At 40.0% G+C, this 72,089-nt stretch overlaps 1 protein-coding gene across 1 annotated transcript; it reads left to right on the top strand.

Moving 5' to 3' along the window:
* The first annotated feature begins 43,340 nt into the window (after positions 1–43,340).
* On the top strand, positions 43,341–44,764 carry LOC131225450 (bZIP transcription factor 53-like). The gene has a single exon (XM_058220981.1). It carries the CDS (start codon positions 44,134–44,136, stop codon positions 44,566–44,568), a length of 435 nt encoding a protein of 144 aa, XP_058076964.1. The 5' UTR covers positions 43,341–44,133; the 3' UTR covers positions 44,569–44,764.
* The last annotated feature ends 27,325 nt before the right edge of the window (positions 44,765–72,089 follow it).

Here is a 72,089-nt window from a genome sequence, read left to right as displayed (position 1 = left end):
TATACCTGGACCGTTAAGATTGGTTACTTGATACCCATTAATAGCCTAGGATAATTATAGTAATTTTACCCTCTTAATTACCCAATTTTATAATTAAAATCCTTATTTTCTTCCACTAAAAAGGGCTGATGTAAGATCACAACTTCCATGGAACTCATGCAATTTAGCTGTTGACCTTCTCAGTGTCTAATCCGCGTCCCTTGCTATCAACCTTGGATAAGGCATACAGTTATGCGTGAGTTTGAAAGAGTGAGTTTTCGTGTCTGACACGTCTCTTTTCCCTCTTCTCTAACTCTCCGAATGATGCAGTGGAAGCCTTTCACATTAAATTCTTTCGCTAGGTGGGTCTCGCCAAGATGTTAGTGATAAATCCACACTGTTCATACATTTTTTAAAATAATTTTATGGTATGAATCCAAAGCTGAGGTAGATCAAAATATCAAGTGAGTCACATAGTATTGATTGAACTCTCGCCATTAAAAAACTTTATGGGGCTACCAAAGTTTTAGACTCAATCAAAGTTCAACGAGACTCCATTTTTCACCGGGTGCAAAAGGCTAGACTCAAACCTGACTTGATGCATTATAGGGTCCAAAAAGTATACCCGGACCCGTTAAAATCAGTTACTTGATACCCGCGACTCTAGGTACCCGTTAATAGCCCAGGATAATTATGGTAATTTTACCCTCTTAAATACCCAATTTTATAATTAAAATCCTTATTTTCTTCCACTAAAAAGGGCTGATGTAAGATCACCACTTCCACAAAGTAAAGGTAGAGAGGAAAAAGGAACTTTGACATATCTTCTTTTATTTTATTTTTTCTCTATATGCAATTGGAGGGTCTTTGTCTTCCTCTTCACACTACAAAGATGCGTGTCTGGAACATCCAAGCCATACAACAGATGGGCCCTACCAGTTAGATGACATCACTAAAAGATCAGATTGGTTGAATCATCCTTAGTGTGTTTAGGTTGAACTTGGACTCCTTGGGTAAATTTTAACCATCCATTGTTTCTGATGATGTGGGCAGACTTGAGGAGTTAGCCAACCTCATTTCTGACAAGTGGGCCTGATGGTTCAGTAATCCAGACCATTAGTCTATTGTCTGATTGTAGGTGGACCATGACCCAAAAGTCTCCCGGATTAGAAGATGTTAACCACTCATCATGGAAATCTTTTCAATTGAATTTTGGATTGGTGCTGCCTTTTCTTTTCAACCGTCTATTTCAATTGATCACGAAACCATGAGCACATAACTCCACTCGTGGAAACTTAAAAATCCAAGTATACTTGTGAGACTCGCCACTTTTACCCCACCACGTGATGATCTTGGCTGTTCATCTGGACAGTTGTTTCCAAGTCCATTTGTGTAAATTACCACATCTCCAATGCCTGAGATTATTATTTTTTACATATGATCCATCATCAGTGGGATCTCTTAGATGAACGGTCCTAATAACATGATGGGATAGGAGGGGAGAACAGATTAGGTGAGATTTTTAGAAAAGATTGACCTTATTCAATGCTTCGGCCGAATATTTGTAAGCTATTGTAATATATCTATGCGACGGTATGAGTACTAACGTACGGTGTTCATGGGCATTGGACAACGTATATGGGCCCCCAAATTTACACAAAAAATGAGAAATAAAATTTAGTGGGGCCACATTTTAAGTAAATGTATATTTTGATAAGTTTATTATAATGTTTATCCATAATGTGACACATATTATACATAATTTATTTAATTAAATTTAAGTTCTTGTAAGTATACTATAAAATTTTAATGTATACTAATTTAGATTGTCAAATGCAAATATTGAATTTTTGGATATTCAATTACTGGCTGCCAAATACAATTAAAGATTTCAAATCCAGGACGTTTGTTATTTGGATTCCAATGAAAAGTATAGGCTGTTAAAATTGTAACACCAAAATTATCATGTGTATATTTACTTTTATGAGCTCATATGACCCATGTTCCACACGCTAACAAGGTCCATGTGCTACTAGACCTTTGGACGAGTATTTTTGACATTTCATTCTTGAATGGTTGGCTTTAAGATGAGTATTTTTGACATTTCATTCTTGAACGGGTGGCTTTAAGATAAGTTATGTTAAGGTTAAAAGAGAGTGACGATTTGTTATTGTTTTTTGATATTTTGAGAGCCTCCAGGGGGAGATAGCTATGATTTTTTGTTGTAAGATTTTTCAATTCCTATAATCTTCTTTAAATAATAGATTGATCGTCACTTTATGTTATGGTTTTTCCCTCACAAGGATTTTTTTATGTAAAAATCGTGTTTTGAGTGTGGTTGCTTGGATTTTTCATTCTTTTGTTTGTTTCAATGTAGATTAAGGTGCTTTTGCAGGTCTGGTTCTCCAACAAGTGGTATCAAAGATGAGTTGGTTTGTTAATTTAGATTTGAGATATGACATCAAAGAGATTGAATTTGAAGGTCGAGACAGAGAAATTCACAGGTAATAACAACTTTGAACTATGAAGATTGAAGATGAAAAACCTCTTAGTTCAACAACATTTGCAAAATGCACTCCTTGGAAAAGCGCATCGTTTGAAATCTGTGAAAGAAAAAGATAGAAATGAATTGTACTAATTAACTTTAGATCCAATTCAATTGTGTTTAGTCGATGAAGTCCTTTACAATGTCATAAATAAGACAACTATGGTTTACGGGTGTAACATCCTTGATTTTCACTGTTTTGGATTCCCAAAAATTCATCAATTTTTATTTTATTTAATTAACCTAAATATTACTTAATGACCATTAGCACTCAATGTCAGTTTATACAGGATGTACCAGTGAAGAACCGCACAAGTCCGGTTAATCATGTAACGTCCTGTCCAACCAGAACAGTGTACTGAGGCGTCCTCGTAGGATTTGCCGCAGGACCGTTCATTTAAACTACTCATGGTTTGATGCCATAAGTAAATTAAGTTAGGATTAGCCCATTAGAGTAGACCAGTCGGGTTGTGATTGGGCCAAGTGCGGGCCGTCAAGCCAAATGGCCATTTACACTTGGCAGCAGCCCGTGTGGGCTATACCGCGACATGGGAAGGTCAGAAAATTATAAAAATTGAGGGGAGCATAGATCTCACTGGGCTTGGAGACCATCGCGGACCACGGACCCAGTGGACACCCAGAAGTGGACTTGCCAGATGCGCCCCATCAATGCCAAAATTAGAATCTGGCACGTGTAAATAAAAATTGAAATGTAAGACATTTCGGCCATCAGATTTCTTCATAATTTACGATGAGGGTCTAATGTATTTTTCTACACCCGCCCACAAAATCTGGGTTCCGATCGTGGCACGGTGACCGTTGATCGCAAATTAGACCCGTGCGACCAAACCCCATATCCGATCATCCCCAAATTTTGCATGGCCCTTCATCGGGCCATGAAGCACCTATCCTATAAGTTTCATGGCCAGAGGACCACCAGAACTGCCTTAGTTATCTAAACAAGCTCTAGACCGCTCGTTGGTGGACCACTAGTTCCAAAACTATAGAATAATGTCCGTCTCATTGGGCTTGACGTCCATCGCGGGAATCGGACCTGGGTACTGCCCAGAACCGGTCAACTTGAGCCAAAGGACGAGTGCATGAGAAGTGCAAATACCCTAAAGGAAGGAGTTGGAACTTAAGTGAATTGAGTCGTCCATTCTTATGCAAAGTTGAGGATTTCGGACCGTCGGTTTGCGACCAAACTTTACCCGGAGTAAGGATATTTCCCTTCTCATATCTGTATAGCCGCGGCCCTGATCGACTATCGGTGACCGTTGAACAGACTTCTTATCATATCTGTCGATCGGCGCATCCAAATGGCGGGCCGATCGTATTCATACATAGATCATCATTAGGGCTAGCTATCCTACGGTGTATATTGACTTGTACACCCCATAGTGGGCCCTAGAGGCTAGAAAGACCCTCTCATAGGTCTAGTATAGTGAAAACCCATCCCTTAGGGCCATTTACACCAAACCTGAGACTATATAAAGGCCTCATTTGGGGCACCCCTCTCCCCATACGAATTTGCCCTAGAGAAAGGAAAGAGAGAAGAGAGAAAAGAGAGAAAGGGAGAAGAGGAAGAGGAGAAAGGAGGAAAAAGAGAGAGGAAGAAGAAAGGAAAAGAGTATGTGGTAGGAGGTGGGGCCAAGGAAGCTCAAACTTGCAAACTCTCTACCCATTCTCCAAGGAAACCTCCACCAAACCCACCCATGCCAAGAAGAGGAGGTAAGAATGGTATATTTCCCTTCAATAGAGCAACTTAGTGTAGATTTATAGGCATTAATGTTGTCTTCTTGATTTAATTTAGGAAATGGTGGTTTTACCCAAATCCCCAAACCCTAAGATCTCAAAGAATGAAAATCTCTTCTTAAGGTGCGGACTATTATCCTTAGGTGGCCTAACACCAATTATAGTTGGAGTTTAATGATTTTGTTTGCTTGGTGTGTTGTATGGAAGAATCTAGAAAAACCTAGGAATGACATATTGTTGGAATTGTATGAATTGTATGTTTATTTTTCTTTGATGTTAATCTTGCCTCTCTCATAATCTAGGGTATGGATGATTACATGCTCATGTATGGTTGATTTCTTCTTCTCATATGTGTTGCTTCATCTTGTGTATGGTTCATTGCTCTTGTATATGATTTCTCAACATGGAGGAAGTGTTAACTTCCTCAATAACCCACACCACACACATACACTTTATTTATAATATTAATGATTTGCTTGTAGGAAAATTTGAATTGTATGTTGAGTAACATGAGATCACGGTGTTGAATATGCTTGATGTGGCGTTGGTAGTTGGCATGCTATAAGTCACTATTCCTACCCTTGGGTTGGTCAGGAACATGAGGAGAGCAAAGGTGGTTCCGTTGGTAGGACCACCTTGAGGCTAAACCCATGGGTTTGGACGAGTATGTGTGGGCGGCAGTAGTTAGACTACATGGGTCGCTTGTACCCGATGTCGTTCCGCCACATACTTGCCTGAGCTCGTGCAAATTAGTCCACTGGCTGACCCACCTAGTTTGTTAACCTTGTTTGCTCACATATGTATGGAAACTGGAACACCCTACTACCGTTGTAGCCCATCGATACCGGATGGAATATTGATCCACAGTCTCGTGAGCCGGGCATGGTGGAATGGGACACTATGTCCGAGCTGTCGGCCTACGCTGGGGTGACGCGCCTCCCCGTAGTGACCGCGAGCGACCCCACATTCAGCACCCCCCATGTGCTTGAAGTCGGGGATGGAAAAAACCCGATGGGGTCAAGGATCGCGGGGTCTCGGCCTCACACATTGGGGGTCTTGGTCTCGCAACTAGTTCAGGGCATTTGATACGTGGGGTGTATCAGATTCCCAAATCTGCTGGATGAATGGACTTAACTAAGAACCTGGTTAACATCATCATTGCATGGCATTAGCTAGGTTGGCGACTCGGCAGTCGAGGTCGCACTGAGGGAGTGTTGCATTGGCGATCGTTAGATGTTGTCGCACGAGGGAGCGTTGTGGTGAGGGCATACATCATATCATCTTGCATCCATGCATATTAACAAGACTAGATAGATGTTTATGATTGATTGATTTTCATTAAATTCTTATTATAATTGATGTTTGTTGCAACTTAAGGCTAATAGCACCCACTGAGTTGATCACTCACTCCCACTCTGGGACGGTGTTTTAAAACACCAACCAGACCCGTTCATAAATGCAGGTGATATAGACTTCGTGGAGCCTGGCGATGCGAGCCTTGAGGAGGAGGACCAGTTCTCTTCTTCCAGCTGATGAACGGGTCTTCATCGGACCTGTAGACGGCACGTTGGATCGCCGCGCTGAGGGCTCAGCTTTATTCTTTTTGACATATTATTCTTTTTATAAATTTGTTGGGCGTCACCTTATGCGCCCGTTTGTATTCTTTTAGGTATGTTTATATAAGTATAATTGATTTTCTTCTATTTCAGTGGACTCGTGTGGTTGTGCTTCATGTTCTAGGAAGTTCCAGAATGCGCATTTAGACTGGATTAATCGCATATTAATGAAAACTTGATATAAGTGACCCCGGGAACTCGGGAGTCGAGCGTATGCACGACCCCCGATTTTCAGGGTGTTACAAGATGGTATCAGAGCAATAGTTTGGAATCCCTTGGGCCATGGGTCATGAACTCACTAACGCGTCCGCTGACTTGAGAGGATATGTATTTGAAAACGCAACAGAGACTTAGAACGCTAGGAACCACCCTAGTCCCTGAACTGTCGCTCCTAGACGGAAGGTAGGCTCCCAGAGTGTTAGGGTTGGGTAGCGAGAGTAAGTAGTGACGCTAGGAAATAGGTCCAAGAGCCTTACAAATGGCTTACGCCGAGGAGAGAGAAGTTAACAATATTAGAATTCGACCTGGGAGCCTTACGACACGTTTCAGCCCATTCCTGGGTAAGAAGTCAGGAACTTAACGGCGAGACCCGATCCGACTAACTAGGAAATTTAGGTAGTCTAGGCCACTTAATTCCCAAGGGCCCGTTTGGCCAACTGCGTTAGGTGGGATTAAGGTGAATGTAATGGTAAGAGTGGCAATATATACATGTGTAAGGTATTGTCTCTTGATTGTCTGTATCCCATGTTTTCTAATACCAGGTTTGAGATGCATGCAATTAAAGGTAAATCGCAGGATTTCCTTTCAAATTACACTTAAAAATCCCATATCACGCCTTCCAACACAAGACTCATTCTACAAAGCCTATGAAATAAGCTTTAAATTTCGTCCTACACCCATTCCCCACATGCCATTCCCAAATCTTGAGTTGGGAGTAGCATTGCAACCCCATTTAGTACAATTAAATGCCCTTAGCTAGATAGGCATAAGTCGAAATCTCCCTTTCTAACATATCTCTTTAAATATTCACCTGGCATCACTCTATTCTTGAATTTTCCGGGTACATTGGTAGGAACGAGTCGAAAATTGAAGGATTTTACGGTCGAAAACATCGTTCTAGACCAAATGAGTGGATACCGGGCTAAATTTAATGATTCTGACCTACTCTAGGATGAAGACTTAAGGGTGAATGAAAATTTACCGAAAATAGTGAAACTGTAGAAAAATAAGATTTTGACTGCTAACCAGGGAGAATCTCGTGAAACCACTAGGCTCATTGCGTAGATCGGCTTCTCCTACCCCAAATTCATATATGGCATGTCAAATAACTCATTCCGGTTTGCGAGATACGCCCGTCGAAAGACCGACGGTTCAAGGGCCCGGTGTGACCCCGCCCAGCGGGCGTTGCACCCCGCCCAACCCTCCAGCGGCCCGGCGGGACCCCGCCCGGCCCGGCGTGACCCCGCCCAGCCCGCGCGCACCACCCCGCCCGGCCCGCGTGACCCCGCCCGGCCCGAGTTGCCCCGCTGAAATTTTCTGCAATGTTGGGTCAACTTTAAAAATTCATATCTCCTTCGTTACAACTCCGATCTAGGTGATTCAAAAGCCATATTGAAGCTTGATGAGTCTAGTTTTATATAAAAATAAGAAAAAAATAAAATAAAATGTATAATATAGTTAAAATTAAGATGTTTTACCAACTGTCCAAAAATTATTAATTTCGGACAGCTGTTGTTCCTAGAATTTTAATAATTTATTTACAACTCCAAATGAGATGAAATTTTGTGAGATGTCTTTAAACTTAATGATAAATCATTATAAAAATTTTAAAAATATTTCAGTTACTAAAATTATAAGAATCGTTGCAAAAATTAGGGATATGTAGAGCCCATTTCCCTCTACTCCCACTCCATCATCCTCACTCTCCCATCCTCAAACCCATCTCTTCAAAATCTATCTTCTCCTCCTACAAACTCACCGTATCCTCTTCCTCACCTCCAAACCACTTTCCCAAACCCTTTCTTAACCATTTTTTTTTTCTTTCAACCCCGTTCTTAAGTCCATCCACAAAATCCCATTCATAAAGCCAACATCAAACATACTCTCTCCAACTAACTCCCATCTCTTTTTTTTCTCATATCCAACCCAAACCCATTTCCAACATATATTCCCCAAAACCCAACATTACACTTCATTCCCAAGTCCCACTCCATTCGCTCAGTCACTCTCAAAACCCATTACAAAAAAAAAATCTCTTCGCCTTCTCCATTTCTTCAACTTTTCTCAAATCTCACTACCTACTCTCTCAAATTTGCATCGTTCACAGCGTCATTAGCCCTCCAAATTTCTGAGATATCTTAAAACTTTTAATTTTTTCTTTACTCGAAATCAATGAAAGCAAAGTGTGGTTTATTCATAGCCCACGCCCATAAGATCAAGATGACAATATACAGAAACATGTTTAGGCCCTTAGGGGGTGTTTAACACATGGTATTTGATAGGATTAGGTGGAAGGAAATTGCATTTGGTCTGTGTAATTACATCCAACATTTGAAGAGGATAGAAAGGGTAAGATTAGGTGGGATGGAATGACATTTAGTCCCAGGAAATTGCATTTGATCCCCATGCATGAATTCCATGGTTTTTGAAATCTACTACACATGTAGGCCCTACATTGAGGCATGCGTTAAACCATGCCATCCATCCATATGCACCATTTACATGTGACATTCTGATTATATACGTGTACAAATGAACGACATCTGTTGTGAATTTGGTTTGCAGATTACAAATTTCATGGTCCACCAAACATGATTTAACTTAATCCGATGTTTTCGGTGGCAATTTTTTTTATCCCAAACATGGGATTAAATGGCTGCAATACCATGGCATTTCTAGACATGCAATCATTGTGAAATAATGATGTTAATCCCATCTAATACAATTCAACACCATTCAATTCCACTAACCAAACAAGTCCTTGGGCTTCCAAATCCCAACCCATTTCCTCCCTATTCCACTCACCTCTCTCAAATCCAAGGGCTTCGTGGGACCAATGTCATATGTAGATTGTATCCATGCCGTTCATTCAGTTTTTCCGAATCATTTTAGGGTATGAGCTAGACAAATAGACGGCTGAAGTGAACCACATAGTGAGGACAGAAATCCCACCACTAAAAACATTTTTGAGGTATATATGGAAAATGGCATGTCAAAGAATGCACTATACATGTTCCATAATATGGGGAGGTGTGGATGAGGCCTATTTTGAGATCCTGTAATAGTTTCTTCAATAATTTGGTTAGGAGCCGTGAAGCCCGTGTAGCGATTCATGTATATGATAAGATAATTTGAGTTGGGATCATGCCTGATCTTTTCACTTTTACAACGATGGTGAATGTTTGCTTTAAGAATGGGATGATGCATAGGCCAACTGACTTTGTTGTAGGTGTAGAAGATAAAGGGTTTGAGCCAAAATGTGGTTACTTGTAATTCATTGATTGATTGATGGATGGTGTGAGTTGGGTAAGACAGAAGTTGCATCAGACATTTTGCTGTTAATGGGTGAGAAGGGTATTTTGCCGAATGGAGTTAGTTATACTTCGTTGATTAAAGCCTATCGTAAAGAAGGTGATATTTAAAATATATATATTTGTATATACATTGTTGGGGACAAAAGATACGGAGTTCGGAGACTCGGACTCTATGCCTCGGGTCGCCAAAGGATGTGTCAGATCCGAGGCATGGTTTACTGAACCGAGACAGAAGTTGAGTCGGCTCGGACTACACATCAGCAATCCGGGCATGCATCGGGCCAATCTTCTTATCGGATCGGCCAGCGCAAGATAAAGCCTCATCCCGAATATCTTGGGACAAGATCCCCGACCCCGAAGCTCACGGGATCGGACGAAGACTGGGGATAGGCACGATCCTGTCTCCGTGATACCAGGAGAGGATCCCGCACACGATATCAGGAGAAGAATCCTCGTACAAATAAATGCTCCAGCAGCTATAAAAGAGGGACCTCCCTCGTCTGGTAAAGTAAGGCAAAAAATTCTATCTCAAAACCCCTCAATACGTTTAGACCCAGAATCCAGGCCTGACTTTGGCATCGGAGGGTCCCCTGCTTAAGCCAGGGTCTCCTTTGTCCTCTTTTTGTGCAGGTACATGAAGGTCTAAGAGGGCGAACCAGATATTCGCATCAACAGTTTGGCGCCGTCTGTGGGAACCGTACAAAGAAGCCATCTCATACTTCTACATTGAGTTCCATGGTGATGACTAGAAGGACGGTCCCAGAAGAAGATTTGAATGAGATTGCGATTACAGGGCCGGCGGCCGTTCCCCCAGTCCTGAACCCACCTAACAACCGCCAACGAGGAGCGGCCAGAACAACAACCAGCGGGGTCGCGACGATGGGCGGTTGGACAAGGAGGTTCAAGAAATCCTGCGATATGAACATGATGAAGCAGATGCTGGACGAATGTTCAGCAGCAAATGCCGCCACTCCCGCATCCTCAAGGGGAGACAGCGCACGTATCGGCGCGGTTGATCCTCAACCTTCCGCGCCGCATCTTTGCGGCCGAGCCAACCCCAAGGCGAGTCAGAACCATCTCCAGCAGCTTCCCTGCCCCCGACCAATCTTCGACACGAGATAGAGCGAAGAAGGCGCAACCGCCCTTCCATGGAAGGCACGGCCGAGAGCATGAACCTTGGAAAGCCGATATTCAAAATTTTAAAAGAGAAGTGCGGGAAGAAATGGCGAAAGAGATGGCGAACATGAAGCATGGCCGGAATATGTATTCGACCAGATCCGAAGAGGCGTCCCCCTTTGTGGACTCGGTAATGAAGGCTCGGTTGCTCGAGAGGTTTCGCTTACCTCAAATCACTCCTTTCACCGGCAAGACCGACCCGACGGAGCACATCGAATGCTTCAGAACCTATATGGAGCTCCACGATGCCTCGGATGCGGTGATGTGTCGGGCCTTTTCTCTTACATTGACCGATGTAGCTCGAATCGTGGTTCAAACAGTTGAAACCAAAGTCCATCGGCTCATTCGTTGAGCTGAGCGACGCCTTCCTCACAAACTTCATCGGCGGAAAAAAGAAATTGAAGCCCCCTGCACATTTGAACAACATAGTTCAAAAGCAGGGAGAGCTATTGAAAGATTATATCAAGCGTTTCAATTTCGAATCCCTTCAGGTTCGAAAACATTCAGAAGAAACGGCTCTCAATGCGCTCATGCAAGGAGTTAGAGATAAGTCATTCTGGCATCTCTAGACAAAACTCCCCCCGATCACAGAATTTATGGCACGGTCAGATAAGTATGCAAACGCAGAAAAAACGCGAATTCTGCGTGAAACCAAAACTTTGGTCAAAGAGTTGGCTAAAAAGGAAGCCGACTCGGCCGGAGGAAGGAAACGTAAGGATGATCAAGCGCATGATGAGCGAAGGTCAGGCAAACGGCCAGATCGAAGATTTTCCATATATACCCCCCTGAACAAGACTCAGGAACAGGTATTAATGGAAATCAAAAGCGAAGGCTTTGTCAACTGGCCCAGTAAGCTCATGAGTAATCCTAATCGGCGGGACAAGGATAAATACTGCCATTATCACCGTGATCACGGGCATAACATAAGTGATTATCGACACCTAAAGGAAGAGATCGAACGACTCATAAGGGATGGCCGACTCAAAGAGCATGTGGTTAAAGCTGGGGTAGCTGAGGGACGTCCGACCGAGAGTCAGCCTATGGAAGAAATCCGGACAATTATCGGCGGCCCGCGAGGTGGAGGTGACTCAAACAATGCTCGAAGGAATCACGCGAGGAAGCTCAGTCAGCCTAAGTCCGAGCTTATGATTATAGATCGGCCACCAAAGGAGAAGAAAAGGGAAAGATATTGCATCTCGTTTACAGAGGAAGATGCCCGAGGTATCTATCACCCCCACAATGACGCATTAATTGTCACCCTAACTATCGCTAACCGAAAAGTGTTCCGGATACTCGTCGATACGGGGTCATCTGCAGACGTGTTATTTACACAGGCGTTCGACAAAATGGGGATCGAACGATCCATGCTACGCCCAGTTCGGACCCCGTTGATCGGTTTTTCCGGAGGACAGGTACTGCCCGAAGGGATTGTCTCGTTACCACTCACTGCTGGTAGTGCCCCACATCAGACGACGATGATGGTTGAATTCTTGGTCGTTGATCAACCCTCAGTATACAACGCAATACTCGGCCGACCTTCATTGAGTCTCCTCCAGGCCATGGTATCCACATACCATCTTTCACTGAAATTTCCGACTGAGTCGGGAGTAGGAATTGTCAAAGGAGACCAGCAAGATGTAAGGCGGTGTTACATGATAGCTGTAAAGGGAACCGCCGACAAAAGTCCGATCAACATATCAACGATCGAATCATTGGACCCCCGGGGCGAGAATCATGAACGAGGGCAACCGGCCGAAGATCTTATCTCAGTCCCCTTGGTCGAAACAGATGGATCCAAGACGGTACGAATTGGCTCGTCCTTACAGTCCCCCTTGAAAGAAAAGCTGATAGCCCTGCTCCGTAGGTACGCCGACGTATTTGCCTCGGTGTCATGAAGATATGCCCGGAATCGCCCTCCGTGATGACTCACCGACTCAACATCGATCCGTCGTATCGACCGATCCGACAGCGACGACCGCTCGGCCCCGAACGATACGCTATCATTGAAGAAGAAGTCAATAAACTCCTCCATGCTAATTTCATAGAAGAAATACACTATCCGAATGGGTCGCGAATGTCGTGCTTGTAAAGAAATCCAACGGGAAGTGGCGATCTGTATTGACTATCCGACTTAAATAAAGCTGCCCAAGGATAGCTTTCCGCTTCCGAGGATAGACCAGGTAGTAGTCCGGACATGAGCTCCTTAGCTTCATGGATGCTTATTCGTATAATCAAATTGTAATGCATAAAAAAGATAAATAAAAACTACCTTTATCACCGACAAAGGCCTTTATTGTTACCGAGTGATGCCATTTGGTTTAAAAACGGCGCAACTTATCAAAGATTAGTTAACAAAATCTTTGCTCGGCTTATTGGCTGAACCATGGAAGTATACATTGACGACATGCTCGTCAAAAGTATACACGCGGCAGATCATGTGAATGATTTGGAAGAAATGTTTCTCATCCTACGGAAGTTTCGGATGAAGCTGAATCCGAGTAAATGTGCTTTTGGGGTGGGCTCTGGAAAGTTCCTCGGTTTCTTGGTCAGTCAGCGAGGAATAGAGGCAAACCCTGAGAAGATAAAGGCTTTGATTGATATGGAATCCCCTAAGACCATTAAGGACATCCAAAGGTTGACTGGACGAGTCGCAGCACTTAATCGATTCCTGTCCAGAGCCACGGACAAATGTCTCCATTTCTTCAAACAGTTGAAAGGAAGACAAACAATGGGTTGGACGGAAGAATGTGAAGCGGCATTCCAACAATTAAAATCATATCTCAGTTCTCCACCTCTCTTATCAAAGCCCGAATCAGGGGAGTCCCTGCTCCTTTACCTAGCAACATCCGAGGCAGCGGTTAGCTCGGCTTTGATATGAGAATCCGAAGGAAAGCAACTGCCGGTTTATTACGTCAGCAAAGCGTTATTACCAGCAGAAACGAGATACCCAAGCTTGGAAAAAGTGGCCTTGGCTTTAATAACTTCCTCTTGCCGACTCAGGCCGTATTTCCACGCCCATACCATCATCGTGATGACCGATCTTCCGCTTCGCCAGGTATTGCAGAAACCAGAAGCTTCCGGCCGACTCACGAAGTGGGCTATCGAACTGAGTGAGTTTGACATTCAATACAGACCGAAGGCAGCAATCAAAGGGCAAGCCGTAGCTGATTTTATTGCCGAGGGTACACCACCAACCGAACTCCCGGTCAACGATATGCCAAAGGATGTTGCAGTTCCAGCAACGACCACTCCCCCGACCCTTACCTGCACTATTCCCTGGAGACTGTTTGTCGACGGTTCTTCCAACTCAAAGGCAAGTGGGGCCGGGGTTGTGCTGGAGACCCCCGATCATACCTATATACAGTATGCCTTACGACTTGGATTCCAAGCGTCGAACAATACAGCAGAATATGAAGCATTGTTACTCGGCCTCTGACTCGCCGCTAGCATGGAAGTCACGCACCTAAATGTTTTCAGCGATTCTCAGTTGGTTGTTAATCAAGTTACCGGTATATACCAGACACGGAAAGAACAATTAAGAGCATACATGAAGAAAGCGAAAGAACTTATCAATGGATTTCAACTCTGTCGTGTCACTCGGATCCCTCGAACAGAAAATGACAAAGCCGATTTATTAGCAAAGCTCGCCTCCGCCGATGTAGATGATATACCCAGGTCCGTCCCTGTCGAATACGTCGATAAGCTGAGTATAAATGAACCAATTAGCGAGGCCATCAATACAATCGACTCGGAACCATCCTGGACCGATCCGATCCGCCAATACCTTGACAAGGGAAAGCTGCCTGAAGATCGTGCCGAGGCTCGACGAGTTAAGATCCGGGCCTCCCGTTACACCATATTCAACGGAACCCTTTATAAGAAAGGGTACTACGCCCCGTTGTTGCGGTGCCTCAAACCCAGTGAGGCGAACTATGTATTACGTGAAATCCATGAAGGAATCTGCGGAAACCACTCTGGAGGGCGATCTCTCGCCCACAAGGTCCTACGACAGGGATATTACTGGCCCACTATCCAATACGACGCTCGTAAGCTCGTCCAAAAATGCGACAAATGTCAACGGTTCGCGACAATTTCGAGGCAAGCCCCCGAGGCACTGACGCCGATGACTGGTCCCTGGCCCTTTGCACAGTGGGGTGTCGACATTATAGGTCCACTCCCTATGGAAAAAGGTCAGACCAAGTTTGCTGTGGTAGCAGTGGATTATTTTACGAAATGGGCCGAGGCAGAGCCATTAGCTAAAATAACCGAGCGGAAGATCACCGAGTTTGTGTGGAAAAACATTATCTGCCGATTCGGAGTACCCCGTACCATTATTACAGACAATGTAAGGCAATTTGATAATAGAAGCTTTCGCGAGATGTGCGACAACCTCGGAATCAGAAACGTCTATTCTTCGCTTCATCATCCTCAAACTAACGGACAAGTAGAAGCGGTTAACAAGATTATCAAGCAACATTTACGGACCAAGCTTGACCGGGCCAAAGGAGCATGGGCCGAAGAGCTCCCAAAAATTCTCTAGGCTTACCGAACTACAGCTCGAACCGCCACAGGAGAAACGCCCTTTTCACTCGCGTATGGCTCGGAAGCCGTCACTCCCGTTGAAATCGGATTACCCTCGGCTCGAGTCACTTCGTTCAATACGGAAGAAAATGAAGAACTCCTTGCACTCGGGCTCGACCTTCTGGACGAACAAAGGGAAGTGGCGCGGCTGCGCACGGAGGCACGACAACGACAAGTGGCTCGGTTTTACAATACCCGAGTTAAGATCAGGAGATTTCGAATGGGAGATATGGTTCTCCGAAAAGTATTTTCCAATACCAAGGAATTTGGATCGGGTACGTTGGGACCCAATTGGGAAGGACCCTATATCGTCTCGGGCACCATCCGACCAGGAACGTATCGGCTAGAAGATCTAAACGGACAATCATTGCCTCATCCTTGGAACGCTGAGCACCTTAAGATTTACTATCCTTAGCTCGGTACTCAATGTTTAAAAACTCTGAACTAAGAAAGATTGAAGCCAAGTCAAATGAATAAAACTAAGTGTTTTCTTTCATTCATCAACCACATGCGAGTACAACATGTGAATACATCGATTAAAAAAAAAAACAACACAAGGGGCCCTGGTTACTGTCCTCCGGAAGGAACGGTACCCGAAGCATTCTCGCATGTACCGGCCTCATCCCCAGCAGTGACTTCAGCGGCGGCATCCGGATTCTCGGATTCTGAGGCTCCTCCTCCCTCGATTTCTGAGAGATCAAGGTCAGGAAAAGATTTCTTTATGTCTTTGACACATTCCAGATATCCGCTTTGGAACAAGCGATCCCTCTCATCCTCGAACTCCGCTGACTCAAGGAAAGCTTGGACGGCTTGGTTCCTAGCCTTCTCAGCCTCCCGAGTCTTCTCGTTGGCCTGCTGAATATGCTCCGCCGCCTCAAGCTTAGCCCAAGCCAAGTCATCTGCACAAGAAGCATGGACTGCGAGAACTCGTTGGCTCTCTTCTTCAGCTCTGGATAGGAGAGCCAATACCCGAGTAACCTCGGCTTGCGCTTCATCGAGAGCTCTCCTGGAGGAAGCCGCCTCTGCCTTTGCGTCTTCGGCAGCTTTTCGGGCAAGGGCCGCCTCGCCTGTCAGAATGCCGACCCGAGTTTCGGCATCCTCGCGTCGCCCTTCGGCTTCCGACAGAAGAGTCTGCAGCCGATGAGTCGAAGATAACTCTTTGCTGGCCTTAATCAAGCAGGGAGCGAGTTCAAAAAGCACCCTTGCTGCATGGCCGACGGTTTGCGACGAAGGAGCATTGTAGAGGCTGATGAACTCTTTTTCGCCCCCATGGGCTAAGGCCCAGGGAACCATCCCCGACACCACCTTCTGCAGGACGGACGACCCTTCTTGGTTCGTTTCCTCCCCTCTGGAGGATGCAGTCCTCGTCTCTTCTTCCCCTCTGGAAGACGCAGCCTTAGCCTCTTCCTCCTGTCTCGGAACATCCGTCGCAACATGTCCTGAGTCGGGTGCCGCCTGAGGTTCCGAGGCTGCGGCCACTGTGGCTTCCACCCTTTCTTCCGGGTCAGAAATTACGACGACAGAAGGGGCGGAAGAACTCGCAGGCTCCTTCTCCTTCCGCACCACTCTTTGCCTCTTTGGCGGCCGAGGCTCCGACAGAAGAACTGATCGCGGAGGAGCCTTTAACTTCGTAACCGCCCTAAGAGGAGGACGAGCTCCAGTCATTTCCGAGGGAGCCGGTTCGGGAGCAATCCTAAGATTGGGTCGAGCTTCGGGCAAATCTAAAAATTAAAAAAAAAAAAAACAAATTAAGTCAGGGAAAATTCAGAAGATGCATGAAGATACATTTTCAATTACCTGTGACGGCCGAGTCTAGACCTGCGAGATGAAGACGCTCCGGCTGTAAAAGCACCTTTCAGGACCTATCTGCTGGATCCAACGCCCTCAACTCTTTGATCCGAGCGGAAGCACTGGAGCCGAGCTTTGGCCGCTTCTTCGGAATATCAGCCAGACACAATCCCGTCAGACTCAGAATATTACGAAAATAAAAAAGGGCATGGGAGAAGACCCAAGTCACCTGCTCTCTGGAACGCCCGAGGAACACGAGCCTCGCAGGACCCGGACTCAGCCGTCTCCCAGCGACCACAGGCCCAAAACCAACGTTCTCTCCAATGTTTGTTGGAAGTGGGAGGGTCAGTTATTAGGGAGCCGCCTCCGCCCCGCCAAGCAGCGAAGACATAAAAGCCGAGGTAGTTCGGGTTCACACGCACTTGGTATAAGTGGAGAAACTCGTCGACTGTTAGCAGTGGCTGTTCCATCTCAGCCCACACACCGCACACCCGAATAAGTTCCTCCACCCATTCGAAACTATTTGCCCCGGGGCAATCTGAATCCGAGATAAAACTCCCCGGACAATGGCCTGAAGGGGCAGACGCAAGCCGCATTGCATTGAGACTTGGTAGATCGGACCGCCCCAGCAGGAGGATGATCCGGCAAGTCATTCGGACGGGGGAGATAAGTGATAACCGATTCAGGGATGTGATACCCGATTCGGATTCTGTCTAAATCCGCCTCAGTCAAAACTGAAGGAACCGGGCCGCTTAGATCATCCCCCGATCCTTCTCCTTCAGACTCGGCGTGTGCCGACTCATCAACAGGAACCAACCCAGAGGTTCCCTCGACAATCAACATCTCCTCTTCTTCCTCTTCTTCTTCCTCCATGCCCCTTGAAAAATTAGGCATTCCCGGGCGGGTCAATAAAGACGACCCACCACGAGAAGGATCAACGGAAGCAGGGCACTCCGCCGGAGCTTCAGTAACCCTCTCAAAAAGAAAAGCAGCGTTCGCATCAACTGCTATCTCTGTCAGTAAGGAAGGCGATTCCGCAACATTCCAAAAACGTTGCGCTTCGCCTTCATCTCCGGAAACTCCCTCTTGGGGACTTCGAGGACCTCTAGCCGCCATTATCGCTAAATAAAGAGGAAAGAGAGACTCACCGGAGGAAGAAAGGAAAACGAAAATGGTGAAAGGAGGCGCTAACAGTTAAGAGAGAGAAAAGGAAGAAGACGCAAGACCGAAAAAGCTCCAAAGGAAAAGCAAAGCGGGAATGACAGTAGAAGTTCGAAATGCGGGACCCCCACCATTTTATAAGATTGCCATGTAGCGGAAGCAATTAATGAGAAAATGATTCGACGCCTGCATCGACTCCCCCACTCAACACGTGGCGCACGTCTACTGACGACAATAATGCCCTTGCTACGTGTCCAACCCTCATTGGCGGGGTGAGCGATTTGACGGCTGATGGCGCATGCGATGTCAATATGTTTTATCTATGTTTTGTAAGATAATTTTAAAGCATGAACTTAATATCAAGACATTCAAAGTTTAAGCAAAGTACACCTTAAAAAACAATGGGGATTGTACTTGTTGGGGACAAAAGATACGGAGTTCGGAGACTCGGACTCTATGCCTCGGGTCGCCAAAGGATGTGTCAGATCCGAGGCATGGTTTACAGAACCGAGACAAAAGTTGAGTCGGCTCGGACTACACATCAGCAATCCGGGCATGCATAGGGCCGATCTTCTTATCGGATCGGCCAGCGCAAGATAAAGCCTCATCCCGAATATCTTGGGACAAGATCCCCGACCCCGAAGCTCACGGGATCGGACGAAGACTGGGGATAGGCACGATCCTGTCTCCGTGATACCAGGAGAGGATCCCGCACACGATATCAGGAGAAGAATCCTCGTACAAATAAATGCTCCAGCAGCTATAAAAGAGGGACCTCCCTCATCTGGTAAAGTAAGGCAAAAAATTCTATCTTAAAACCCCTCAATACGCTTAGACCCAGAATCCAGGCCTGACTTTGGCATCGGAGGGTCCCCTGCTTAAGCCAGGGTCTCCTTTGTCCTCTTTTTGTGCAGGTACACGAAGGTCTAAGAGGGCGAACCAGATATTCGCATCAACATACATGATATAGCTCGTTGATTCTATCGCCTAATTTGCTTGCTTGGTTGTACCATTTGAGGTGTACGTGTAATAGTCGTGTTGGATTTAGTACTAAATGGGACCATGTCAAGATGCGAGGGTAGTCAATGTGAGGCTCTACCGTGGTCGGTTCTTGGATCCTAGTATCATATCTGGAGTACTTCCCTAAGTGCAGGCTATAAAGCACTCTCACACAGCCTCGTTGCGAATGAGTCAGCCTACCACCATAGTGTAGTCACGCTATTTTAGAGTGGAGAGTAATATAAGAGAGCCTTCAAGGTAAGTGAATTTGTTACGCCATAACTCAAGAATGAGGTCTATGTGGTTAGTTATAAATGAGGACCTGCCTTCCTTATGTAGACCTAAGATTCTTTTAGCTGCCTTACATGGATAGTTAAGATAACGCTTACGATGTCATCCTGCGGCTGAGAAAATTTTAGAAACCATCTAGATAATCCTGCGTAATCTCTATAATACATTCTTCTACTACTCTATAATTTTCTATACATGTATGAACCTCTTAACCTACAAAATGTGCGAAAATACCTATTTTCATGGAATAGCCTCCTTAAAAATTTCTGGTATATCCATAACATCGGTTAACAGATGAAGATTGATGCCCTGTGGGTTGCCAATGAACCAAGTGTATTTTTTTTCCATATTTGAGTTTTAGTATTTTGTTTCTTTTAAAAATTACTTCTAACTATGATAGAAATCGTCTTATATGATTAAATTAGATTATTTTTTTAGTATATTTTTCTACTTCAAATAGTTTCTAGTACTATTGAACTTCGACTCTTGAATAGGGTTAAGTTTAATTGTTTAATACTTTCTAAGTTCATATTCAATGTGGTCTTCACTAAAATATTATAAGTTTTCTTATTTTCTTATGGAATTAAGATTCATACCACATTGAGGAGATGATGTTCTTCCTCTTTTCATTCCCGCGGCCTTTTTTAGGGTCACCATCCCTTCTAAACCCTAGAGAGAACTCTTCCATTCTAGATCTACTTCAAACCACTAGAATACTTTAAAACTTTCAACTATTCCTTCATTCTTGAAATTTATGAAACTAAAGTGCAGTCTACTCCTAACCCACTAGACATGAGATCGAATCGGTGATATACATATAAGAATTTATACTATTAGAAACCTTTTTAAGATAATCATTTGACCATAAGCACTGTGGGAGATTTAGATCACTAAGTTAGACAAGAATTAAAATGAGAACTCTCTCGGACCAAGACCCAAAGGACAACCTTATAAATAAAAGATTTAAACATTCCAATAATGGCCATTTCCTAAACATTTAGATTGATCGGACTACAGAATTACGGAAGTATACGCCTGCGAAGCATTCGCGGCTTGACTCAATTCTCAATCCTGGACGACTACCAATGGACTCACTGCTTTGGCCAAGCAGAAGACCAGGATCCACCAGGACGAAGAAGGGATACGATGAGCCTTCTACCCTGATCAGGCAGATGATCGACGTATCGGGTTCAAGCCTAATACAACTGTCTCTCCGTATTGATCTACTATTGAAAACGAATATTTTTACTCTAGATAGAAGAAAACTGTCGCCATGAATCTAAATCTTTATAAATAAATTTTAGTAAACCATCAGGGTAAAAAAGTTTTAAGGGGGGTAGACTAAAATGAGCCAGCTTAGCATAGATAGTATACACCTTACTATGCATATAAACTTGAAATCAACAAACCTAGGAAAATGAAATAATGAAGTCTTTACTTACTACCCTTAGGCAATTTCGGGGACGAAATTATTTTTAATGGGGGTAGATTGTAACATCCTTGATTTTCACTGTTTTGGATTCCCAAAAATTCATCAATTTTTATTTTATTTAATTAACCTAAATATTACTTAATGACCATTAGCACTCAATGTCAGTTTATACAGGATGTACCAGTGAAGAACCGCACAAGTCCGATTAATCATGTAACGTCCTGTCCAACCAGAACAGTGTATTGAGGCGTCCTCGTAGGATTTGCCGCAGGACCGTTCATTTAAACTACTCATGGTTTGATGCCATAAGTAAATTAAGTTAGGATTAGCCCGTTAGAGTAGACCAGTCGGGTTGTGATTGGGCCAAGTGTGGGCCGTCAAGCCAAATGGCCATTTACACTTGGCAGCAGCCCGTGTGGGCTATACCGTGACATGGGAAGGTCAGAAAATTATAAAAATTGAGGGGAGCATAGATCTCACTGGGCTTGGAGACCATCGCAGACCACGGACCCAGTGGACACCCAGAAGTGTAATCTGGCACTTGCCAGATGAGCCCCATCAATGCCAAAATTAGAATCTGGCACGTGTAAATAAAAATTAAAATGTAAGACATTTCGACCATCAGATTTCTTCATAATTTACGATGAAGATCTAATGTATTTTTCTACATCCGCCCACAAAATCTGGGTTCCGATCGTGGCACGGTGACCGTTGATCGCAAATCAGACCCGTACGACCAAACCCCATATCCGATCATCCCCAAATTTTGCATGGCCCTTCATCGGGCCATGAAGCACCTATCCTATAAGTTTCATGGCCAGAGGACCACCAGAACTGCCTTAGTTATCTAAACAAGCTCTAGACCGCTTGTTGGTGGACCACTAGTTCCAAAACTATAGAATAATGTCCGTCTCATTGGGCTTGACGTCCATCGCGGGAATCAGACCTGGGTACTGCCTAGAACCGGTCAACTTGAGCCAAAGGACGAGTGCATGAGAAGTGCAAATACCCTAAAGGAAGGAGTTGAAACTTAAGTGAATTGAGTCATCCATTCTTATGCAAAGTTGAGGATTTCGGACCGTCGGTTTGCGACCAAACTTTACCCATGGAGTAAGGATATTTCCCTTCTCATATCCGTATAGCCGCGGCCCTGATCGACTATCGGTGACCGTTGAACAGACTTCTTATCATATCTGTCGATCGGCGCATCCAAATGGCGGGCCGATCGTATTCATACATAGATCATCATTAGGGCTAGCTATCCTACGGTGTATATTGACTTGTACACCCCATAGTGGGCCCTAGAGGCTAGAAAGACCCTCTCATAGGTCTAGTATAGTGAAAACCCATCCCTTAGGGCCATTTACACCAAACCTGAGACTATATAAAGGCCTCATTTGGGGCACCCCTCTCCCCATACGAATTTGCCCTAGAGAAAGGAAAGAGAGAAGAGAGAAAAGAGAGAAAGGGAGAAGAGGAAGAGGAGAAAGGAGGAGAAAGAGAGAGGAAGAAGAAAGGAAAAGAGTATGTGGTAGGAGGTGGGGCCAAGGAAGCTCAAACTTGCAAACTCTCTACCCATTCTCCAAGGAAACCTCCACCAAACCCACCCATGCCAAGAAGAGGAGGTAAGAATGGTATATTTCCCTTCAATAGAGTAACTTAGTGTAGATTTATAGGTATTAATGTTGTCTTCTTGATTTGATTTAGGAAATGGTGGTTTTACCCAAATCCCCAAACCCTAAGATCTCAAAGAATGAAAATCTCCTCTTAAGGTGCGGACTATTATCCTTAGGTGGCCTAACACCAATTATAGTTGGAGTTTAATGATTTTGTTTGCTTGGTGTGTTATATGGAAGAATCTAGAAAAACCTAGGAATGACATATTGTTGGAATTGTATGAATTGTATGTTTATTTTTCTTTGATGTTAATCTTGCCTCTCTCATAATCTAGGGTATGGATGATTACATGCTCATGTATGGTTGATTTCTTCTTCTCATATGTGTTGCTTCATCTTGTGTATGGTTCATTGCTCTTGTATATGATTTCTCAACATGGAGGAAGTGTTAACTTCCTCAATAACCCACACCACACACATACACTTTATTTATAATATTAATGATTTACTTATAGGAAAATTTGAATTGTATGTTGAGTAACATGAGATCACGGTGTTGAATATGCTTGATGTGGCGTTGGTAGTTGGCATGCTATAAGTCACTATTCCTACCCTTGGGTTGGTCAGGAACATGAGGAGAGTGAAGGTGGTTCCGTTGGTAGGACCACCTTGAGGCTAAACCCATGGGTTTGGACGAGTATGTGTGGGCGGCAGTAGTTAGACTACATGGGTCGCTTGTACCCGATGTCGTTCCGCCACATACTTGCCTGAACTCGTGCAAATTAGTCCACTGGCTGACCCACCTAGTTTGTTAACCTTGTTTGCTCACATATGTATGGAAACTGGAACACCCCACCACCGTTGTAGCCCATTGATATCGGATGGAATATTGATCCACGGTCTCGTGAGCCGGGCATGGTGGAATGGGACACTATGTCCGAGCTGTCGACCTACGCTGGGGTGACGCGCCTCCCCGTAGTGACCGCGAGCGACCCCACATTCAGCACCCCCCATGTGCTTGAAGTCGGGGATGGGGGAAACCTGACGGGGTCAAGGATCGCGGGGTCTCGGCCTCACACATTGGGGGGTCTTGGCCTCATAACTAGTTCAGGGCATTTAATACGTGGGGTGTATCAGATTCCCAAATCTGCTGGATGAATGGACTTAACTAAGAACCTGGTTAACATCATCATTGCATGGCATTAGCTAGGTTGGCGACTCGGCAGTCGAGGTCGCACTGAGGGAGTGTTGCATTGGCGATCGTTAGATGTTGTCGCACGAGGGAGCGTTGTGGTGAGGGCATACATCATATCATCTTGCATCCATGCACATTAACAAGACTAGATAGATGTTTATGATTGATTGATTTTCATTACATTCTTATTATAATTGATGTTTGTTGCAACTTAAGGCTAATAGCACCCACTGAGTTGATCACTCACTCCCACTCTAGGACGGTGTTTTAAAACACCAACCAGACCCGTTCATAGATGCTGGTGATACAGACTTCGTGGAGCCTGGCGATGCGAGTCTTGAGGAGGAGGACTGGTTCTCTTCTTCCAGCTGATGAACTGGTCCTCATCGGACCTGTAGACGGCACGTTGGATCGCCGCGCTGAGGGCTCAGCTTTATTCTTTTTGACATATTATTCTTTTTATGAATTTGTTGGGCGTCACCTTATGCGCCCGTTTGTATTCTTTTAGGTATGTTTATATAAGTATAATTGATTTTCTTCTATTTCAGTGGACTCGTGTGGTTGTGCTTCATGTTCCAGGAAGTTCCAGAATGCGCATTTAGACTGGATTAATCGCATATTAATGAAAACTGGATATAAGTGACCCTGGGAACTTGGGAGTCGAGCGTATGCACGACCCTCGATTTTCAGGGTGTTACAATGGGCGAAGTTGGAAGTATTTACATGACGAAATATCTCACTAATTGTCTATTTCTGATGAGACAATTTTATATTTTGAAAATAACAGAAGGGTTAGATCTATTTGAACATATTAACACTATTAACAATCTGGTTTGCAAGTTGATGAGTGTTGATGTGAAGATCGATGAGGAAGACAAAATCCTAATTTTGTTGACAATTATCCTCAAGTCATTCGCGTATCTGATTGATACTCTTTGCCAAAGTAAGGATAATTTACAAATCGAGACTGTTATCGCAACCTTTCAGTCGAAACAGTTGCGACAATAAAGCAGTAATGAAGGTACCTCTACGGATGCATTATTTTCTCAGAGAAAACTGTCTAATCGAAAGAAGAGAAAACTGTGATCTAGATCCAAATTAAACGGCAAAGGAAAGTTAAAGTATTAAAATTGTCAGAAAATGAGACAGTTAAAAAAAAAGTATTGTTGGTTTTCCAAAGCCTGAAAAGATCAAAAGTCAGACAATTCGCCAAAAAAGCTAATTCGGTTGAATTATGAAAAGGCTATGATGGTTGTAATGTATTGTCGGCGATTAAGATCGAAAATTTCTATCAGGAACGGATCTTGGATATAGGGGTATTATACTATACGTGTTCTCATCAGAGTTGGTTTACCACGTATAACGAGTATAATTATGGGCTGGTTCTTATAGGCAATGATCATGCCTGCAAGATGATTGGAATTAGTTCTATTTGCATTGGGATGTTTGATGTGGTGAAGTGTACTCTGACAAATGGGAGGCATGTTCCAGACTTGAAGAAGAATCTGATCTTTCTAAGAACTCCAGATGCAATTGGTTGCAAGTTTACTAGTTATGATGGTATTCTAAAGATTTCAAAGGGGGCTTTTACAGTAACGAAGGCACAGCAGAGCGGTAATCTTTATCGGTTGATCGAAAATATTATATCTGATGAAGCTGCAACGTTCATAAAGGATTCCATGTCATTACGTTTGTGGCATGTGCACTTAGGTCACTTGAGCAAATATGATATTATGGTACTTATCGATCGTAAGTTAATTCCTATTTTTAAAAACCTTGATTTGGATGTATGTTAATGGTACTTATCAATCGTAAGTTAATTCCTATCTTTAAAAGCCTTGATTTGGATGTATGTTAACATTATATATATGAGAAACAATTAAAGTTAAGTTATAAAATTGAAAAACATATCAATAAAGGGTAACTTGATTATATACATTTTAATGTGTGGAGGTCGTCACCCATTGTTTTTAGAGGAGGATCCTCTTACTTTGTCCTATGTATAGGCGTATTTTATAAGAAGATTTGATTTATATTTTGAAATATAAATTTGATGTGTTTACCACTTTCAAGATATTAAAAGTAATGGTTAAAAAACAGACATATTGAAAAGTGAAAGTTCTAAGGACATAACGGCGAAGAATTTACTTCAAGAGAATTTGATCAATATTGAAAGAATGAAGTGATAGTTAGGCATAATATAGTGAGGCATACACCAGAACAGAATAATATGATATAACATATAAACTAGATTCTTTTGGAAATAGCTCGGGGTATATTGAGCAATTTTAGGTTGGGAAAAGTTTTTTAGGCTAAAGCTATTGCTACAACTTGTTATCTGATGAATAGGTTTTCCTCTACAGTTATTGATTATAAAATTCCTAAGGAAATATGAAGTGGTTTGATAATTGATTACTCGAACTTGAGTATTTTTTGTTGAGGTACTTATTCTCATTTACCATTTGTTGAGAGAGATAACTCAAACCAAAAAATAAAAAAAATTACACATTTGTTGGCTATAGTGATAAGGTGAAAGGCTACAAGTTGTTAAACCATACTTCCCGAAAGATCATTATTAGCCGAGACATTAAATTTGATTTGAATTTCTTGTTTAGAAAGATGAGCAAAACAAAACAGAAAAATTAATGAGAGAGAGAGAGCTAGGAGTTTTTGCTGAAAGTTCTCTCCATACGTCCAATCTTCTCTGAATAGTAAATTGATTATTACTTTGTGCTGTGGTTTTTTCCTGCAAGAGTTTTTCATAAAATAAAATAAAATGTGTATTCTATATGTAGTTGCTTGGAATTTTCATTTTCTCTTATTTGTTTCAATCCAAATGAACATGTTTACTTAGAGTTGGTTCTTCAACACAAGATACTAAGTGAAGCCTAAGGTTAATAAAGAAAGCATGAAGGCTTGGGTCCTTACTCATGGCTCAATGATAGACTCACGGGAGTTTGAACAATGAGGTCATGGGTTTGATTACCCATCTTATTGTGTGGGGGTGGGTTTAAAATACAAAAGGAATCTCAGGCTTGCGGGTCCCACTATGAATGGTGTATGGTCCCAAAAACTCCAATATTTAAAAATCCCAACCCAAAACTCCAATATTTAAAAATCCCAACCCAAAAATAGGTGGTCAGCAAACATGCAGTTGAGAAGTAAAATACAGCAAACTCCTATGTATTCAGGATCTTACATTTTTTGGTACATGGGCCATCGATCATGGGCCCACTCGTACAAACTAAAAACACGTGTATGGCATGTATATAAAAAAATCCCATCAATCTGATACATGTCTATTAAAGCAATGGTAGAGGAGTAAAATAGTCAATGGTCAGAAGAAAATCAATGGACAGGACTGTTTAATAGGCTTGATGTTTGAAACATAAGGCCCCAATAAATAAATGGACCCGTTTGAAAATTCATTTTCCTTCAAAAGTCTTCAAGGCTTTCATTTTCCTTTGTTGTAATTCTCCTGTGGTGGCTTGCAAATCCCCTTTCTTTGATCCGTTCAAAGAAAAATAATGAATGGTGTCTTTCTCATTACCCTTTCAAAGATAAGACTTTATGGTGTATGAATAGATGTGTGCCGTCTTACCTCAACGAATATGATACTTACATAGAGGGCCCACTAATCCATGAATGAGGAGACAAAATCTTTTTTTATTTTTATTTTTCAAGTGCTCTTTTTTATCATTCTCCATGCATGCATGTATTTAACGTGAATGTATGTATGTGAATGTTATATGTTACATCACCACGAAGGAGGTCCCGGGGTTTGAAATAAGGGTTTATATGTACACATAAACAGCTGTTACCAGGTTCGGGCCGGGCTAAGGTCTATTTAAGCTCACCTATGAAGTAAAGCATAAGTTCGAGCTTGGTTCAGACTGATGATGGGCAATAAAATAATAGGGTCAATCTTAGCCATTGATAATTATAAATGGACTCAGCCTAGCCTGGCCAACTACTTTTGTGCAAGATCTGGGCTGTTCATTAAGTGTGCCTACCATGCATTGTACATGACAAAAATGACCTAGAAGCACTAAATAGGCTTTACTGGGCCGGGCTCCAGTAAGGTCGACAGCTCTTAGCGACAGCCCAAGCCTGTCTGGTGTGTAAATGGGCGGGCCCGGGCCTAATGTTTTAGTACAAGCCTGCAGGAGGGCCGGGCTAGCCTAGCCCATTCATGGTTCTGTTAATACCAGGGGTTAGATTCTCACCGTAGTTTGCTCTTTAACTGTACACATGGCATAGTTGTACGGCAATCCAGACGGTTCAAATCTATGATCCAACGGTGGATGGAGTGCAACCCAAAACTTAACATGGATGAATGATAGTAACAACCTACTTTTACTGGGCCACTAATTGTATTATTTTTAACCATCCATTTGACATTTATCAATTGGACGGTCAGATTCCTTGATCAGTGTGATTTTAGACACATGTCCATCAGCAGTGTTCCTCACAATTTGGATGGTCTGGATAGCAGTACATCAGTGCCTCACAGTTTATAACAAGGACTCCCACCGTCCATTCATGATCAGTGCGTGAATCCTCCGTACACCAACGTTTTGATTCCCAAAATTTCAAAAATCCTTCTAGAAATGTGCATAGGGATTCCCGCTCACTGCCAGTATATTGTGGTGGTGATCAGGTACACAATCTCACACGTAATACAATCAGTACACTCATCTTTTCCTTTGTGCTTGGATTGGAGAGACCCTATGATGGGATGCCCAAAAATCAGTCCTATCTGATCATTAGGTGGGCCACACCATACAAAACCATTAAAACCACCCAAAAACGTCCAACTCCACGTCACAAGATTTTTTATTTTTATTTTTTAGTGGGCAGATCTGAATTTTAACGGGGGGCCGGTGGGCCAATCCAGCTGCATGGTTGGATGTCATACACATACTAGGTGGGCCCACGCACAACCCTTTACAAGAACTTCTAGAAGAACCTGCCTCTTATCTATTAACAATTCAGCTTTCAGATTTAAAAAAAGTGCATCATGTTGATGTGATGGGAGCAATCAAAGGGTCTAGATTCCCTGACTTTGGTGGCCCACCAAAACCGTGTTCGAACTTAAGGTCGAAAATTAAAAAAATAATTAAGATGTGATACGTGGTTTCTGGTAATAAAATATATTTAGATGCCTGATACGTGTTTTCAGATGGTCCACAGCTTCTCAAATCATGCTTTATGTGCTTACAAAATAGCGATTATTCATGATAGCTCACTACCATCTTTTAATTTATGGTGTTCCATCCTTCGTACAGATGGCATGTAGTCCATCTAGACCGTCCCAGTCATGGGCCCACTAAAGCACGTAAATCACACTGGATGAACGGTTCTGATTATCCCTTATTTGGGTCTGTCAAATAATAGTTAACGTAATGCAGCCAATGGTGCAGATTTAACAATCTAAATAAGGTGGTTATGGTTATCTGATTAGTGTGAAATTTGGGCTATGCTTCATCAGCAATGGGGCCTATGATTTGGACGGTCCAGATAACTGTTAGTATACCGTATATGTTCTTAATGTAGCCCTTTATTGGCATGTGTCGGTAGGTTTTCCTGATATATCGTTCTTGGTATATTCTCGCGCATGAAATGTGTATGCGACATAAGAGTAGTTCGTAAGTTGGGCCCCACCGGTCATTGCCCAAGAAAGAGACCGGTCCACACATCAGGTAGGCCTCCTTTATATGAAAACGAGAGGCTGTTTTGACAAAATTCCTAACAATCCAGATTCCATGTTCACATGGGACGCGGATTGCGTCCTGCCCCGTCCTTCTCTAGCCACTGACGGGCAGATCTAGGGGCACCTTTATCTATGTGTTTATCCACGCCGTCCATCTCTTTTCTCGTATCATTGTAAGGTATGAGCCCAAAATACATGGTCCCACAATACATGAGCCCCACACAGATCTGACCGTTCCTTGCTAAAGATGAGTGGGGCCGAACGCAACCGGACGTGGATTACATTGAGTCGAACTGAGTTGAGTTGGCCTCAGCTCGACTCGACTCGGCTCGGCCACTAGCTGACCTCAGCTCGAATTCAGCTTGACTCGGTCCTCGAGCCTGACTAGCCAGCTTGGCTCGGTTCGGTCAACAGCTTGGGCCCGTTTGAGCTGAGTTCGAGCTGAGTTCACTATTGCAGCATTTTCACAAATACCTGGACTATACCTTCAAACTCTCATTGTATTTGAGACAATAGTAATGGTTTTACAAGTATTTTATCAAATACCTTCTCAGCAACATAAAAATCAAGAAAAAAAGGGTGTTGGTTTCGTATACATACCTTCCTTGCCACCAGCCACACTTCTTTGAGTTATTTCATCAAACACTTGGTGAGCAACATCAATATAAAAGTAACCGAGTCACCCAACTGGTTCAATCCGAGTACGATTCGAGCTGGGTTCGATACGAGTCGAATCAAGCTGGGCCAGCTCGAACTTATCTCAAACACATTTTTGAGCTCAAAAAATCTGCTTGACTGGCTCGAACTCAACTTTGAACTGAGTCCAATTAAGCTTTTTCGAGTCAAGTTGAACGAGCTAACCGAGCTAGAGCTAGCTCGGTTCATGTACACCTCTAGTTACAGACAGGTTGAGTAGCCAGTTTCGCTACTCAAGTGTCGTAACCAAGTTATATGGGCCTCACTGTGGTGTATGTGTAGCATCCACACCATCCATTCATTCGAAGAGATCATTTTAGGGCATCAGCTAAAGAATGAAGCAGATTTAAATCTTAAGTGGACCCACCACATAAAACGGTGGAAACAGTGATAGACACCATTGAAACCTCCCTAGGGCCCACCATGATATTTATTTGAGATCTAACCTGTTCATAAATTAACACAGACATGGATGAATGAAGGAAACAAATATCAGCTTGATCAAAAACTTCCGTAGCTCATAAGAAATTTTTAGTGGTTGATATCCAATGACTATTGTTTTCCCATTGTGTGGTCCACCTTATATCCCTCTCATTTTTTGTATCAAGCCCTATGATATGTAAAAATGGATGAACAGCATAGATAAAAGACATACTTCATAGTGGGGCCCGCAGAGCACCGACCACTAGCCACTCGGCTAGTGGCAGGGGGAGTAGCCAATCCGTTTCCACCCATGTGGTGTATGAGGACCCATATCCTATACAACACTTGGCTGGCGAGGGTCCCACTGTGATGTGTGTGTGATGTCAGGTTTGTCCATCTTCATATACACCTCACACGGTCAAAATTGGCTTGATCCAAAACTCAGGTGGGCTACACCACAAAACTGATTAAAAGATAAACCTGCCACATTTAATGTAGGAATATTGTTCTACCGTAGTTCAGTTCAACCAGTGATGTGGGTGTGGCCTGTATGCAATGTATACACATGCTGTATATCTGTTTTTCCAGCTTATTTTAAGCCAAAGTCCAGAAACTAAAGCAGATAATAATTTCAGATGGACTACACCACAGAAACAGTAGTTAGTAACCATTAAAAACCTTTTATAAGCTATAAAAGTTTAGACCAAGCTGATTTGATTTTTTATATTTATTTATTTTTTTGTTTTTTTTTGTTTTGTTTTGTTTTTTTCTTATTCTTTCATCCAAGTCCACGTGACTTTATCAATAAGTTGGATGGTAAAATAAAATAAAAAATTATGGTGAACATTTGGGAAGTTCTTCATGGTGGCTTTCAATGGCCACTGTTTTTGTGGTGTGGTCTATGGAAACTTTTATTGCTTAATTTATGGTACATGATTTAAAATAAGCTGTCAAAACAATGGACAAGGGATTTTATTTTATTTTTTTTCTGAAAATTTCCGCTCATGTTACATTGAGATTTTCACCATAATGGATACTCAAACCTATAACTTTGTGTTGAAACTCTTGTAAGCCTACCAGTAGGGCATGATAAAGACCGGTAGAGTAATGTATTCTACAAAATATCATAAAGATCAATGCAATAATAATTAACACTTTCGGAGCACCTACAATCCTAGGGTATTTTTTTTTCCATATATATATATATATATATATATATATATATATATATATATATATATATATATATATATATATATATATATATATATATCGAGAGAGAGAGAGAGAGAGAGAGAGAGAGAGAGAGTCCCGGTCTCCTGCACACAAGGCTGCACAGAGCTTTCATGTGAGTATTCATGTGAGCTGTTAGATTACACTCACGGTTGGGATTCAACAGCATTGAGAATAATAGAGTCTCGAAAATTATGACTCGCGCTGAGACTCCATGCGCTCACGGGAATGGCATGATGTATGCAATTAGGTAACTATTGGACGGTGCTCTATGGGCATATATGTGTTTTATCCATGCCATTCATCTAATTTTCCAGATCATTTTTGAACATTAGCAAAAAAAAAAGAAAAAGGTAGATCCAAATCTCAAATGGACCACACCCCAAGAAAACGGTGCTAACTAAATACCCATCGTTAAAAACTTCCTTGCGTCCACTGTAGGATTTATTTGCCATCCAATCTGTTCATTAGGTCACAAAGACTTGGATGATGAGAAAACAAAAAAATCAATTTCATCCAAGACTTGTGGCCTTAAGAAGTTTTTAACAGTGAGCGTTGAATCACCATTGTTTCTTGTGGTATGGTCCATTTGAGATTTGGATACGCCTCTTTTTAGGTCATGCCCTAAAATAAGCATTCGAAATGAATGGACGGCATGGATTAAACACGTACATCATGGTGGGGCCCATAGAGTAACCTATAGTAGCCATCTGGTGACGCTACCTTAGAATGCAATCCGTGTCCCATAGATGCATGGGTACGACCCTCATATGGACGGAAACTCATTACGCAGTGAGTAACCAAGTACGCTTACTGTCTGTACTGAGTAAACTCTGTGGCGCCCATTATAATTTACCTATTTTATCCACTCCGTTCATCCAATTTACTAGATAAGATTACACAGACATGAATGAACACAAATATTGGCTTGAGCCAAAACTTATCTGGTCGAAGGAATTTTTCAAAGACGAACATTTAATTTACACTTTTCCTGTGGTGTGCACCACTTGAGCTTTGGATATGCTTCAATTTTGGGTTCAACCCATAAAATGAGCTGGAAAAATGAATGGACGGCGTGGATAAACCACACGCATTTATGGTGGGCCCAACATAGTTTTGCTCAACATGACAAAAGCCTACTTTGTGACTCGGTACGCAATTTGATTTCACCGGACCAGCTAGAAACGGACGATTCTAGTGGTGCCTCTTTGGGGCCCACTGTGATCTATATGTTTTATCCACCCTGTCCATATTTTTGGATAGATTATTTTAGTACATGAGCCCAAAAATGAGGCACATCGGACACCCAAGTAGATCACACCACATGAAGCATGACCACATGCAACATTTATTTGCATTGGAATAAAAGTTGTTGGATCACACCAACCGCTCCACCATCATTGTCATTGCCTGCAGTGGGGCCCACTGTGATCTATGTATTCTATCCACTTCATACATCTATTTTAACAGATAATTTTAGGGCTTAAGACAAAAAATAAAGTATATCCAAACCTCAAGTGGACCACATCACAGGAAATAGTGCGAATTAAATGAATACCATTGAAAAATACTTGGGGGCCATAGAAGTTATGTATCAAGCTAATATTTGTATTTTTCTCTTTATCCATATCTGTGTAATCTTATGAACAAGTTGGATGACAAATAAACATTATTGTGGGCCCTAGAAAAGTTTCAACGGTGGAAATCATTATTTCCATTGTTTCCTGTGGTATGGTCCACTTGAGCTTTGAATATGCTTCAATTTTGGGCTCAACTCTTGAAATGAGATGAAAAAAATAGATGGATGGCATGGATAAACCACATACATTTATGGTGGTCCCAACAGAGTCTACTTAGAACGATAAAAGCGTATTGAGTAACTCATTACGCAATCCAATTTTACCGTGTGTTCCAAGGAAGCGAAGTGGCTAGTGTACCACACACACCACCGATGTGGCTGGTGTGTTGACATCACCAAGTTATGTGGGTCCCATCATGAGGTATGAGTTATATCTAAACCGTCCATCCACTTGGTGATCAACTCTTAATACTTGAGACCAAAAATAAGACAGATCCAAAAACTAAGTAGACCACACTATAAAAAGCAGTGGGGGATTGAATGCCTGACATTGAAACCCTTTCGGGTTCACAGAAATCATGGATTAATACGATATTTGTTTTTTCTCTTCATCCAGGTCTGTGTAACCTGATGAACAAATTGGATGGAAAGTAAACGTTACGGTGTGCCCTACGAATGTTTTAACGATGAGAATCATTGGCCCATTGTTAAAAACTTCTCGAGGGCCACAAGTTTAATTTGGATGAATTGGATATTTTTATTTTCTCATCGTCCATGTCTGTATGACCTAACGAACAGGTTGGATGGCAAATAAACATTATAGTGGGCCCTAGGAAGTTTTTGATTATGGGTGTTCAATCACAACTATTTTCCTATGATAAGGTCCATTTGAGATTTGGATCTACTTTGTTTTTGGGCTCATGCTTGAAAATGATCTAAAAAAATAGATGAATGGCATGGATAAAATAGGTATATCATGATCGAACCAAAGAGCACCGTCCAATAGCTTTCGAGCTACGTACGGCATGCAATCCCATGAGTGTCCGAAAGTACTGCCACAAGTCATTATTTTGGAAGCTCTCTCGTTCTCACGGCTGCAATTCCAGCCGTAAGTATAATTTAACAGCCCATGTGAAAAGCTCGTATAAAATCTCCATACAGCCTTGTGCGTAGGAGACCATCTCTCTCTCTCTCTCTCTCTTTCTCTCTCTCTCTCTCTCTCTCTCTCTCTCTATATATATATATATATATATATATATATATATATATCTTCTGAACGCATCCACCGACTCAGCATGGGCACTTGATCATGTGATCTCAATGTTAAAATAACATGTCTATGACTAAGTTATGGAGCAAGACCCAAGGTTTGTATGACGTGACCATGACTATGACCGGTGCAAATGAACAGCGACTCAAAGCACAAAATGGGTCATTGATCGCTCATCCAACTCTATGGTAGGAATGTCCATTAAAACAAATGGCTATAATTTAAAGAGTTGTGCGATTTTTTGGTCATCCATCTCTACAATAGGAATGGCTATAACTGAAAGTGGTGTGATTTTTTGGTCATTGTGCTCTATGGTAAGAATTTCCACTAAAATAAACGGCCATAATTGAAAGAGTGGTGTGAATTTTTAGTCGCCTGTCTATGGTGGGGCCATCTCTTGAGTAGTTTGACCACAATACATGTGCCACTTGGACTTTCAATTTTTTTTTTTAGAGGAGTACCATTAGGTTGCTTTATAGACAAATTTAAAACATGGACATATACAAAACCTAAATTCTTAAAAACTAAAATACTACATAATACAACAATAATTCCATTTTAGTTTAGAAAGTTTGATAATCCTTAACATTTATGGGAGCCCCATAAACATACATGCATATCTAAGTTTTCATAGATGAGCTTAGTTGTATAGATTTTCTAGCATAAAAAATAAATAAATTAGGCCATTAATTTCACACATTATGGCCGATAGTGTTATTGTAAAAATCTGTTTAGCCATCTCTGGACTTTCGTGTACCTGTACAAGGGACGAACAAAGGAAACCCTCTGATGCCTAAGTCAGGTAGGAAATCTGGATTTAGTTGAGTAAGGGTTTTAGGTTAAAGATTGTGTGTACCTTATTTATAGTTATGGAGAGGCGATGGCATAAGAGGGATCTCCCTATTTAGCAGGATATCCTCTAGTGGGATCCCAATCCTATTATAAGTCGTAAGGATCGTCTTAGATTCTCAATTGAGATCTCGAGCGGATCTTAATCGCAATAAGTTTCCTATATCTTCGGCTAGCATATCGGGCGGACGCAGTTGAAATCAGTTCGGATCTTGGTGGAAGGAGAACCGTGCCTACCTGGGGTCATACCAACCTGGGATCATGTTGATCTAAGGGGCAAGAGTAGTGTCCCTCTTGGTGACGGGTGAGTCGTCAGGTCTTCCGACCTGCTGTTGATGGGCCGAGCTCGATCTTTTATCATGCTCGGTCAAGAGGCAAAGGGCGAGCTTTTAGTCATACCCTTCTTTGTCTGATCTGACAAAGTGTATAAATTTCCGACCCATCCTCTTTTCCTTGGTCGGTCCGAATTCCCTACAACACATAGCATATCAAAACAAATGAATGGCTAGAAAAAGATCTAACCATTAGTTTATTTTGTTTGTTGTAACCCAATCGAAGAGTTCAATTGTCTGATAATTTAAGCTTAATGTCTAAAGATTATTTCCAACCTTAAATGAAAGCTCAAAACTCTCACACGTTTCATATTTGTTTGTGTGCTTGTGTACGTGTACACCTCCACTTATGTGAAATTAGCAGATCTCTTCGTTTAAGTATTGCTTTCCATGAAAATGTTAAATTATCAATAATCAAAGAGTTGAAATAATCTTGAAAATCTATATTTATTTTTTTTGAAAAATTGATATCCGCATTTCTTGAGTAAACCCTTTGGAATGAAAAATATTTACCTAATTTTTCACACACCATTCAAAGAGTGGATTCCGTGAAAATCAAATTCTTTTCAAGAGGAATGATGCGAACAACCTTCAGAATAAACCCTTAAAACCTAATAAAGGGTCCACTATTGGATGTCACGATGATTCATCTAACTTAGGTAGACTTCATTGTTATATATATATATATATATATATATATTATTTATTAATACTAATGGTACAGTCATGCCATTAGTAAGATGGCACTCCAATGCAATTTTAGACCTAGAATATTCTCTAGAGGTGCCATAGAATAAATGGCTCATATCATGCTTATGAGATCATGTGGGCCACCCAATCATAAGTGCTCCATGCTGTCCTCTACATAAATAATTTCTCCTTCATATGGAAAATGATGTGAATGGCGGTCTTACTCTCTTTGCATTCGACACCATGTATAGCTATCCAGACCATCCAAATTGTTGAGCATAACGTGCATGGATCATATCTCTATATTGATACTGATCATGAAATCCTAGCCATTCAATTTATGTCTATCAAATGATTAACTATTGGTTATGCTCCATCTTACAGTGTAGATTGCCTTAAAACTACCTCATGTGTATAATGACACACTAAGATTGATGGGGCCCTTTGGTCTTTTGGATGTGGGGTTATCTTTCACTAATAATCTAAGCCAGTCATGTAATGGGCCATGAATTGGAATATTTCAAGCCTTTAATCTTTTAAAAATTGTCCTTTGCATATGGTAAACTTCTAAGCATTTGATGTTATAATAAAAAAAGATAGAAAAAGGACCGGACCGACTCCCCCGTGCAGTCTACTACTTAGGGCCCGTTTGGCCGGGTGGATTGGAAGGGATTGAATGGTATTAGGGTGGATGGCATGGATTTCAAGGTAATGATGATGTTGTCAGTGGATTGTCTTAAGATCCATGGGATTGCTATATCTCAGGATTGCTATATCAAGTCTGCTCGGCACGCTCGACCAATCCCGAGATTAAACCTTCTCGTCCCTTCCAATCCCTCGAACCAAACACATCCCAGGCAAATTTGAATGGATTAGGGTGGATTGGATGGGATTTAAAGGTAATGATGGTGTTGTCAGTGAATTGTCTTAAGATCCATGGGATTGCTATATCCCGGGATCAGATCACCCAGTTTGTTTGGCACGCTCGGCCAATCCTAATATTTAACTTCCAATCCCTTCCAATACCATCCAATCCTTTCCAATCCTCCTGAGGGCCCATTTGGCCAAGAGGATTGGAAGGGATTGGAAGTTAAATCTCAGGATTGGCCGGGCGTGCCAAACAGATTGCGTGATCTGATCCCGGAATATAGTAATCCCATGAATCTTGCACCAATCTACCGATAACACCATCATTACCATTAAATCCCATCCAATCCACCCTAATCTGTTCAAATTTGCCTGGGACGTGTTTGGTTCGAGGGATTGGAAGGGATGGGAAGGTGTAATCCCGGGATTGGCTGGGCGTGCCAAACAGACTCCATATAACAATCCCATTGATCTTGCACCAATCCACTGACGCGGCCATCATTACCTCGAAATCCATGACATCCACCCTATTACCATTCAATCCCTTCCAATCCACCCGGCCAAACAAGCCCTAACTGTTTTGTCGGTGGACGCGGTTTGGCTAGCCACGCTGACACTTGGCTTATGGTGGGTGCTCTATGGGCCTCACCATGATGTATGTGTTTTATCCATGCTGTCTACCTATTTTTCCAGATCATTTTATAGATTTAGGGAAAAAAATGAGGTAGATCTAAATCTCAGGTGGACCACACCACGTGAAAACAGTAGTGATCGAATGTCCTCTATTAAAAACCTCCTAGGGTCCACTGATGTTTATTTGACATCCAACTTATTGATTAGTTCAGCTTGATAAAGGAAAAAAACAAATATCAGCTTGATCCAAAACTTTCATGGCCTTCGGTAAGTTTTTAACAGTGGGTGTTCAATCACCACATTTTCCTTTGATGTGGTCTGCTTGATAGTTTGATATACCTCATTTTTGGGTTCGTTCCATATTTATGATATGGAAAAAATGGATAGACGGCATGGATTAAACACATATATCATGAGGGGCCCATAGAGCACCAACATCTCTTGGTTACTAGCAGCCTCACTGGCCAATCCGCATCCTTTGTCGGTACCTCCTACCAGCGTGCCGAAAGGTATTTTTGCACTCTTTCCATTGTTAATGAAAAAGCTCCAGCTGTATATGTTTTAAACTATGCGGTACATTTATTTTGCCAACTCATTTTAGTATATGAACCTAAAAAATGAAGCTGATGAAAAGCATGCTATAAGGGCCCACTTTAATTTTTATTTGCCATTCGTCTTGTTTATACGGCCACATAAACTTAGATGAATCGAAAAATGCTAATATTAGCTTGATTAAGAAGTTTTGTGGCCCCCAAGAAGTTTTCCACGGTGATCATTCAATCACTACCTTTTACTGGGATGTGATGTGATCCACTTTGAGTTTGGGATCAGCTTCATTTTTTATTGCATGTCCTTGGGATTGAATGCTCACCGTTAAAATTTTATCAGGGTCTACAAAAGTTTTGGATGAAGCTGGTATTTGTATTTTCAAGGTGTCTGGCCCTATCAACAGGTTGGATGACAAAATAGATATTACCGTAGGCACCACAAAGTTTTTAATGGTGGACGTTCAATGACTACTATTTCTTGTGTGGTGTAGTTCAATTTAGATTTGGACCTGCTTCATTTTTGGGACGTCCTAAAGTGAGTTGGAAAAAAATAATGAACGGCATGGATACACGACATATACATCAAGGTGGGCCCCACGGTCAAGGCAACACCCACCAACGTGTTCCCCGGGTAACACCTGTTCTGCGCTGTTGTAGGGCAGTCCGGTGCAGGAATATCTGCTTTTCAATGACTCGGTGTAGTGTAGGTAAGTTCTTTTTGTTAGAATGGGACCGCAGCTTGGAAACGGATTGGCAACTCCCCCTCCCACCAGCCAATGGCTGATGGTCGGTGCTCTTTGGGCCCCACCATGATGTATGTTTTTCATCCATGCCGTCCATATATTTTTATAGATAATTTTATGGTATTATACCAAAAATGAGGTATATCTCAATCTCAAGTGGACCACATTACAGGAAACAATTTTGAATGAGTGTCGACCATTAAAAACTTTTTGGGGCCATAAAAGTTTTGGATCAAGATGATATTTGTTTTTTCCTTCATCTGTATCTGTATGACCTAATTAACAGACTGGATGTCAAATAAACTTTACAGTGGGTCTTCGGATGATTTTAATGGTGAATATCCAATCAGTATTGTTTTTCTGTGGTGTGGTCTACCTGACACTTAAATTCCTCTCATTCATTAAGCTGAAGCCATAAAATTATCTTTAAAAACGGATGAACGGAATGGACGAAACACATACATCATGGTGGGGCCCACATAGCACCGACCACAGCCACGGGGCTGGTGGCAGGGTGAGTAGCCAATCCTTTCCCCCTAACTTACTGTTTTCGGAAGATATGTAAAAAGAGGTGCCTGTAAGAAATCCAGTCCGTCCATCTGTTTTTAAGATTAAATTAGGACAAGATTTTAAAAATTAAGTACATCCAAAACTCAGGTGGGCCACACAATATGAAAAAGTGAGAATGGGAATATCTGCCATTGAAACTTTTTTGTTTTTTTTTTTTAAAACACACGTACACACAACCCACACACTCACACTAGTGGAATTTCACCACCTATGGGTACTCGAACCCTTGACCGGGAGTAGAAACTCCTGAGAGTCTACCACCCACCATTGAAACTTTCTTGAAGTCGAATATAATGTTTATATGCCAACCTAGCCGCTAATAAGGTTATAAATGTAAGAAGGATGACTATCATCCTCATCCGAAACTTCCGTTGCCCCACGAAGATTCCGACAATGGGCTTGCATTCCTCACTCTTTCACGTGGTGTGGTCCACCTGAATTTAGATCCACCTGATTTTTGGAATCTTGATCTAATATGATATTTAGAAACTGATGGACGGAGTGGATTTTTCACAGAAATCTATGTGGACCCCACATATCTTCCGACCAAGGAGCTTCATGTGAACAAGGGCACAGGCAATTCGCGTCCGATAGAATGGAATCGTTTCGAGTCAAATCAGCTGTCGATATTCATTTCAACGATAATCCTTATCTTTTCGACTTTCCTTCCAAAATATTAGCATTAATTGGGGAAATAAATCAGCCCTCGATTCTTGAATCTTTATCTTTTTTGGTTGATCCTGTCCATCTAAGTTAGCCATCTTCTTTTATAGCCATCCATTCTCCAACCCATTGATGGGACGGCTACGATTTTCTTATAAATACAAGGATGAGGTGTACATGATGGGTCCCCACAAATAGACGGATCGGATTGTTGATTGAACCTATTTTTATGTTACTGTTAGAATTATTTGATTGTATTGTTGTGTTATCTACTCATGTTAGATCATGATTTGTACGATGGACAAAATGGACGTTTCAGATTGATCAACGGTACCGTCCGAGTGGGCCTTTGCAAGAACATCAAGGAAGGACCGTTCGATAGGTACCATTTGTAGATTTCAAAACATGGCCCACCAATTGGATGGTCTTGATCAATCAGATGTGCATACACCGAGTTACAAAATCATGACACAACTTGAACACGGCAACGTGAGAATCACGACTCACATGTATGTACTTGTGCTGTATATACATACAGTCCATCCATTTTTCAGTATTTTAGGGCATGGGTCTTGGATCAAATGGATATTTGTGTTTAACAATCATCCAGTTCAGTGTGATCTTATCAACGGTTTGGATGACATAGAAGCATTACGGTAGACCTCAGGAAGTTTTTAATGATGAGAATTCAATGACCACTGTTTCCTATGGTGTGGTCTATCCGATATTTGGATGTACTTTATTTTTTAGCCCATGCCATAAATTGAGTGGGAAAAACGGATGGACGGCGTGGATATACAACATATAAGTCAAGGTAGGCTCCACGGTCTGCGATTCACCCACTGTTGTGTTACCCCCGACTCACCTAATCCACGTCCATGTTCATTGTATCGCCCAAAACCCAGCCTCGTTCAAAACGCAAGAGTTCGTACGTGGGGCCCAAGGAGATGGGACCGGAAGATGTGGGGCCCACATAGATTCCCGTGAGAAATCCACTCCGTCCATCCGTTTTTCAAGTCACAATAGGCCAGGATTCCAAAAATTAAGAAGATCCAAGACTAAAGTGGGCCACACATCTACCGTTGAGAAGCCGACCATAATCTTTATATGTCATCCAAGCCATTAATGAGTTTATTACCACTGGGATGAACTGAAGGAATATATATCATTCTGATTAAAAACTTACATGGACCCCACAAAGTTTCCAACGGTGGATGTTTAATCCCCAATCTTTCATGTGGTGTGATCCACCTAAGCCATGGATCTTCCTGATTGTTTGAATCATATACTAATGTAAGCTTGAGAAAACTGATGAACGGAGTGGATTTCTCATGGGAATCTACGTGGTTCCCACATAGCTTCCGACCGTAGGAACTTCCTGCGAATGTGGGCGAAGGCAAGTCGCCTCCGGTGGAATGGAATCGCCTTGATTGAAAGTTGAAACCAGCCGTCAATATCCATTTCAACGATTATCCTTATCCTTTCCAGTTTCGTTCCAAAACATTCGCATTAATTTGGGAAAAAAATCAGCCCTTAATCATTGATAGTCATCTTCTTTTATAGCCATCCATTCTTCAACCCATCAATAGGACGGTTTTGATTTTCTTCTAAATGCAAAGGTAAGGTATACATGATGAGTCCTAACAAATAGACGGCTCGGATTGTTGATTGGACCTATTTTTATGTTAACAATTGATCAAACGGTTAAAATTATTTCATTATTGTGATCTACGCATGGTAGTTAATGATTAATTAGATATCCATCCACAAACCACGACTCACTTGTATTAAAAAAAAAAAAAAAAACCATCTCTCATTAGAAAGTTTTCTGACGGGGAGCTATTTGATACTCTGGCAGAGTATGACACTTGCTACGCAGGCACTTGGAAATTGACAATTGTACACATAGCATATCTTACCTCAAATTAAACCGAATAAATAATGTAAAATATCGTCCATAACTTATACTAACAAAATTAGGATGGTCAAACAATTCTCATATCCAATTTATTTTTGTTGAATTAAGACCGTTGGATGTTTTCATTTTTAACGGTCCAATTCATGTCAACTAAAAGTATCAATTTGTCTCATAAGTCCCACAAATCGGACAGTTTAGCTTCAATTACTTGCATGCTAAGTATTTAGTTTCTCAGTAATTTATAAGAACCTGTGTATCATCCATCACAATTTTCGAGAGTAGTTTCTCAGTATTTTATAAGAACCTGCGTATCCTCCATCACACGTTTCGAGAGTAAGAAAGTTTATCTTTTCATGCCGCCAGGTGTTTACTTGCTTTATTAAGGTTTTGGTTTCCGTCAGAGAATTATAAGAAACAGCTACTGTATCAGAATTTCTGTTACATCTATTACTTCCCTGGAGAGATATAATATTTTTAGAAATTCAAATCCGTTCAAAGTATGTAAAAGAATATAATTAAGAGTATATATCAAAATAAATCTGATCCATCCATTGAATTGGCCATACCAGTAAACTGAGTTATACTATTGGTTATCCGTTGATTTTGATTTTGTGTCCATAAGACATTATTTTAATAAAATATTATAAAAATAGTATATTTCATATTTTTCACGGATTAGATTTTTTACACGTGTGATAAATCTACGTTAAAAGGATGGATTGTTGAAACTTATGGTACAGCCGCTGTATCTAATTTCTGTTTTTATGACCTTAATTTCGATTCCGACAGCTGTCAAATGGTTGGCGAGTTCGGCACGATTTCCTCACCCAACTTTTTTTTTTACAAAAAACCCCCTCAACAACCCATTTAAGGAAGATTCGGTGTGCCTTCTAAAAAGTACAAAAAACCCCCTTGTTTTCATCCTATAAATTACCCTTCTCGTATCGTCTTATACCTTCCCTCCGCATATCTTATCTGCTTCTGTTCTTCACATTCGCTTTCTTAGGTTCTGAATTCTGCCATTTTCGCTTCAGAGTAGTTCGTTCTAGATAGGTATTTCGCTCTTTCTTCGTTGATTTCTCAGGTGGGATTGCTTGTTTGGAGAAACCCGGTTCTGTAAACATCGTCTTTTGGTTGGATTTGTAGTTTTTCGGATAGATTTCTGTCTACAGAAAACCCAATTTCAGAAACTGCTTTTCTGGGAGATTTTGCTGCTTCTCATTGTTTTCTTTGATAGGTTGCTTGTTTGAAGAAAACCATCTTCAAATATCTAATCTTTTCGGTGTTTCTGGTGTTTTCTTGAAAACCCAATTCCAGAATCCTTTTTTCCTGGGAGATTTTGGGTTTTTTAATTTGAATTCTCCGATAGATTCCTTGAATAGAGCCTGACCCAATTCCCAAATTTTGATTTTTCTGTGTTTGGAACCAGCTATTTTCAATTCAATCCAGCTTTCTGTGTTGGTTTGGAAGATTTATAGTTTATAATTTGAATATTCCGGTCATGATTTCGACGGTTTCAGGCCTATTTTGCTGGAAAATTCATTTATAGTAGTATTTATGAACTATACGGTTCTTCGACGCCTTATCTGTCTTGTACAGTCGTTCTCTGTCGTATTTCTCTACTGGTTCTACGTGTTTTCATGATCTGTTTCTCACCTCTCGATTCGATTGACTCTCAAGAACGTTGATCTTTCAGTCAATCGTTCCCAAAACTCGCTAAATCTTTAATTTAAAAAACAATGTCGACTGCCCATCAAAATCATAATTCTGGATCCGATGAAGATCCTCGCAATGTGATGGATCCAAGGAAGAAGAGAAGGATGCTATCCAACAGAGAATCCGCCCGAAGGTCCCGAATGAGGAAGCAGCAGCATTTGGATGATCTGATTACTCAATTGGGCCAGCTGAAGACTGATAACAATCAGATTGCGGCACGTGTCGATGTAGCTACACAGCATTACATGAAATTGGAATCGGAGAACACGATTCTTAGGACCCAAGTGATGGAATTAACAGAGAGATTGCAGTCTTTGAACTCTGTTCTTCACCTGATGGAGGAGATTAGTGGGATGGCAATGGATATACCTGAAATTCCGGATCCTATGATGAGACCATGGCAGCTTCCGGTCCCATCTCAGCCTATAGTTGCATCTGCACACATGTTTCAATACTGAAATCATCTTAGCTTGTTTTTTCTTTTTTCTTTTTCTTTTGTTTGAACATAGGGTTGTTTGTTTTTGTGTTTTTTTCTTTGGAATGCTAGTGTTAGGTGTTTGATGAAACATGTGATGTGGGGTTTTGGTTTTTTTTTTTGAATTTTATTATGATATATTTAGTTGTTATCAAATGCAAGCATTGAAATGGTTTGTATTTGTGACTTAAGTGCATTCAAAATCCAATAATAGTCCAATAGGTTAGATCTAGACGAATTTGGAACCGGAGGTATTTGAAATACATGATTTTGGTGTGTTTTGAATTCTTTCCTATGATTCGAAATCAAATGGCTCTTTTTAGTCCTTCAAAGGCCGGGGAGTCACGCTAACAAAGATGTCACTAGGCAAGGATGATATCCCAAAACAAGTTATAAGCTGCACCACTAAAATTATATCCATAGAATGATGCAGACATTCCAAACATTAGTCATGTAAATTGATAGTTAAAAAACATTAGCAAGTCACTCATTTGTGATCTTATGCTTGTGGGCTGCTCGAGGCTTGGAATTTCATCATTTTTATCAAAGTATATGTTTCAACGGGCTTATTACAATCATTTTTGTTAAATATCATAATGTACAGTAATTTGGGATATTAGAGTTGATTTAATAATCAATTTTAAATTTCTATAAAGATAACTACAAAATTTTAATATATTCTTGATTTTGGATTTATGTGCATTATATGTACAAGTTGCCAAACGCATATGAGGATTCAAAATCACCTTAATTTTATGATTTAGATTCTAATGCATTTCAAATACAAGCTCCCGACCAGCCATTATAGGGCATGGTACATGCAACAGATGTGAAAAGGAAAAGGGAATTCATTGGTTAACAAATCGAGTATGGCTCTATGGCTAAGTGGTAGATAGACTTTGTTTCAACATTGAGATGATAGGATGAGCGCCCATGTGAGGTGGGTGCATGTGTGAGTATGTGGTGTGGGTGTGTGTAAAAAAAGTGGTTAATAAATTGATAAATGCCTTTTATGCACAACCAACAACCACGAACTCCAGGAAACACACAACCACAATACACACGAGACACATGATTTATATGGTTCACCACAAAAAACTACATCTACGGGCATTGTGATAAGTAAATTCACTATTACTGGGATGAAATTACAAGTTGGTGTAGAGAAATAAGCACTCATCAATCCTACTAAATACATGTCGAATCACCTTCCTTTTCACCTCTAATGCAACCATGAACAACCACAATTTGCTCACCCAATCATGGGTGTGATTGGAAAACATCCAATCTACTATTGAGAAATACACATGTGGCTTCTATAATTTAAATGAATAAAAAAAATCCTTAATGAAATCTCTAACTTGAGACATCTCGCCCGAAGGAAAAAATTATGTTCATGGCGCTTTCTTCTCACTACCCTCATATGAAAAGACTCTTAAATTTATTTTCACCCTTTAACCCAATATAACTTGCTCTACATGTTAACAACCTATGATTAAAATGTCTAAATGCATCTCTAAAAGACATGCACATTTATAAACTCCTACTCCATGATTATATTATAAGGTATAACCTATCTAAAGGACAAAATACATATATGAGTTTAATATCGCACACTAACATATTGAGAAAGATTGAGTGGGTGAAAATTTTAATGGACTTTCTACTAAAAAATCTCAGTCATAGGTTGCCAACTAGCTACCCCTTCAACAGGCTTTTTCTTGTAAATTCATTTGAGATAAAAGCACACTGGTGTCATCCAGAGTAAATCATTATATTCACAAGAGCTATGATGTGAATTTTGATGAGATTTCACTTCACAAGCAAGTTTCAAATAATGAAATGGAGTCTTCAATGACTTTATGAAATGCATAACAAGATGTAAGACCTTGCACTACACAATCACTTAAGTCGATAAAAAATAATAAACTTAGCTTGCAGAACTAAGAAAAAAATGCTACACTATCATTGAGTGGTAATGAAGTAAAAAGATATCATTCATGAAAGGTCTCATGTTAAAAGACTTGCATACTATTATATCATAAATATATATTAGGCTTACATGATGTGGTTCATGGATTTATACAAGTTGAATATCTTCAAAGAAGCAGTTAGTGATCATCAACAAAAATGGGCCATGGAGGAAGAGACTAATGTATTAAAGAAGAATGACATGTAAAGCCTAGCTGAGCTTTTAAAGGAAAAAAACATATTTATTGTAAGTGTATATACAAAATAAAATTAAAACCGCAGGCACAATGAAGCATTACAAGGCCTGTTTGGTGGCTGAAAGTTTTTCTCAGAAGTATTTACTATGCGGAAGACTACAATGAAATATAGTCCAATGGTTAAAATCTTTAATATGCGTGTTCTTATAACTTGACAACTACAAAAGATTGGATGCTTCATTAGATAGATGTAAAGAATGTATTATTAAACAACGATATTGGCAAGTGTGTATGCTTAAAAGGACACTATATGATGTAAAACGAGTATTAACAACTTTGTTGACAAATGTTAAAAAATTATTTCTTTCAAGCGGTTTTGTTTCTTCTTTTCTTAATGCATATACTTTTGCATAGCACTTTATTAACAGAATAATTATATATATTGTCTACGTAGATGATTTAATTATCATGAGTAGTGTTATAAAATAAGGTGAAATAGTTATAAAAAAAATTCTCTCAAAATGTTTGAAATGAAGAATTTGAGAGACATTAAGTACTTTTGAATATTGAAGCGATAAGAGACAAAAGATAAATTTAATTTTACAAAAGAAATTTAGTTTAAACTTGCTTAAAAATTTTACTTTATTAGGTTGAAAATCGATATTGACGCTACTTGAAGTGAATCATAAGCTTACGAAGGATAAAAGAAAGATATTCACAAATGCATGTACTTACCAAGAGATGGTTGGTAGCTTGATATACCTAACCATTACTTGCTTAGATTTGGCATAACCAGTCAGTTCATGAATGAACCGAGAAAACCACATATAGATGCAGAGAAGCATATATTTAAATACGTGAAAGCAACCATCAATGAATGTGTGTTTTACAAGTATGGTGTATTAATAAAGCTTACAAGATATTGTGATGCAAATTGGGCTGATCATCCATTTACACACCATTTAACATCAAGTTACTATTTCATTCTTGGTTTGAAAAGTGTGTCATAAGGAAGTAAAAATAATCCACTATTGCATTATGTACTACAAAGGTTGAATACCGAGCTGCGATGCTAGCTACATATGAAAGTGTTTATTGATACAATTATTGGAAGACTTTGGAGAAAAAATTGAATATCATGTTCTAATAATGATTGATGGTGTTAGCTTGATCATGCTAGTGTTAAATCTAATGTTTCATGTCATGAATGAAGTATGTGTTGAAGTTTACTAGAAGCCTACCACTTTATTCACGAGAAAGTTATGTGCAAAATATAGAGTTGATACGTGTTTTTATAAGTGACTAAGTAGCGGATATTTCACCAAAGCATTAAGTACAATTAAGTTTAATATCTTCAAAAGAAGTTTTGATATGATGGATGCAAGTGGGACTTAATAATAACAGTAAGTATTGATAATCATTTTCAAGTCTTAATTTATTAAGGTTATTTAGTTGTTAAACAAATTTTAGTGAGTCAAATTATAATACTAATTAATTAAGGCATTGTTTGGCATTTGTTTAAAAGAGTTTTTTTTTGTGATTTAGATTTTGAAATCATATTTTAAGCTTTAAGCGTGTTTGGTTAGCCATTTAATTAATCAATTAAAGAAACATGATTTTCAAATTTGTGATTTTTATCTAGCAGTGCTATGTTTGTTTTCCTATAGGCATTTATGCTTCTACAAACTTGTAAAAAGTACTCATAAAGTCGAAAATCTCTTTCTTTTTGGAAGGTTTGTTAATTACACACGAGTGTATCTATAACCCCCACACATATGCTATCATGGCATATAGGTCTAAGATCAAATTTATCCACCAATTGATCTAACTATGCTTTCCCTAAAATTAATTTGGTCTACTTAAAAGGTGGGGCCCAATATTGGAAACAGGTGGCGGATAGGTTAGATAACTTTAAGCCTTAGTGTTTTATATATATATATATATAGAGAGAGAGAGAGAGAGAGAGAGAGAGAGAGAGAGAGAGAGAGAGAGAGAGAGAGAGAGATGTTGTTTGGATAACAAGTGGAAATATCAAGTTCTGGCCACACCACCTAATTTTCTTAATTTCAATGATTAATCCGCAGAATAGGTGCTTTTCTCTTTACTTTAGGTACGAAAGGCCTCATCAATGAAAAATGCATGGCATTTCTTTCCATTTCTTTCCCACTAATAAAGATAAAATTCAACAAAGACATTATTTGTTAAAGATTTTAGGATGTGGATTGGGTGGTGTTGCCAACACCTCTCCCAACGGTAGTGCGTAGATGTGTTGAGTGCTATAGGGCCCAACGTGTTGTATATGTTTTATATCCATGTCCATCCATTTTGTTCCCTCATTTTAGGGCATGAACAAAGCAGATCCAAAGCTCAAGTGGACCACACTACACGAAAACAATGGTGATTGAACACCCACCATTAAAAACTTCCTAGAGGCTATATAAGTTTTGAATCAAACTAATATTTGTGTTTTCCATTTATCCGGTTTGAGTGAACTTATTAATAGGTTAGATGCCAAGTAAACATTACAGTGGACCCTACAAAGGTTTCCACAATGGGTGTCATTATCCCCATTGTTTCTTAAGATACTGTGGTCCACTTGAGCCACAAATCTACTTGATTTTTGGGTTCATGCTTTGAAATTAACCAAAAAAATAAATGTACAGGTCACATGCCCAACACATCAACACGCCACTGCTCCACCCATTCAGCGTCTAAGATTTTATATTAAGAAAAGAAAAGAACATAAATAAATCAGTGCACCTATGGTTCATACTTCCAATGCTATATATATATATATATATATATATATATATATATATATATATATATATGTGTGTGTGTGTGTGTGTGTGCGCGCGCGCGTGCAGTGAACTAGATCATTTTATATCTCGTAGTTTCGAACCATAGATCTAGATCGATTTGACCGACACCGCACTTTAGATGCTACTACCGTACTCTCAAGAGGATTAGCTGCTAAAGGTATCTATCCAGCAGTAGATCCTTTAGATTCAACGTCCACTATGCTCCAACTTAAGATCTTTAAAGCCGTATGGGTTGCATCGTGATACATGTCAAACATCAACACCGTGCATTTGATGGGTCCCTTTTTAAATTATGGGATATCCCAAAAATCAACCATATACAAAACTCAGGTAAAAATCAACTGTATATGGAACTCAAGTGGGCCATACAAACTTCCCATGAGGTTGAACCGTGTGGCTAACATGGAGTGTGTGTACTGACATGGGTGTGTACTAACAAGCTAACAAGAAAAAAAGAAAAAAGAAAAGTGGGCCATACGAACTTCCCATGAGGTTGAACCGTGTGGGCCCCATCGTGATGCGTGTCGAACATCAACACCTTGCATTTGATGGTTCCCCTTTTAAATTATGGGATATCCCAAAAATCAGCCGTATACGGAACTCAAGTGGGCCATACCATCTAAAATCATGTGAAAACATGCCTAAAACATATAAAAGCACTTGTTGGGGCTCACCTAAAATTTGGATGCATTTGAAACTTGGTCTGACCCCTCATCCAAGTTGGACACACATAATAGATGGTCTAGATTTGTGAATCACATCTCGGTGGGCCCAGCAAATGATTATGAATGTTTTATTGGGAGGGTAACCCCTCTCAACTTTTGTATGTGGTGTGGCCCACACTAATCATGGATTGACTTGATTTTTTAAGCCCGAGGCCCACCATGGAATGGTGCATGTGACTGACGGGGGTCGATGTTTAGTTCCATCAAACCAATTTCCATATATATATATATATATATATACACACACACACGGAAACGCTCACCTGCGAACCAGTTCGTACGTACTACCGTATGAACTTTTTTGAGAACCCATCCTACGTGATGTGGTTCCAAAATCTGAACTGTTCAGGTGAAGCAGCACCTCGTGAAACTCCCCGGACCCAACTTTTACTTTGATCTAAAACTTTGATGGCCCATGAAAAATGAAAACAGTTTCCTCCCTTGATTTGCATTTCTCTTTGCTATGGCCCACTAGAATTTTAGATCAGGGTGAAAATTTGTCACATAGGGTTTCATGGGATTCCGCATCACATGGACCGTTCAGATTAGACACCCATGACACGTGTGCAAAGGTGCGCACGTGCGTAGGTGCGTAGGGGAGCATGACTCTATATATATATATATATATATATATATATATATATATATATATATATATATATATATATATATAAAAGTTTCTAGACCACTCTCACTATTTATGTGGGTTGGATTTGATAGAATGGTTAGAATAATCCCATGCAAGTGATTATGGGGAGCATGGCCCACATAATGGACGGTCCAAATCCATGATTAATTAGACAAATCTAGTTAATATCTATAAGGTCACCTTACCGTGTCCCATGTTGATTTTTTATCATTGGATATTTTATTTTTTCTGTTGAAATGTGTGGTAGTTGAACGTGAAATGTGGCCTAAATGCAGGGGTTGCATGTGAAAGCTTTCATTTCTGCAGACCGTACTCCCTTGAAAGCATCTTCAGGACTGATCTTGACCCAACTTTCTCTTGTCTTTTAACGATCGTTCATCACAGGTGTGGTCCCACGCTGTCCCCTATGACTATCAGACAAATAAGCGGCGATCCCTTTAGGATCCTTTCTCTGAAGGAATTCGTACCTTATATTCTGCCAGAGCATGCCATAAGCAGAAGCGGATTGGCTGGTGTACCTCACACTGGCTGCTGTATTGACGTCAGCAAATTTTGTGGTTCTTATCATGAGATATGTGTTATATCGAAAAATAAAACACAGATCTAACTATCAAAGTGAACCACACTGGGAAAAGTAGCGGGGGATTGAACATTTACCATTGAAACCCTTTTTGAGGTCATAGAAGTTTTGGATCAATATGAAATTTGTTTTTCCTCTTTATTAAGGTTATTGTGACCTTATAAAGAGATTGAATGAAAAATAAATGTTATGGTGGGCCTTTGAATTGTTCAACGGTAACAATCATCATCTTCACTACTATTTGTAGTGTTGTCCAAATGATATTTGGATATGACTTATTTTTATAATGATCTAAAATGATCTCTAAAAATAGATGAACAGTATAAATATAATAAATACATCACTACACAGCCCATGTAACTTTGATTTCCTTTGAATTGTTCCTACGACTTAGAGCTCGAGGAGCTTCAGTGATCTTCTTCGCACGAGATGCACCTACAACAGTTATATAGCTGATGTGGCGCACAAATTAGGTACTACCCCCTCTTGTTCTGAGCACAGGATAGGCCGGCTAACCTTGATGTATGAAGACCATCCACATCGTCCATCCGCTTTTTCAATAACATTTTAGAATAATAGACTAAAAATAGGGTAGATATAAATCTCATGTAGACCGCACCATAGGAAACAGCTGTGCTAAGGATGCCCACCATTCAAATTATTTTGGGGTCCACCTTATTGTTTATTTGACAGCCAAACTGTTGATATGGAAATATACACCTGGATTAACTGAAAAAGCTAATGTAATCTTGATCCAAAATTTATGTGGCTCCCAATAAATTTTCAACTATAGGAATTTAATTCACACTTTCTGGTCCATTTAAGTCTTGGATCTTAGTTATTTTTAGGATTATAATCTAAAATGATACGTAAAAATGAATGGACGGTGTGGATAAAATTCATACATCAAGGTTACCCCTCAGAGGCCCTCTGAGCCTCTGTCCCGAGCTCCGATAGGCGGAGGTAGTACCTAATCCGTGCCCGCTGGTGTGTGGTACACCAGCCAATCCGCGTCCGTAGTAAGCATATACGCGCGGACGCGGATTGCGTGCTACCCCGCCCGTCCCTATCTTCGAACGGGCAAGTCTGTGGGTAAGCTTACTATAATGTACATGTACATCTAAGCGACTATCCCTTTCCTTAGATTATTTTAAGCCATCAAAGCAAAAATGAGACAGATCCAAGATCAAATGGACCACACTATAGATGACTTTTACATTTAACGCAATTGACATTTAATGCTTATTTGGTGTGGTCCACTTGATCGTTGGATATGTCTCATTTTTGTTTTGATGCCTTAAAATAATCTGAGAAAAAGGATTGACAGTTTGGATGTACAAATACCCTACCCGTTCGGAGCCCGTCCCTTGCTTCGAACGGGCATGTTTGTGGGTGGGCCCACCGTGATGTATCTGTACTGCCTCAATTTTAACGTGGATGCGGATTGCATGGTTAACACAAGATCACGTAGCTGCGTGGTATAAGGACTCCAGTGGGCCCAAAGAGATGTATGTATTTTATCCATGGCGTCCATCGTTTTTGTTAGCTCATTTTAACATATGAGATTGAAATTGATGTAGATATAAAGATTAAGTGTACCACATCAAAGGAAACAATGGAGATTGAACACTAACGGTTGAAAACTTCTTTGGGTCATAGAAGTTTTGGATCAAGTTAATTTTTGTGTTTTCCCTTCATGTAAGTTTGTGTGATCTAATGAACAGATTGAATGACAAATAAATATTACCATGGACATTAGGAAGGTTTCGACGGTGAGATGTTATATTACTTGGTGGGGTCGGATGCAGCTTTGGATATGATTCAATTTGGGTTAATGTACTTAAAATGATATATATGGCATGGATAAAGCAGATCCATCACAGTACATGGTGTTGGGTTCTATTGGCATAGAAGAAGCCATTGGTTCGTGGAAGTGGATTACTTGGTGACTCTAATACCACGTGATTTGTAACTCAGTGGTGATGGAATATGGCAGGATTGAATTGGATCACTTATTAAATACTTATTAAATATATGGCCACACAAAACATGTTTGAAAGTTGTTAGGAAGTATATAATCAAATAGGCCCATCGACAATAACAGCACATCGACAATAACAGCACACCTCCCGATGTGACCTGGCTCACATCTCAGTACTATTGAGCTATGTTGTGTATGGGTGACTGAACAATCAGAGTCCTGGTACCAGAAAGTGACAATAATTCAAATACTATAAGTTCAAATATCAACCTTTCCAAGGACTTTCATTGTGTGGTGAGCCAGACACCACGTAGCTGGGTGCTCCTGGTGTGAGGCAACCATGTGCTGTTGTCAAAGGTCGGCACAGATAAGATAACAACTTTCAAACGTGTTCTGTATGGTCCATCTCTGATAGTGTACATGACCTAATCACTTCCTCACTACATCCAACACCACCAAGCTACATGGTATTTGAGTCGCCATGCAATCTAGTCCTTTTGTGAGGCCGGATGCACTACAAAGTTATGGAGGTTAAATTTCACCTATAAGATGATGTGTTTCGTTTTTTGGTGATGTGTTCATGACATCCAAAATTCGTGGATCATGTGCATCCTCTTTATGTTCTCCTTGGCGTCCAACGTCATGCTATTCTAAAACTCAAGTGGGTTCAATAAATGGAACAACTTTTGTATATATTTTTAAGTTATTTTAAAAATAAGTTGGTATTTTAATATTTTCGTTGGGTTGGACCCTAGCCGTAGCCATATATGCACACATGCCTGTGGATATATCTTTTTACACAAGCCTGAAAGGTTGCCCTTTTATATTTTTGTTTTGGAAGGTTGTGTTTTCTCAAACCTAATGGCCCCACTAATTGGGTTTAAACTCAATAGTCACTGTCCTTTTTGAATGGGTGCCTTTACAACCTTAAGGGTATCCTCTCAAAGTCTATAAATAAATTTCTCTTTGTTAGATTTTCATATGTGAAAAAGAATGAAAGAAAAAGTTTAATTTTGCTTTCAACGTATAGTTAAGTATTGTTTTTTTGTTCGGATTAAAACTACAAATAGTTTGAGTCTACTGTTGAGACGGGGTGATAGTCATTGTATCTAAGAGGTTGATTGTCTAGAGAATCTTATTGTACTTGGGATGCAATCCAATGAGGGCAAATCAGACTTCAAGCTAAACCATTCCAAATCATGCCTTGACTTTTACAAATTGATAAAAAAAAAATATATAATTTTATTTAATCCAAATGGTTTTCCAAACTCTAATTTCCAACAACAGTTAGAATAGGACACCCACCATTAAAAACCTTCTGGATTGCTTGTGGTCACACCCTTCACACCCTGTTTTGAATATGCCATCCAATTCCCACTCGGCTTCATAGTGACCCTCAAGTACCCATCTTAGTACTGTATGAAAAAGTTGTGGGCCCCACCATAATTTGTCTGTCTTTTCCATCCCGTCCATCTATTTTCCATCTCATTTTAAGAATGAGCTAGAAAATGAGGCATATCCAAATCAAAGTTAGACCACACCACGAGATATAGCGGTGATCAAACAGTAACCATTAAAAATTCCTAGGGTTCACTTTAATGTTTATTTGCCATCTAACCCGTTGATTAGGTCACACAAACCTAGATGAATGGATAACACAAATATTAGCTTGATCCAAAACTTTTGTGGCACTAGGAAGTTTTAAATGATGAGCATTCAATCACCACTATTTCTTATTGTTCTAATTCACCTGAAATTTAGTTCTACTTACTTTTAGGCTTATGCCATAAAATGATCTGAAAAAATGAATGGATAGCATGGATAAAACACATACATTATGGTGGAGCCCATGGAGCTTTTTCTAGCACCGACTAATACCGAGCTGAGGGCTACTCCCGAATCCAAGACCATCCAATTCATTCTAAGATCCATTCCAACATGAATAAGTGCATGGTTCTAAAACTCTAGTGCACCAACCCACAAAACCTCTAAAATCATGTGGTGTAGCACACCTAGGTCTATGATTGCATGATTTTTGAGCTCTAAAGAGAACATGAAGGGGCACCCATGATGGATAAATTGAATTTCATTGACACATCACCTGCAGCCCACATAAGGTATTAGGTTAGCCTAGAAAAAGAGCTTTGGAGGGTGGGAATCATTCCCCTTCAAGCCTATAATCTGGATATTTTGGATGGAGATACAGATACATTCCTGCTCACAACCACATGTATATTGTGGCTGCTTCCAGCCAATTCACATGCATGGCCATGCTCCTGCAATGTATAGTACATATCAGTCTCTTTTAGGGTGCAGTTGTCCATCATGGATCTTCACATGATTCTTGTACAATGTCCTTCACCTGTCATCATCATGGTGGTGGATGGGGAAGCTGAGATGAATCATCATCTTGTAATGTTGTGAAGTCCTGACATCATGTCGCCTTAATTTTATGAGATTTATTTAGCATCTTGAATTTTCAATCTTATAGAATTATAAAATCTAGAAATTATGCATGATGGTTGGAGTTTTAGGCTTTTAGAAATTATATTTGGCAGCTAGAAAGCTCTGAATGTTTACTTAAGGGGATTTAAAAGAGAGGAAGATAAATCAATTAAGACAATAGGAGATGATTGAAAATTCTAGATTGCACTCTAACTTTTCTCTTAGATTTTGAAAAGGGTCATTTGATTATTTTCAATCTAAGATGAATTGAAGTTTATGGTTTTAAAAATGGTAAACATGATTTGAATTTTAAAACCTGAATTTTGATTCCTAATTTCTCAAAATCCATGAAGCTAAAGGACCCTTGGATTCGTCCTAGCTCTTATGCTCATTTTTAACCATTTGATGATCTTCAAATCTACACATGGCTTAATTGTATGGCAATCTGCCGAATCATTGCCCCAATTGTGCGTTGAGCATAAATGAAAAATGGCATTAAGAAAATAATATTAACAATTAAATTATTTTTTTTCTTTTCTATTTCAAATTTGGACCATTCACTATTCATATTCAGGGTTTGTTTCTTTTGCTTATTTTTCATGTTAATATAAAGTAGTTATCATTACTGTTTTATCACTACCAAACCAAACACATAAATAGTTAAGTGAGATGCAATTGTATTCAATAGATAAGTAATTTGTGATTATTGTACTTTTTAATATAATTATTATATTAAAAAAAATCATCCAAACAACAACATCAATTTATTTTTATGATAATTTAACATTGAAGTAATGTAAAATAGCATCGTTATAATTTTACATGGATAAATCAAATCACATAAAATTATCATCATTATAATCAAATGCAACACTTGTTAAGAGAGAAGTAACTTATAAGACTATCACCCATAAATAAAGCATGTTCAATGCTGAGGTCATGGGTTTGAGTACTCATGTGGTGTGTGTACCTAAAACCAAAAAAAAAATAATTTTACAGCAATTAATTATTATTATCCATTTCATTTACATTACTAATGGATAAAATAAATACTCCCTTATCCATCTCTTGACAACATTTGTACTTAGTCGATTCCTTTGTTTCGCTTTTCGAGGGTATAATGATTGTATTTTTTTACTACTTTAATGTCAAATCATTAATCATGCATTGGTACTGTATTATTTGCATACAATATTCTACCCCCATAAAAACGTGCAATGAGTATAACATTCGGTATTTCATGGTAAAAACATAAAAACATTAAATAAGTACAAATTCCTAAACCTTTTTTTTGAAAACATCTACGTTTAATTGACAATTTCTATCTTTAATTTCATGGTAGTGAAGTCGTAACGATGACACTTTCCATTTACATTACGTTGGTAATTGGTAATCCAAAGAGGCTCTTAATGATCCATTAGATATTCATTAATTGGATGGTTAGGATTGTTTGATTACTGTCATATTAGAGATACGCTTCATCCACAGCAGTACCCAAAATTTGAATGGTCTGGATAGCTTTGCCACATGTGGTGTGATGAGTCATCACCATTTTGTTAATAGTGCAAAACTACCATAGGGACCAGCCCTATTTGGGTGAACAGAGTAACATTCGGATTCTGCTACCAGTTGGTAAAACTCAAACTCATTCAGCTGTCTATGGGCTAAACTTGGGTTTCTTTTGGCCCAGATTTTGAACTATTTGGGCTGGGCCTCTTAGGTGGGCCCTACTCAAATCTTAATTTTGATTGGTCCAGGTGCACCCATTGATGATTCTACTAATTAATGACATGTAATTAGGATGTGGAGCTTAAATGAGTTTTATGCAAGTACAAGGAGGATTTCTTCGATTGCCGCTGAATCTTGCACGGGTGAAAATGACGGTCGGAGCTATTTTCATATCACGACGTTTCAGGACGGCAGTGCCGCACCACATTGAAGACCAGACTTGCATCAAGGCCAAGACCAACTAGCGAAAGAAATCTAGCTCAAGACCGGGCCCACACGGCGCTGACCAACAAAATACTTGGCCCACCATCAATAATTCTGGATGGTCTGGGCCCACATGTTGGACTTCTAGACCGGTGAAAGCCCGCGTTCCGCTTACTTTAGTTGTTGGACATAAAAGTCAGGCTTAGGTACAACCCACAGCCCATAATTCACGGCCCACATGATATTAGGTATTGATTCATGTGTGTAGAACGATGGATACTTTCTACTGGGGAGTTATTTTATACTCCAGTTGCGTATGTTGTTTGATATGCAGGCACTTAGAAATTACATGAGCATAAGTCAAATTAAACAGATTAAACCGAGTAACCCACAGTCTAATACACAATTACAAAATCGGATTTGTTAAACAATCCTAATCTCTTGTTCGTGGATGCTTGTTTAATGAAATCGGAGTAGGGGATAATTTTTATATCTTTAGAGTTCAATAAATGTCCACAAATTCAATGGTGGGATAGCAAAAAAAACATAATTTTTAGTTCATGATATATTTAAATTGGGTCCCACAATTTGGACAGTCTGATTTGATTGAAAGAGAGGAAAAAACCAATTTCCTAATGACAAGACATTTTCTCCTGTTTGATTTGAAAATAAAATTGTACATTTGGAGAAATAATGACTAATTGATGAATTTAAAATTTCAGCTTGCGTAACAAACATAGACTTAGAAATGGAATTATTTCTAATGACTACAAATAAAAACGATTATTACAATTTTTTGATGCTGTTTGATTTTATAATTTTGATTGTAAATTAGAGTAAATAGGTAATAATTATTTTCAATATAATTAGTGCTTGCTTTCCAATGTGATGTTGACAGCCAACCTATTTGACAAATTTTCCTATAACTCAAGAAGGAAACTTTAAAATTGTGGGGCCCACTGAGATGTTTGTGTTTTATCCATACAGTTGGTCCCTTTGGTCATATCATTCTAGAGCATTAGCTGAAAAGTGAGGCAGATTTGAAACTCAATTGGACCACACACAAGAAATGGTTAGAATATTTGAATGCCTACCATTGCAAACTTCTAGGGAGCCCCAGAATTTTTTGATCAAGCTGATAGTTTTGGGTTCCTTTTATCTATGATTGTGCGATCATGAATGACAAATAAACATCATTGTGGGCCACAGGGACAAAATAAACTATGTTTTTTTAATGTGTGGTCAACTTTGAGCTTTAGATATGCCTCATTTTTTCGATCATGACCTAAAATGTGCAGGTAAAACCAATGAGTGGCATGGATAAGTCACATACATCATGATGAGGACCACAAATTTAAATCAACAAATTTATTTCTAAACATGTTTTGGTGTTGAAAATCAAGGCTAATTTTCTTCTCAAACATTCATATGATAAATAAAAAGTCAAACAGCCCCTTCATGTTTTTTGTCTCTTTTCCTTCCTGTTTTTTTCTCCTTACTGAACAACTCCTAAGGAGCTTCTGACTGCCAATCTATCATCTATTACACTTTTCCACGAAATGTCTAGTGACCTAGCTAACGTGGCGGGCTTTGATTGAGCCATATACTGCTTTTAAAGATAGAGTTTATGCAAAACATGTTTGAAAGTTGTTCGGCCAAATACCTACTTGACTAAGCTCAATCTCTGTACATAGCATATGACCCAATCAAATTCCGTTACATAGAAGTCACCAGGCAATTCACTTCCTTTGCTTTGGGGTCACCACGCAATCCTCTTCCTTTGCTAGAGTGTAAAAGTTTCTCTCTCTAATTTACACTGCCCTTATCATCATGCTTCATGATTCTTCTTCTCGGAATCTATGGTTTTACCCATCATGATCTTTTTTCCCCTATCCTTAAAGCTATTCTTCTTTTCTTCCATCTGACAGTAGCTATCGGCGCGAATATTTTAGACACGGACCATTATTATTATTCGGGGTGCCGATAGATCTAGTCGATCACCGAGCCTTAACCATTCCGGAATTATATCAAGATTTCTGTTAAAGATCTGGTCCATTGGTACATAGGTCAGAGTTTCGAGTATCCAAGTCCAAATAAGATTTACCTGGGGTTGGGTTTGGCTCTAGTCCAGCCTAAGAGGATATAGACCTGACCCATTATTTATGGACATTGGTTTAGTTTCTAATTCCTTATTTAATATAAAATTCTTGTAAGCACTTGCGTACATGTTTCATAGAAGTCTGCTAGAATACATCTAGGCATATTGCCATGGGATGGGAAACTTCAGGACCCAAGCTTGGATCTAGGGTTATTTTTCAATAGCTTGGAAGGGTGATAGCCAAATAATAAAAACATTTAGGTTAGAATTTTTTACCCTCTGATCATTTGACTCTTTTTCATTGAAAATGGATGGTCTTCTTAATCTTAGAATAATTAAAAGTTGAAAATTTTCAATTTATTAACTAATTATTTATTTATTTCTTAATATCCTCATATATGGTGAGGCCCATCAAATAAATCATTCGGGTCATTGCAATGTGTCCCACATAACATATAAAGTCCCAATGTACACGCAGTGCAATACATAGGCATATGCTCCAGCGAAGCTTTGTTTTGTTTATACTTTTAGTCAATTGCCTTGATTATTATAATTGGAGATCTTAATAAGTTTTTTTAAGGGGTCTATTTTTAGGTGGTCCAAATCAGGTCTGAGTTGAGTCTAGTTTTAGGTGATCTAATTCATTTAAGAGCCCTGTTAGGGCTTAGGACGGACTTGCGCTAAAGGAGATTTCTAGAAAAGTGGTTTCAAGCTTTTTATTTTATTTTTTTACTCGTTAAGGACAAACATTTTACTGTCTATTTAGTCGAGCTAGATTGTGAAATGGGGATTTGTAAAGTGCATCCAAACACACATATCGAAAACTCCAGTTTGGCTCAAAAGTGGGTTTGCACCAGACACCTCTTTGAAGGTGCATCCAAACAGGCCTTAAAAGTTGGATTTGGGGCCAGTCCGCTCCAATTTTGCCAGGTTTAAGATATCATCCATCTGATAATCAAGTGACCAAGAAACATCTATTACATTATCTGCTCTGTCGATTGACCAACACATTCCATTTCCGTGCGTGATTAAGGGTTAATTACCAAGAAAGCATGCTTTTCGTTAGGTTATCATTCAAATATGGCTGTTTGTGAGTTGGGTCCAAAAGCTCACGTCAGTGTAGTTTTTTTAATTCTGGGGTGAATTTTATTAAAAAAAATACCTATTTTATATAGAATTTGCATTTGGGTGCTTTTTTCATAATGGTTTTGTATAAACTAAGTTGGGTTGACCATGCAAGCAAATGGCTGAGGTCAGTGGGCTCACCTTGATGTTTACGTGAAATCCACCTCGACAAGTACATGCGTCACGCCATGTTAAGCACAAGGGAAAACAAATTAGCCCCATTAGTGATTGAGGTGAACTACACGGTTGGAAAATTGTATATGCAACATTTACCCTCCAAACTTTTTCCCTCGGTGTGACTCACCTAGATCATGGATGAGTATGATGTTTAAGTATATGCCTAAAATTTGGTGTGGCATCTGATGAATGGAGTGGATTTCATATAATCATCACAATAGCTCTAAAAATCAAAGGTGGATGTCTCTCTCCTCACTATTTCTTTATTGTGACCCACCTGAATATTAGTTCAACTTATTTTTTAATCCAATACCTAAATTATAGTATTGCAAATTTAATGGTTGGAGTGAATCTCACATGCATATCAAGGTGGCCCGTGTAAAATCAAGGGCCAGTATCCTTTAAAATTCCCTTTAATTAATCTGTGTTTGTGGAACACTTGCCATGGTAAAGTTACCCTCAATTTTTATTTTATTTTATTTTATTTTTTTGGGCCTAGGGCCTACATTGATGTGTATGTTCAGTCCATTCCAACCACCAGATGTGTGACCCTGTGTTAGGCCCAAGGCGATGGTTGCCTTGTAGATTGTTTCCAATCATGTGATCCACTTGAACCACTAATGGGGCTAATTTTTGGGCCTTAGCTTAACATGCCCCTGGCACACCCGCGAGGTGGATTTTACATAAGCATCATGATGGGACTTACCTGAGCCGCGACTCCTTTGCTCCCATCGGGGCAGACCCTTAAAATATCAATCCGAACCAAACATACTCAAATGATTATTACTTAAATTATTATGGTCATTTATTGAAAACCTTTTTTTTTTTAATATAGGAGTGTAAATTTTATATTAAACAGGTAGGTTTTTGTAAAATTCCCATATTTTAGTTCCTGGTACTTGAGTAAGAGATAGGTTTCTCACAATCATTGTTGAGAAATCATTGTAGATGGGACTTCAGTGCAATTAGCTGTATGTGGGGCCAGTATGTTGTGTGTATGTCATCCAACTTGTCTACCAATTTCTCTCCACTATAAAAATAAGACACAAGAAAACTAGGCTAATACAACCATCAAGTGGGCCACGCCATAGAAAACAATGAACACCCACCCTAAACATTTAATTAAGTCTTATAGGCATGTGAATGAGCTTTACATAAAGATGTGCATTCCCATAGTATCGGTACCACTGCAACTTGCTATAAGTATCAGGCTATTGTGGGGCCCACATGATGTTTACATCAAATCCACCCCATCTACCATGTTCTCCATCTCATGCTCACCCTAATAAAAAATCAGGCCAATCTAAAAAATTTAGGCGGTCCACATCGCAATGGAACAATATAAAATAATGCCTAAAACATCTAGTGTGGCCCATATGAGTCATGGAATGATCTGATTTTTTTTTTTCGTCCATTCATCCTGCCAGGGTGATAAATGGATAGGTTGGGATCCGCACAACATGGTGGGCCCTACAAACTATTTGAACGTTTTATTGGTTGGGTGTCTCTTCACAATTGTTACATGTGGTGTGGCCCACCTGAGTTTCTGTTGGCCTGATATCAAGGGGTGCATATAAATAACAAACGGGGTGGTTTGGATGTACACATCATGTATAACATCAGCACATATGGTACCATGTGAGTGGACCTCTTATATAAATAGGTTTTAGATGTATATGAAATCGTTTTCCATGCACGTGAATGAGTTTCGGTAGGTTGGACTTTTACCTACAACACTTGTAGAAGCTTCCGCCGGGCATGATTGAACATTATGCACAGATTTCAAATTTGACAAAGTGGTGCTTCATGGTTCGGTAATCTAAACCATTGGTCTGTTGTATCCCACCGTCCATGGACTATTGGTTAAAAATCTACTTGATATAGGACAACCTTGACCCTTTTTATTTGTGGCATGAAAATGGACGGTTAAAAAGAGAAGTACAATAACATTCACATGTTCAATTGAAAAAGGTCCTGACATTTGTTGTTGGGATCTCCCAATCTAGGATGATTTTGGGGAATTCTCAAGACTCAACAGAACAATGGTCTAGATTATTAAACAGTTGCCATTATTGTTAATTGAGTCCGACTCGTTCAATCTTGAGTTGGGTTGACTCGCCGAGTTGGGTGTAATAGGATATCCACGCTATGAAACCAGTACACCCCACGATGAAAGTCAGGCTGGTCCACTCATCATCTAGGTTGCAACATCGAAAACAATGGACAACTAGTGGCGTCAGAAGCAATGGACAACTAAGTGGCCTTACGCATATATCCATAGCTCAAGTGATAGATTGAGTAGTAAAGATAATTTCGTTTTAACACTGAGGTCTTGGTATCGATTCTCATGTGGGGTGTGGCTAACAGTAAGGTGTGTGTACTAATTAGATAACCCAAAAGGAGAAGAGTCATCTTCGCATGGCCCACTATTTTCATGGTATGAGAGGAATCAAATGTACATGGAGAAATCTTGATAAAATGGTGAGGTGGGTGGGACTTGGACTGTGGGGCCCACCATGATGTATGTGACTACATCCATGTCATCCATTTCTAATCTTGAAAGCTCATTTTAGGGCATGCTCCAAAAAATGAAGGGGACCCAAATCTTGGATGGACCATAGAACATGAATCAGTGGTAATTGACCATTAAAAACTTCTTGTAGGTCACAAAAGCTTTGGATCAAGATGATATTTGTGTGCTCTCTTCATCTAGATCTTTGTGACCTTTTCAACTGGTTGGTTGGCAAATAACCATTCCGGTGGAATCCATGAAGATTTTAATGATGGGGATTCAATCATGACTATTTCCTCTGGTCTTGTCCACTTAAGATTTGGGTTAGCTTTATTTTTGGATCATGCCCTAAAATGAGTTGTCAAAATGGTTGGATGGTGTAGATTTAAGGTACATACATCATTGTGAGCCCCACAGTTAGGGGTCCCACCCACCAGAGTCTAGAGCTGCCCTTGAGAGGGAGGGAAAGTGCGCGCATGTACACACTAAATCATGCATGCAGGTTATTTTAATTAAAATAATAATAATAAATTCTATAAATTCTAAAAGGGTAAAATTTGTACACTCTTAGGACAAGGTAAAATTTGAATAGTTGGTAGTTAAATTACCAAAATACTTTTACATTTATTTCAAACCCTTTATTAGAAATTAAAATATGATAGACATGACAAGTAATGAACTTGAACAGAAATATCCATCAAGTGCTTTCCATCAAATATCAATCAAGTGCAAAGTAATCCTAATAAGAAGAGCACTAGACTATAGATATCCACTTGAGAATTGAAAGTGCCTCATTTTTTGGCTTGTACCCTAAAATGATAAGACTAAATGGATGGAAAGCCCATACATCATGGTGGCTAGACATAGCCCCCACCGTTCCTACCTTGGAACAAGCTGGATTAATACCCAATCTAATTAGCTCAACCAAATGAGAACCCCCATGTGACCTACCTCTTGTTGGCAGAATGAAGGTGGATTGGAGCTGTACATATATGGTGAGTGGCCAACATTAAAAGATTCACATTGTTGCTATCAATTCAATTAGACTAGGCTATACGTGTAAGCGAGGGCCTAGATTAGTTGTTCGTGTGAGAGAAATGAGTGGGCGTGCCACAACCTGCTTGAATCAAAGGATTTAATTGAATTGCTAGTGTCCCCCGCATCGAGATGAATAAATTGGAAAGTAGGCCGGTATCCAATTATCCTCGCAATCACCAATTTGCACTCAGTTTAGGTGATTTATGAAAAGGTAGGGATTAACCAATCGGAATGAGTTTTTGCCTTATAATGATAGGCGTGAGTGTACAACCTTAAAGACTTTTTCTTTCACTAGCCTTTTAAGTTTGTATGTATCTCAAATGATTAAGAATGTACAAATAAATAGAATGAGGCTAAACAAATGTCAACTTTATTTATATTTAAAATGTATGGTACATCATAATAATCAAAGTAATAATCAACCAAATAAGTAAATGAAAACAAAACAAAACTAAGATAAAGATTTGATTTGTCTAACAAAATAGACGTTTGAGGCAAGTGGTCTGTTGAAGTGATAAAGTCTCTTGATATACATTGATACGCCATACCCTTAAGCTCTTGTAGTTTGACATGGTATCAGAAACCACCAAAGTTCTTCTAATAAAGACAACCAGATCAAAATTCACGAACCTTAAGGGCTATACCTAAATTGACCATAGCTAATCAACATTTTTGCTGATGGCTTACTTTGTTGACTATGAGATGTTGGGCAATATAGATCAAAACATCCCATGCATTTAACCATCCAATAGGTGATGGCTTAAAGTGAAGTGAAATTTGACATCTGATACCGATTTATAATTGGGCCAGGTTGGATTTAGTTCTCTCATTCTCTTTATTTGGATTAATGTACAGAATGTGGAACTTGATTGAATCGATGTGTCTGTCTCTCCTAACATGGGTTCGAACCACAACTAGACTGGCGTGTATATTGGTCTAATTTCCTGATGTTTAGAACACTCTCAATTGCTTGTTCTCTTCTAGGAAGAACTGTCGTTTTAAAAGGACTGTGATAAACGGCCTCTTCGAGAATATCGTCGTCATATTTATGATTAGATTCGTTCTCTCGGTATGACTTTATTAACATGTTTGCTACGTTGTCTCATAATTAGGCATGTTGATTGTCACCATGTGTCATGTGATAATTCATTTCCTAAAAGTATACATAAGAGTCTGTGTCATCGCATTAATAATAAAATGCATAGTATTGAAGGAAAATTAATTGAATATCTCTTCAGCAGCTAGTACTCCGTGTATCAAGCACGTAATGTTACCACATGACAATTTTCTATTGGACAAGATCAAGGCACCCAAAATGAATGTAAACACATGCCAATTGGATAATCCTAACCAGCACTTTTGCTCTCCTTTTCCCTGCCTAATGTTCATACTAGCCATCCATTGGATGATGAGGGCCGTCCAATAGGTGTGGTCCTGAACTAGGGTACGTTTTCCACCCGGCCCTTTCCAAGAAAGAAGCATGTGAGCAGCACATGATAGGGCCTTGTAGTTGTGGATTTGGTAGATCTAGGCAATTAACCACCTACCTCCATGGATATATGACTGTGGGACCCACCACAATGTATGTGTTTTTTATTGATATTGTCATCCATTCATTTTGCTAGTTCATTTTAGGTCATTTTAGGGCACAAGAGGAACAAAAATAAAAAAGTAAATCCAAATCTCAAGTGGACCACACCACTGGAAATCATGATGATTGAACATATACCATTAGAAACTTTCCAGGGCCCACTGTAATATTTATTTTCCATCCAACCTGGTCACACTGGATGAAGGGAAAACACAAATGATCTTGTTTTAATAGTGAGGGTTTAATCACTACTATTTTTCATCGTGTGGTCCACTTGAGGTTTGGATATATATCCTTCATTTTTGGGGTAATGCCCTAAAATTATCTTGAAAAACTGATGGACGGCGTGAATAAGAAACATACATGGCGTGATGGACGGCGTGAATAAGAAACATACAAGGCGTTGGGATCCATAGTCACGGATCCACCAAATACGGTTACTTGCTGGAAACGGATTGGCCACTCCCCCTGGCACCAGCTCCGTGGCTGGTGATCGGTGCTCTGTGGGCCCCAACATCATTTATGTGTTGCATCCATTACGTTCATCCATTTTTACATATCATTTTATAACTTAAACCCAAAAACGAGAGGGACATAGATCTCATATGGACAACACCATATGAAAACATCAGTGATTGGATATCCACCATTAAAATCCTCCTAAGGCCCAATATACTGTTTATTTGACATCCAATCTGTTGATTAGGTCATACAGGCCCAGATGAAGAGGAAAAAAAAAATCTCGATCAAAAACTTTTATGACCTCCAAAATATTTTTAATGGTCGCTCCGCATTCAACACTGTTTCCTGTAATGTGCTCAACATGATATTTTGATGTACCTCATTTTTGTATTGAGAAATTTGCGACTGTACGGCCCATTTATGGCCCTATTTACGAGACCAAGCCCACCTTATTTTCTCTTGCGAGAATACGCCCCAGCTGTGCGGATGGCTTGCCAAAGGTCGAAAATGCCCATGCTTGTTCCTTCAAGCGGATGGGAACGGATTGGCTACTTCCCCTGACACCAGCCAATGGCTGGTGGTCGGTGCTCTGTGGGCGCCACGATGATGTATATGTTCCATCCATGCTGTCCATCTATGTTTACTGATCATTTTACAATACGAGACCAAAAATGAGGTATATCCCAATCTCAAGTGGACCACATTACATGAAACAGTGTTGAATAAGCGTTGACCATTAAAAAAATTTAGCGGCCATAAAAGCTTTGGATCAAACTGATTTTTGTTTTTTTCCTCCATCTGGGCCTGTATGACCTAATCAACAGATTGGATATCAAATAAACAGTACAGTTGGCCTTAGGAGGATTTTAATGGTGGATATCCAATCACTATTGTTTTCGTGTGGGGTGGACTACCTGAGATTTATATACCTCTAATTTTTGGCATAAAGAATTAAAATGATCTTTAAAAATGGATGAACGGAATGGATGAAACAAATATATCATAGTAGGGCCCATAGAGCACCGACCACCAGCCCCGGGGTGGTGTCAGGGGGAGTAGCCAATCCGTTTCCCAAGCGGAGGGATAGGTGGTGCTCGAAGACGAGCGCTGACACTCCTCGAACTCCGAGTTGTACGAACGGTTCAAAAGATATCAAAGTTACATGGGCCCCACAGTTACGTATTTATTATATCCACAACGTTCATCCATATTTCGAGATCATTTCGAAGCATTATCCAAGCAAAAAAAATCATATCCAAAGAGCAACTGGACCACACCACAAAGAGCAGCAGAAAATTGATTTTCACCGTGAAAACTTTTGTAGGGCCCACCGTATCATTTATTTTCCATTCAATCTATTCATAATGTCACAAAGACCTGGATGAAGAGGAAAAACAAATTTTGTAATGATCCAAAACTTCTGGAACCCGTAAAAGGGTTTCAATGGTAGACGTTCAATCTTCCACTGCCTTTTACAGTGTGGTCTACTTGATAGCTAAATCTATCTTAATTTTCTTTGAAAGCGTTAGTACGAGTTCACCAAATAGATGGACGGTTTGGATATAACACATACCTCATAAAAGGACCCACAAAGGCCGTGGGGATTACAATAGAAAAAAAAAAAGCCTGGTATCTATGGCTACGGATTATAACCGTAGAGATAACCGCAGCCAATGCCTTTTCAATATGTCCTCTACTATGCATCGAAAGTTTTTCGATATGTACTTCGATATATCAAATGTTTTTCGATTAATCGAAAAAGGTCCAAAACTGTCTAGCAACTTTGCATAAAAAATCCTGCAATTTTCGATTAATCGAAGTGTATTCGATATGTATCAAAGATATAGCTACAGATTATAGTCGTAGCCATAATTGCAGTACGTAAAAGTCTATGCAAATTTTTTTATTTTTTTATTTTTTATTTTTTACATGGAGAACTTTATTCTACCTACAATTTTCTCTAATACATATTTATATAAATATGTATATATAAGCATATATAAAAAATTCTCTCTTTTTTTCATTTATTTCTCTATTCATTTAACAAGAATATCTTCTAAACCAAAATTAATTACTTGATGTACCCTATATGATTTTGGGGTAGGAGAAGATACTTTAGCCAACTAACCTAGTTATTTTCCAAGATTCCATCAGGTCGATGGTCGAAAATCCATTTCATTCACTTTGCGGTCAATTTCAATCAGTTCGTAGTCATTTCCATGCATTTCACCGTCAATTCCCTCCACTTCACGGACAATTCCATGCATTTCACGGTCATCCCAAACTATTCCGTGTTAATTCACGGTCATTTCGAGGCATTTCAAGGTCAATTCCCTTCACTTCACGGTCATTTGCATGCATTTCACGGTCAATTCACATCAATTCATGATCATTCCCATGCACTTCACGGTCATCCCAAACTATTCCGTGTTGATTCACGGTCGTTTCGAGGGATTTCGCGGTCAATTCCCTTCACTTCACGGTCAGTTGCTCACTTCACGGTCAGTTGCATGCAAATGACCGTGAAGTGAAGGGAATTGACCGCGAAATGCCTCGAAACAACCGTAAATTAACACGGAATTGTTTGGGATGACCGTGAAGTGCATGGGAATGATCATGGTTTGAAGTGAATTGACCGCGAAATGTATGCAAATGACCGTAAAGTGAAGGGAATTGACCGCTAAATGCATGCAAATGACCGTAAAGTGAAAGGAATTGACCGCGAAATGCCTCGAAACAACTGTGAATCAACACGGAATTGTTTGGGACGACAGTGAAGTGGATGGGAATGATCATGGTTTGAAGCGAATTGACCGCGAAATGCATGCAACTGACCGTGAAGTGAAGGGAATTGACCGCGAAATGCCTCGAAACGACCGTAAATCAACACGGAGTTGTTTGGGATGACCATGAAATGCATGGGAATGATCATGGTTTGAAGCGATTTGACCGCGAAATGCATGCAAATGACCGTGAAGTGAAGGGAATTGACCGCGAAATGCCTCGAAACGACCGTGAATCAACACGGAATTGTTTGGGACGACCGTAAAATGCATGGGAATGATCATAGTTTAAAGCGAATTGACCGTGAAATACATGCAAATGACCGTGAAGTGAAGCGAATTGACCGCGAAATGCCTCGAAACGACCGTGAATCAACACGGAATTGTTTGGGATGACTGCGAAATGCATGGGAATAATCATGGTTTGAAGCAATTTGACTGCGAAATGCATGCAAATGACCGTGAAGTGAAGGGAATTGACCGCGAAATGCCTCGAAACGACCGTGAATCAACACGGAATTGTTTGGGATGATCGTGAAATGCATGGGAATGATCATGGTTTGAAGCGATTTGATCGCGAAATGCATGCAAATGACCGTGCAACTTAAGAGACAAGAAGAAGTACACTATGAACACAACTTGGATAATATGGAGTGTGTACCGACATGGGTGTGTACTAACAAGCTAACCTAAAAAAGCAAAACTAAAAAATATATATATAAAATAATTAAAAAAACACATTAGAAAAAAAAATGAAAAAATTACACTTCGATATATCGAACAGAACACGATATATCGAAACTCTTCGATATAATCGAAACCTAATCGATTAATGGTAGAGTAAGTTGTCGATTATATCGAAATCTAGTCGATATAATAGTAGTAAGTCATCCTTACAACCGACCGATATATCGACTATTATTTGATTGATCGAAAATGGTCACACACTGTCCAACGACAAAATGCTTTTTAAATTGTATTATCGATATAATCGAGTAGATGTCGATATATCGGGGTATCGATATATCGACTAGATTTCGATATATCGAAAATTGTCAGAAAATGTCCAGCGTCAAACTGTTTTTTTAGTGCAATTATCAATTATATCTCCGATATTTCGATATATCGAAAATGTACCTCAATGGTCCAACAACCAGAATCTTATTGACTGGGGAAGGGTTTCAAGTGGAAGAGGTGGGTCACCATTCACTGATCGAGAAGCTCGATTTAAATGAAGAAGGGGGAAGAGATGGTGATGGAATCGAGAGTATGTTGTTGTATGGGTCAATTGAGAATGATTGTCCATCATCATCTGATAAAGAATCTCTATTGATCGAAGTGCTCAAAGAAGGATATGATAATGGACTGGAGGATGTGATATTGCATCGGTCAATAGAGAAATCATCAGGTGAAGGATTTGAAGTGGAAGTGGACCACCATCCACCGATCGAAAGGTTTAATTTGCATGAACAAGGGGTATGAGATGATGACAAACACGATGATATATCATTTGATGAGTCAATAGAGAGATGGTCAGTTTCATCATCTGGTAGAGGATCTGAAGTGAAGGAGGTGGGCCACCATCTTAAAATTGAGGATATCTATTTGCATAAATGGGGAGAAAGAGATTGTAGTGATTTAGAGGGTGTGTTATTCCATGGGTCGATAGAGAACGAACCCTATCATCATCTCAAAAAGTATTTGAAGCGGAGGGAAGACATCATCTACCAATCAAGGGTCTTGATTTACATGAAGGGGCGGAAGGAAATGGTAATGCACTGGAGGGTATATTACTCCATGGATTCATAGATAAAGGGCCGCCATGATCTTCTGGTGAAGGATTCCAAGTGGCAGAGGTTCCCTACCATCTGCCTAGCAAGGAACCCGGTTTACATATAGATGGGGGTACAAGAGATGTCAATGGGCGAGAGAGTGCATCATTCAATACATCAAATGGGAAAGGATCCCAACCGTTGCCTAGTACAAGAAGTAAAGCTGATAAGGTGGGCCATCATCAGCAGATCGAAGAACTTGGGTCACATTTAGCAACCACAAACAGTGTGGTAGCACAGCCAAGGAAATGTTCCCAATCTGACCAACAAAGGCATTGGATGACAGGAGGTAGTCAATCACAGATAATTTTAATTTCTTTCAAGTGTGGGAAGGTTGGACACTCGAATGCACGAAAATGTCGGAATTGACCGTGAAATGCATGGAATTGTCCGTGAAGTGGAGGGAATTGACGGTGAAATGCATGGAAATGACCGTGAAGTGAAGGGAATTGATCGTGAAATGCATGGAAATGACCGTGAAGTGAAGTGGAATCGTCGGAATTGACCATACATTGCATGAAAATTAGCGTGAAATGATATAGTAATTGATTGAAATACTTGAAAGAGAAGTGCCCAGTGTATAT

This window comes from Magnolia sinica, chromosome 14 (assembly GCF_029962835.1).
Source record: "Magnolia sinica isolate HGM2019 chromosome 14, MsV1, whole genome shotgun sequence".
Classification (NCBI taxonomy): Eukaryota; Viridiplantae; Streptophyta; class Magnoliopsida; order Magnoliales; family Magnoliaceae; genus Magnolia; species Magnolia sinica.
This window is presented reverse-complemented; position numbering and strand designations above follow the sequence as displayed.

Excerpts from the sequence above, each read along its gene's own strand:
- LOC131225450 (XM_058220981.1), top strand. The coding sequence starts at position 44,134 with ATGTCGACTGCCCATCAAAATCATAATTCTGGATCCGATGAAGATCCT.